Genomic DNA, 69143 nt, shown 5'->3' with positions numbered 1-69143 from the left:
AATAAAAAGAGCCTTCTATTCACATGTGTAATTTCTTCACACTGAAGGGGACGAACATTCTTTTTTGTTGTTTTTTTTTTTTATTTTTTACAGAGAGGAAGGGAGAGGGATAGAGAGCTAGAGACATCGATGAGAGAGAATCATCGACCAGCTGCCTCCTGCACACCCCCTACCAGGGATGTGCCCGCAGCCAATGTACATGCCCTTGACCGGAATCGAACCTGGGACCTTTCAGTCCGCAGACCGACGCTCTATCCACTGAGCCAAACCGGTTTCGGCGGGACGAACATTCTTTAAAAGACAAAACTCCTGAAGAGCAATACTGCTTGGTTACTCGGGATGTGAAACAGGACACCCAGGCTCTAAGGCCCCACTGCGCAGCGGTCTTGCTGCTCTGTCTGGTCTTGGGGTGCAGTGACCGAGCAGGGGTAACCAGTGTCCTCAGTCTCCTTTTCTCCTCTCTAGAACTCCAGCTTTTTGTCTCACTGACCTGCCCGCTCCCCACCCCCCACCAAGCCTTTTCACACTGGCATTTTGCCACCCCCGCTGGCAGCGGGGGACAGTGAGGCACTGCCCCAGTGTCTTTGTCCTTCCCACAGGATCATGCAGGCTGTCCTGGACCACACCATTCCCTACCTGCACGTGAGGGAAGCCTTTGGCCAGAAGATTGGCCACTTCCAGGTGAGTGGAATGCTTTGTTGACATGTCCTCTTTCATTGGGTTTAAGTTTTCTTTAACAAATGAGAACGTGGAGCATGTGCTATGGGCATTTGCCCACCTTCCCCAGCAGCGTGAGTTTGCATGCTTGGAGGGCAGGCTTCTTCGGCGTGCTACCCGGCTTCGGAAGTTGTCGGGAAGTTCACCACATGTCTCCTCGCTTCTTGTTTGAGATGAATGAACTAGGCGTTGTAAGGGTGAGGCGTGGGTAAAGGGGGCGCATGTCTAGTCGCCCTTTCTGGTGCGAAGACACTGCAGGGCATTAATGAGGGTGGTGGGGGGTGGAGGGCCAATCGGGGTGCGGCAGCAGCCCTCCACCCTCTGTCATCCTCGGCAAGTCCTGTCAGCTTTCTGTGCCCTGACGTTCCCATGCTGGCTGCCAGGTTGCTGCTGCGGATCTGTTTTTGGTAACGAGGGAGAGTATCTAAGAGGAACGTTGACCTGTGACCTCCCTTTGTGCCCAGTTGATGCAGGGGAAGATGGCCGACATGTACACCCGCCTTATGGCCTGTCGGCAGTATGTCTACAATGTCGCCAAGGCCTGCGATGAGGGCCACTGCACCCCCAAGGTAAGGGCCTGCCCCAGAGGGAGGCAGTGGGCGGGTTCTGGAACCCGCTGTCTGTGTGGCCCTGGCAGGGCCTGCTGACCTGGGGCCTCCTCCCACAGGACTGCGCGGGTGTGATTCTTTACTCGGCTGAGTGTGCCACACAGGTGGCCCTGGACGGCATTCAGTGTTTCGGTGAGTGGCCCCCATCCCACCCCCTTCCCAGGGCTTGCCTGTGGCTGCCTCACTCTGAGCTTCAGCCGGCTGCAGCTGAGCCGGTGCCATTCGGCTGCTTCTGCCCCAGTTACTACGAGAACACGGAAAAGCAAACGAGAAAACTCCTGGAGGCAGCACGCCCCCTCCCACCTAATCCTATGGACACTGGCAAGTGGAGAGCGAGGCCTCGGGGGGGACAGCCTGGTGTCAAAGCTGCACAGTGGTTAGGAGCACAGACTCGAGCCAGACGGCCTAGGTTTGAGTCTTGGTTTTACCACTGACCAGCTTTGTGACTTGTGCAAATTACTTCCCTGCTCTGAACCTGGCACCCAGTAAATGCTAGGCAGTATCTCCTTACCCCCCTTCTCCATGCTCACCAGTGGTCCTCTCTGCCTGCCTGCTGTCCTCTGCCCTCTGGGTGGCCTTCCGGCCCCCGGTCCACTGTCGTCCCCAGTAAGGTATTCCCCACACCCCGCCCTCTCACCACCTTTTGCTGGTTCTCTGGAATCAGTCTCCCTTCCTCTGGCCTGTTTCTGTATCCTTGGCCTCCTGTTTGCTTCTCTTGCTTTGCCCACTTCCCATCACTTTTCCTGTTGTCCTTTCTTCTCTGCCCACACCCTGCCTGCAGGTGGCAATGGCTACATCAATGACTTTCCCATGGGCCGCTTTCTGCGAGATGCCAAGCTGTACGAGATTGGGGCCGGGACCAGTGAGGTGAGGCGGCTGGTCATCGGCAGAGCCTTCAACACGGACTTCCACTAACTCCAAGACCTTCACCCTCTTCCCAGCACCGAGAGGCCTTTCTTCGGAAGGAGAGTTGTGGCAGCTCTCCTCCCCCGCCTGAGGCAGCTTCGGGGGCTTGGCTGCCCTGGCATCCGCCTGCTGGCCTCTGCACGAGGTTGCGTTCTCTACAACGGCAGCCCAGCGCTGTGGGCCGCGGAGCCCGGCCAGCCAGCCTACGAAGTGTTCCGTGGCTTAAAATGGACCCAACAGGAAGCAGAGTGGCTTTTCTGGGCTGTGGCGATGGGCTTTGGTGACTGCCCTTGCTCTCTAAATTCCAAGCCTGACGCACCCACCTCCCAGGGTGGTCACACGGGGGCAGGCAGGCAGTCACCTCCTTTTTGGGGGTGAGCCTTGGCAGGGAGCCCTCTGCTCATTTACTTGTGCCTGGTAGCTTTTCCAGGGGGAAAACCCCCAAAACCTAGCCTTTCTGCTGATTTCCAGAGGCATCAGCCCCTCGCAGCTTGTGAGCAGGCACCCACTCTTCACAGCCCTGCGTGCTTCCAGGGCTTCCCTCGTTAGGGCTGAAATCCCCCAATCAGGGAATGGGCAGCTCAGAACATGTGCCATCTAGACCAGCAGTCACCAACCAGTGGTCCACGAGGTCCGAAAGGTTGGCGACCGCTGGTCTAGACTCTGTGGTGGGGTAGAGGTCAGCATGCTTGTCAAGGATCAGCACCTCTGAGCCCTTCAGCACGGCTGTGCCACCACCACCATCGTCCTAGCCATGTGACAGCCCGCGGCTGACTGGGCAGCAGGCCTGTGTTGGCTGGCTCGACTCCAGCCAGGCTGCCTGTGTACATTTCTCTGGACACCCCACGGCTAATTCTGTTACAACTGCACAGCGGCTGCTGCCATTTTATATTAAACATTATGAAGCAGACCCATCTGCTTCTACACTGGTGTTTTTGGGGAGAAGCAATTGACTTGCCTCCTGTCTGGCTCCAGCCCCGTGGAGAGTGACTGGTCTGGGTCCTGCCCTCCAGTCTGCTCACTGAAAGGGGAACACCGGTGTGAAATCAGCCCTTAGAAGAGAAGAAGCCTCCAGCCTCTCTTTTCCAGATCCCCAGAGATTTTTTAAAGGCAGTTGGAAGCCCAGAGTGGTAAGAGCCTTGGAGCTAGAAGGAAGCTCATAAATTTTGGAAACCATCCCCATGGTTTGTTTGTTTGTTTGTTTGTTTGTTTGTTAATCCTCACCCAAGGATATTTTTTTCATTAATTTTTTTAGAGAAAGTGGAGGGGAGAGAGGTGGGGGGGAAAGAGTGATAGAAACATCGGTGTGAGAGAGACACATCTATTGGTTGCCTCCTGCGTGCACCTGTCCAGGGCCAAGGGCTGAGCCCTTGATCAGACAGGAACCCAGAACCCTTCAGTTCGAGGGCCAACCCTCTAGCCACTGAGCAAAACTGGCTAGGGTCGTCCCCATGTTTTTTTAAAAGAGCAAGACGGTTTGATTTTCCCAAGGTCAGAACTGGAAATCTAGAATCCAGAGCAACAGAAAGGGGCATTCTGAAAAAGCCATCACGGGTCCCCACGGCACAGCTGCCTGGGTGGGGCACAGAGAGGAACAGGTTACGGTGGTTCCCTTCCCTCTAGGTTCCCCAAAAGAGAGAACGGGTTTTCTTGGTTCTCAGTCCAGTGATGCCCCTTTTGATTTTTGGTCCTGGCCCGTAGCCAAGTGCTGTTCCATTCCTACCCCAGCCCGTTCCAGCCTAAGGGAGGGAGATCCAGGGCTTGTGGCCCTGCCCCTTCACTTCCCCACTCGGCCTAAGATGGTGGTCTTACTGGGTTTGGTGTGGAGCGGGAACACCGGCCTGGAGACATTCGGAATGGGACCGAATGGGATGTTTCGTCCAGTCAGGATGGGTTACAAACCTTGCCACCATCTTGGGAAGAAAGTGATTGTTCTCCTAAAACCAAAAAAATGTGTAGCATGAGTCGTGAATGGAAGAGCAGGGGGCCCTTCCGCTTTGGTGGCTGTGGGAGTTCCTGCTTGTCCGCATGCACTGTGCAACCCCACAGCCGCCGCTGCCAGCCCTGCCCCTTCTGGGCTGCCTCTAACCACTCCAATCGTGAGCAAGTCGCACTCCGCCCAGGCTCCCCGCGGACTGCCGTCCCTGCTTTCCCACTGCTTCCCCGGGGATGGTAGTGGAAGCTAAGGGAATGGTTCTCCAAGTGCGGTGTGGGCACACCCTTTATGAGAGCTTGGCAATCCATTAAAAAATAAGACAGATTCCTGGTGGGCTCCAGACCTAGTCACATCTCCAGGGGTAACTCTGAGGCACAGGCCACCTTTCAGAACAACTGGTCTCTCTGGGGCTGTAGCTACGGGATGCCTCCCAGAGGCCTGAGTCCTAATTCTAAACCCATGGAACCCGGTAATGGCAGTGCCTTGCCTATGCCGCTCTCTCAACGCTCGTTTTGACATATTACTTCCTTGATCTTCCTGACAACCCGGTTGGGAAGACAAGGTGGCACACGGTGGTGGGGGTGGGTGGAAGTGGAAGAGAGCTTAAGGGGAAAATAAATCAATCAAAGGTTGCACAAGAGCCCCATTCCAAGAGACGGGTAAGGTGAGTGGCCCAGGGGCGCGCGAACAAATCGCGGTGAGCCAGCCCCGCCCAGAGGCTGGGTGGAACCAGGGCTGGTGTCAACACGGGGGGGGCGGGGCGCTCAGTTCACATCCAGCCCCGCGGAGCCCGGACTCTTGACCCAGGTGGCTGCTCGACGTGACCCCCAGTTTAAGGTAGGTTTAGGGTCCTCCGTCTGCCCCTCTCCCCGGAGGCACCGCGCGCTCACAAACGCTGCTCTGGCTCTCGGGTTCGGCGCGGCTCCGCGGGCCGTCCGTGGAGCTCGCCTGACCCCTGCCGGCCGGCCGCGGGGTCGCAGGCGCGCAGAACCCTCCGCTCGGCCTTTGGTAGGTGCTCTGCGGGTCAGGGCTCAATGAGAACGTTAAGGGGAGAAAAAAGCCTGCTGTCTTTGTATCATTTCATACAAGAAAGTCCACTTTTTTAGAAATTAAAAAACTAAAGGACTTAAACTCAGAACAAAGGCCAAAGGTGCGTTTTAAAATTGTGTATGGTGAGTCTTTAAATATAGTTTAAAAGGCTTATTTTAAAACCCTTTAAATTAAAAATAAAATCCTTGTCTCCAATGCCTCATCCCTCCCCCCCACCAAAGACAAACAGACAAACAAACAAACAACAAAAAAAAAATCCTCGCCACTTTTGAATCTTTAAGAGACTTCTTTTGGTAATTCACTTCATGCCTGTAAGTGATATGCTTACTTATTGATTTAATTACAGACACTTCTAAGGATGGTTCTTTAAAGTGCATACATTTGGCTTATAAGAAGCTCATTACATGCCCATATTTTCCTGACTTTCTCAGACCAGTCCTGTCCACAGGCCAGAATTTGGGAGCCCTGCGACCAGATGGTGCAGCCTCCCATCCACATTCCTGACTGTCCCCTGACTCTGCCCATACCTAGTGCTCCCCAGTTCCCAGCGCTCAGAGCCACACTGGTTCCAGGTGGGAGCCCGCCTCTCCCTGTGTGCTCCACCTGGGCACTCCAGCAGAGAGCTGTTTTCGAAGCTGGCCTCTCTCATACCCACCACCCACCCTCTCCAACACAGCTAGCCTGTCTAAATATTTCTTGAATCCACAATAGTCTGGCAACTTGCCTTCCTTCTTCCAATCCATGCCCCTCAACCCTTCCTCTGTACTGAGCCAGAGTGAACTACCAAGCTCCCCCTAAACACTCAGGGGCTCCCAGCACCTGTACGATCCAAGATTTGGCCAGGCAGATAGGGCTCTGGTCTGCCCCAGCCTTCCCCTCCCGTGGCTCCTCTCCCCATGCCCGTGAGGACTTGGGCTCCGTTGCACAGGGTACTTATAGCGCTGCTTCTTGCTCCTGTGCCTTTGTCCCAGCTGGTTCCTCTGCAGAGGATGTCCTAGCCCTGCAGCTGGCCCTTGCCTCCTCACCCATAATGCTCCGTTCAGGAGCTGTCCGCTCAGGAAGCCCTCCCTCCTCCAGCCTTTTCCCACTGCCTGTCCCCACCCTACCCATCCCGAGTGAGGCCCCTCCTGCGTCTCCCCGGCCATAGCTACACCTGTGGGCTTGCCCACTGTTAGGTTTATCTCATTTATGTGTCTGTTTGCCCTGGATCGGCCTACGAACCCAAGGGCCAGGATTGTGATTTAACTGCCTTTATCGTGCTCACCATCCCGCACGGCTCCGGGCACATAACAGATGCTCAGCAGACGTTTATGGAAGGAGTAGATGGGTTGCCATGTGTCACTTAGCTCACGTTTTCCGGTGTCATGGTTGTTTGTGTGTGTGATCACCTCTGAGTATATTGTACAATCTCTGAGGTCAAAGACCATTTCTCACTTACCCGAATCCTCCCCACAGCACCCAAGGCTGACAGAAAGCCCTCAGCTATGTTCATGCGGAATGAGTGAAACAACAGGTGGGCGAGAGCCTTGGCCTAATCCCCGAAGTTGGCAGGAACAGCAGAGCCAGCCGGCCTCGCCGGGCCCTGCTTTCCCATCACCCTGGAGTGGCCAGGACCCAGCTGCAGAGGGGGGCCCTCACCCCCCAGATTCCTCTCACCCGCTCAGTAACAGAAAGGAACTGTGATGAAGGACACTGGCCCCTCTTCTGCCAGCTGAGGACAAGAATGGGGGGGCGGGGTGGTGAATGTGTGGTATATACACAGGAGTATGTACGATGCATATGCAATGCAGAGAACAGTAATACATTCCTATGTGCCCAGCACCAGGACGGTGAGGAGAATGTTCCAATTACCTTAGAAGGTCATGTCCCCCGCCCTGACACACTTCCCCAAAGGGAACAGCATCCTGAGTTTAGTGAAAATCCTCTCCTCACTTTTCTTTACGGTTTCCTACCTTTGTGTATACCCCTAAACAATATTGCTTAGATTGCCTGTTTTTAAATTTTCTCCATTGGACTCAGACTTAATATATTCTTCCATGTCTTGTTTCATGGGGTCATCATTGTACAGGTTTTAAAGATTTCTTCATATTAATGAGCAGAGCTGCAATTCGGTCAACTTTCTTTCTTGTATAGTATTCCGTTCTGTGAAAAGGCTGCAATTTAACCTCCATCCTAGTGTTCGTGGACATCTGGGTTGTTCCCAGTTTGAGGCCACTCTAAAACCCTGTATGTCTTCTGGTTTATGTGTGCCAGAGTTTCTCTAGGGACGTTCCCAGGAATGGAAGTTCTGTGTTATAGGGTATACACCTGATCAAATTTACTAAGTAATTCCAAACTGCTTTTCAAAGTAGTTGTGCACCTGTATTTTTTAGAATAACGCCACCAGGGGTGACCCAGGGCGGAAGTGGCATGCCAGCCTCGGGGCCGGCTGCATGAGCTGGTTTTCAGCACGGGAGAAAAGTCAGATGGCAAGAGTGTGCATCATGCTTCCCTGCCCGGGCCCACCAACCTCCTGGTCCACAAACCTTTACAGACAAGCTAAGAGCCAGGCGCTGGCCCAGGGGCTGGGAGACAGCACTGAGCTAGCGCAGAGCCGCCTAAGAGAGGGACAGTTGTGTTCCCACTTATGCTGCCGGGAGAGTCAGGGTGGGATGGGTCAATGGGAGTTTCTTTTTTTTTTTTTTTTTATTTAATATATTTTATTGATTTTTTAAAGAGAGGAAGAGAGAGGGATAGAGAGTTAGAAACATCGATGAGAGAGAAACACCGATCAGCTGCCTCTTGCACACCCCCTACTGGGGATGTGCCCGCAACCAAGGTAATGCCCTTGACCGGAATCGAACCTGGGACCCTTCAGTCCGAAGGCCGATGCTCTATCCACTGAGCCAAACCAGTTTCGGTCAATGGGAGTTTCTTGAAGAGAGGAATAATGTGTCCGGCTCAGGATATCCCAGCACAGGCACGGTCTTCCTCCTCCTCAGAGGAGAGCGGTCCGTGGAGGAAGGACAGGGGGCTGCCCTGGCCACCGCTAGAGGGAAGGAAGGAAGGAAGAGAAGATTGGGACTCTCTGAACCCCAGAGATGGACATCTCTCCATCCAAACACACCTGTTTCCTTGTGCCCATCCAAAGGCAGACGCGGCGCACACGGCGAGGCAGGCTGTTGGCATGCTGCAGGAGCAAAGGCCAGAAGCATGAGCTTGCAGCTGCCTGCAGGAGATAAGCCTCGCTCAGGGGCCGGCCTGGGCCTGGACTGCCCTGAGCGTCCCCCTGGCACATCGCCTGGGCTCCCAAGAGGCAGCCTCTGCAAAGCCTAGTGTCTTCAGGACAACCTGGCGTCCCACCCCAAATGCTTGCTCTATTTATGGAAATGGGGTAGCAAAGTCTCTTAGTGCCTACTCCACCCCCCACCCACCCCCTGCAGCCCCCTCTGATGCTGCCAGGATGGACAGGATTGAGTATGCAGTAGGTCCCTTTACTTAGTGAAGTAAAATTGTTTAATTAAATTTATTATAAGATGAATTAAGATTTAAAATGAGGGGAGGAGGACTCTGAAATGCGAAAAGGCTAGTGAGATGAGACTCTGTGTCCTTTCATAATTGGCCTGCAGCCTGCCCCGGCCTTCCTTTCCCTCCAGACTCCCACTGTTGGCCCGGAGTGGAAGGGTGTGGTCTGTTGACCCGGAGTTAGGGTGGGGTTGGGGCCATTGCAGGGTTGCTAATTAAGGCTGGAGGTATGTGAATGTGATATGACTGTAGCTGCCTGAGAAAACAGGGATCTGCTCCCCAGTGCTGAGACTGCTTCCAGTGGCTGAGCTGGCCACACTCGGGCTAAAGCATCACCACCTGGATGGTCAGGCCCAGCAAGCACCAGCCCCTCTCACCGTGCTCTCCCTGCTCCCACCTCCCGGGTGGCCATGGGCAGAGTACACACTTTGGTCCTGCAAGGCTGAGAAGAGGGGGGAGGGAAGCAGGTTGGTCTTTGAGATCTCCGTCTCCTTGGGGTACCTCCCTCCCTGGGAGGCTACCAGGCTCCAGAGTGAAGGAAGGTGCCTTTCTCACTGGAAAGTAAGTGGGGCCCCTTAGTCTTCTGTTTGGGGGGGGGGGAGGATACCCAGATGCTTGGAACCCTGCCACACACCCCACCCCACCCCCGTTCGCTGACCCTTAGGGGCCAGCCGCAGAGCTTCATGCCGCAGTTTTTCTGCTCTCCCCACCTGGTCACCCACATCTGCAAGGGGCTAGAGCCTCATGTCCCGGACTCCCGAGCCCTGGAGAGAGGCCCTGGGGCTGGGTGCCTCGGAGCCTGCTGTCAATAGGCGCAAGGTAATCTGTAAGCGAGGCTGTTACGCTCCCCAAAGACTCAAACAGCCCTGGCGGAGCGGCTCGGTTGGTTGAAGCATCTTGGGTTGATTCCTGGTCAGGGCACGTGCTACGTTTGGGATTCGAACCGCCGCTTCCCCCCTCCCCCACTGATGCGGGAGGCAACCAACGGATGTTTCTCTTTCAAATCAATAAAGAAAAGAAAAAAAGGGTCAAGGCTGGCTTCTCAGTCTTAGCCGAGAGGCAGATCCCTCACTCATGGATACCCTTCCCGATCCCATATTCTGCATTCCGGAAGCTTCCACGTTCCCCTCTGCTTCAAGTGGACACTCCTGTGGGCTCAGCCCTCCTATGGTGCCCCACAAGGTCCTCTGATAAGCCCCTTCCCTCCACCCAACCCCTCACCCAGCCTGCCCCTCCCACCAGGACAGCCACCGAAACTCATTTCCCCGCTGCCTCCCGGAAACTCCATCTCTCTGCACCTCCTGTGAGGGTTTCAGTCCCCAGTCAGTGGGTGGACCTGCTTGTCCAGCTTCCTGCCCCCAGCCAGCCCATCCCTGGCTCAGCCCATTGAGTGGCCCATCCTTGCACCCACCAATCCCTGGCTCAGAACAAAACAGGCATTTGCTGAGTGGCTGCTTTGCACCAGAGGGTGCTGGGGATTCAAAGACCATTAACAGTCATGGGGCCAAAGGTGATTACAATTTAGTTGAGGAAATAGACATAAAACAGATCAGTTCAATCACTCCAATCAATTCTAATGTTATTTATTCATTAAGACTTAGCATGGGCACTGCTCAACCAAACATTACCTGTCTGTGGTTTGCTGCTGTATCCCCAGCATTAAGTCTGGCTTAATGGAGGTGCTTGAATAAGAAATATTTGCATGATGAATGCCTGCCCTGGGGGGTTGCAGGAGGGGACCACCTAGTCTCTCTCAACCAAGCTTATCTAAATGAAATCAGATTTAGCTGAAACATCACCGGCAGATTTGCAGGGGGAGTGGGGGAGGTGCCAAAGTGGGCCGGGGAAATCCCAAGGCTTTGCCTTGAACTAAATTCTCCAATCTTTATAGTAGCAGCTAAAAGATTGGGGTTCCGGGGCCACAGACTCTGACTTCTTGGAGAAGCCATCTGGTCTGCCAGAGCCAGAACTGTAAATTTTATGTCTCCAGATTTCAAAGGCTCTGCCTGTCAAACCCGTAACTCGGAATCCAGTCACCGCATTCATCAAGTCAGTAAATTTTATAGTAAAAATGTACACAAATCACAAACCCCACAAACACTGGAGACTCAGAGACCAAGGTAACTTCAAAGTGGCTCCTGAAAAGAGGCACCCTGGGCTGGAAGGAGTGAGTCTGAGGGCCGCCGGCAGGGCCGGGCACACAGTGTGGCCAGAGGAAGTGGTTTTCCAGCACGGTGATCATGTGGCAAAGCGGTCGGACTGCAGAGCTAAGGAGACACAGGCGAGGCTTCATTTCTCTGCTGGTCATTGATTTATTCATCGTTTGGTAATTGTTACTGAGAACCTACCATGTGCGTTACCCCCGCCAGGCTGTGGGGAAACAGTAGGACCCAATGCAGACGTCCCCACCCTAGCCTAGTCCGGAAGACAGGCCTACGGGAACCACTCCCTTGACAAGCTGGGCTTGGGAGGGAGGGAGGGAGGGAGGGAGGGAGGGAGGGAGGGAGGGAAGGAGGGAACCTCGCAGGTTCAGGAGTGAGATTGGGGGGCGAGGCACGTAGGGGTCAGGAGCCTCCCGGCTGAGGCAGCCTCAGTTGTCTGTTTCAGATTTTGGATAGCAGGAGCTACAGACGGGTTTAATCCGGAGAATGATATGATGCGATCTGTTTTGGAAAGATCCCTGTGGCAGGTCTGGGGGGCGCACGGTGGGGGGATGGGAAGGGCCGAAGGGCTGCGGGAGGCCAGGCTGTGGTTGCTGGGGTGGGGAGGCGGTTCCAGGCGTAGAGGTAAATGACAGTCGGGCTGCAGCGATGGATTAGATGTGGGTGGAGGCTGGGAAGGAGAGGGAGGTGCCAAGGATGACGCTTGCAGGTTCCTGGCTTTAGAAACTGGGTGGGAGGTGGTGCTTTTGCCCCCAGATGGAAGCACGGGGAGCACGAGGCTTGTTTGTCGTTGGGAGTTGGTTGACGTGTGTCTGATGTTCCTAAAGGACCACATTGCTATTTCCGTGTCAAAATGAGTGCAGAGGGCAGGGAAAGGGCGCTTTTGATGAGACTTTGCACAAGGAACACCTCTTTTTATAAATAAATATGACAATACACTCGCAACACGTTACCCCCAATCTAACAGTGGCTTACAGCACCTTTATGAGTAAAATCCAAATGATTTGCTAACCGATGGCTGGAAAACAGAAGAACAGAGAGTTGTTGGGGAAACTCATTTAGGAACAAATGATGGAGGAACAATTCAAAGTGACAAGGCCGAGACCCACCACTTATTAGCTGTGTGACTTCGGGCAAGTTATTGAAACTGTCTACGCCTCAGGTTCCTCACCAGTAAAGTGGGAGTAATAACTGTACCTATTTCATAAGACTGGCTGAGGATTAAGAGAGTGTATACTCTTTCCAGCTGGCAAGCCACGGGCATCTCTCGGGATAACTGGCACAAGCGTGCAAGACCTGGGGGTGGCGGGGTGGCAAGAGAAAGCCTTACCACAAGAAGCCAAAACATGAGCTGGGAAGCCCTGCTGCCTACAGTCAGATTGCCCTCCCCCCAGGTCCTCTTCCCCACCCCCACCCCCGACCCCCCCCCCCAGCCTGCCGCATACACAGTCTGAGTGCAGGGGAAGCAACAAGAAGTACGAGGAGCTCTAAGCGGTTTGGCTCAGTGGATAGAGCGTCGGCCTGTGGACTGAAAGGTCCCAGGTTCGATTCCAGTCAAGGGCATGTACCTTGGTTGCGGGCACGTCCCCAGTAGGGGGTGTGCAGGAGGCAGCTGATTGATGTTTCTCTCTCATCGATGTTTCTAACTCTCTCTCCCTCTCTCCCTCTCTGTAAAATCAATAAAAAATATAAAAAGTTAAAATTAAAAAATAAAACTCAAGCTCCAAGAAGAAGTACACGGAGCCTTGAGGCTGGATGCGGGCAACTTCTGGGGCTCGGAGGGTTGTACATGCAAAACAAAGATTATCGATGTTGTCCACAGTGCACCCAGCTACGAAGTGGACCGCACCAAGACCCCAGTAAAGACCTGCATTGTGCTCATTGACAGCACACTCTACCCACCGAGGTTCGAGTCCCACTAGGCACAGGCCTGGGCCACAGAAAGGGGTCAAGCTGACTCTTTTTTCTTTTTTTTTTTAATATATATTTTACTGATTTTTACAGACAGGAAGGGAGAGGGATAGAGAGTTAGAAACATCGATGAGAGAAACATTGATCAGCTGCCTCCTGCACACCCCCTACTGGGGATGTGCCAGCAACCAAGGTACATGCCCTTGACCAGAATCGAACCTGGGGACCCTTCAGTCCGCAGGCTGATGCTCCATCCACTGAGCCAAACCAGTTAGAGCTCAAGCTGACTCTTGAAGAGGAAGAGATTTTAAACAAAAAAAATGATCAAAGAAAAATTCAGAAGAAATATGATGAAAGGAAAAATAATGCCCAAATCAGCAGTCTCCTGGAGGAGCCAGTCCAGCAGGGCATGCTTCTTGCGTGGGTCACTTCAAGACCAGGCCACTGCAGCTCAGCAGATGGCTTTGTGCTGGAGGGCAAGGAGCTGCAGTTCTGAGGAAAATCAAGGCCTGGAAATGCAAATAAACCTTCTTCCCTCCTCTCTTTAACTCATTATTAAAGGTGTTTATTCTAAAGACAGAGAGAGAGAGAAAGAGAAAAAAAGAATTTATCCCTAGCTCATGGAATCTCTCTAGGGATATTACCTATCACTACAAACTATACTCCAACAGAGAGAAACAAATGAAAAAGGAAATTGCTGACTTATACATATGCTTTCCAATAATAAAGAAGACTTGCCCATATAACTAGCACGGTTTTTACAAATCCCTTTAAAATATTTTTTTAAAATAGAATTATTCACAAATCGGAGGGGAAAGATTGTTAGACCTGGTGCCTGAGTCTAGATGTCACCTACCCAGCTGTTTTTTGCCTGGCCCAGTCATTCTTGGGTTATATATGCTTCGCTGGGATGTTTAGTTTCAGAATCTCAGCAAGGTGGAATGGAGGCTTTCCAAGGTCGGACGCAATGTTACCTGCATCATCTTCCAGGTCCCGCTGGTACCTGAACAGTGCTGAGTGGGAGTGACGCGGTGGTTGGTTAGCAGAGTACTATCGTTTGGAGACCACTCCAGGGTGCGTTTGTGCTGGGAGAGGCTGGTCCTGGCTCTCGTGGGTACATTGTGGTTAAGGGCAAATGGCAAAAGAGCCATTTGCTGTTGGTTTAGAAAAACTCGAGAGGCTGGTGGCTGTGGCTGAAAGCATGTAGAAGATGGAGCCACCTCATCTTGGGGAATGTGATTAGGGATGCCACGGAAAATCTTTCCAAACGTAGAGGAAGATGGCTAAGGTCACAGAGACAGCCCTGGTGTTGGGAGGGTGGAGTGGGAAAGCTATGGGGCGGGAGGCAGGCCTCCTCCAGACCCAGCAAAGGGAGGCACAGCCTGACTAAGGCCAGAGTGGGACACACTGCAGCTGGGTGGACAGAATACAGCCATGGATACCACATAGTAGGGACTCCATATGGGAGACAGAGGTGCAAACAGGGGTTGGCAGGACTGACTTCCAGAAACAGGGCAGTCTATAGACATGGCGGGATGGGGGTATGATGAATAGGAATGTTACCTATCATACATGGGGGGCATTTGCTCAGAGTCAGGCACTCTTCTAAGTACTTCGCATGTTTTAGGATGCTGCAGAGCCAGAACTCCAACTCAGGAAGTCTAGCTGCAGAGTTTGTATTCTATAGCCACTACATTGTAGGAAATGTAGAAAGAGTAAGGGTTTCAGACCTACGGAGGGTTAGACCTCTGTTTAACCTTTATGCTAACTGCTATATTGTAAAAAGCAAAGGTCTGGAGCCACTCCAAGCCTGTGTGATCTTGAGCAGTTACTTAGATATGCCAGGTCTCTTATTTGTCTGTAAATTTGAGAACATTTACCTAAAAGGGTTGTGGAGGATTAAATGAAGAAATGTGTTTGTGTGCCCGTGCCTTCTGTAAGACCCCCGGTTTTGGAAGATGTTGCCTATTCCAGATCTGGGTGTCTTCATCATCCCAGGAGTCTGCAGGTCTGGGTTCAAGGAACCATAGTGGGTGTACTCCTGGACTTCCAGTCCACAGCCTCTGGGGTTCCTCGGGGAGGGGTCCCCTTTAACATACTCCCATTTGAGCAAAGTGTCCTAATAGCAGTGATCCTGAGCAAGCTGAGGTCCCGAGCGGCCACATCCAGATCATCACAGGCATTTCATGCTTCTCGGAACCATTCTCCCTTCACCGTTAGTTTATTCAGTTGCTCTTTACCAATCAATTCATCAAATATTAGGCACCGACTATCTGCCAGGCATTATGTCATGTTCTTAGGAGCAGAAGCCCACAGATGCTGGCTCGTGCTCAATTTCCCTTTCCATCTCCAGCCTAGTCCCATGGATCTTGGAGAGTACTCCTTAACCATCTGTACCTGAGGCAATAATAAAGGCTCTGTTAGATGTGGTTAGGGATGCCACAGAATGTAACAAGGCTCTCCAAGTAGGTCCAGTGGAGGTGGACACTCCAAAAAGCTTAGGCCATCCTTGTCTGTGGCCACAATGCAAGCATCACAAACCTGAAAACCTTCAAGAGTCAGGCAGGTCTCCTCAGTGCCCGAAGAGGGCAAGGTGGGACCATGTCAAACTAGAGCAGGCCTGCCCCATAAAGGCGGCATTTGCTACTTGGCACTAGCCTATTGCTGCAAGTGGAAATGTGGGCCAAAGATAGATCTTCTAAGTTTTCAAGAGAAATTGGAAATTGGGATTTTTATTTTAAACCTCCAAAAATATCAGCACTGGCTCCTAATTTAAATCTTTTTTAAAGTCCTGTGAAACAAACACTTATCAAAACAGAGCTTGTCTGCCTGCTGAATCCTGCTTACAGGTTGCCATTTGGGACCCCTGAGTGGATCTGTGGTAGGGGAGAGTTACCGGGCTGTGTGTCCTGGGGCCAGGTTCCGAGAGACCTAGAATGCCATCCTTCTTTGGGTGCATGGAAGTGCCAGACACACAGGAAGCCACAGTCCTGCCCTCCAGAGGTTAGTAGTCTCATCACAGTCCAAGGCAAAGCAGCAGATGGTCAGGAAGGCAAAGCAGGGGCCCCTAGGAATTCAGGGCATCAGGGAGCAAGGTCTCACTTCCGGAGGAGACCTTCACCTGAGCTTTGAGAGACCTTTCCAGGAAATCAGGCGTAAGACTCTGAAGATGAGGATGAGGATTTCGGAGACAGAGTTCAGGGAGCGACCTATTCTGGGGACCCCGAAGAAAAGCCCAGAAGGGAAAAGGCAGGGCTCTGTAGTATGAGGCTTCGATGATACCCACACCCTGTCCTACTGGACCTGGCAATCCCTGACTGTGGCAGTGGCCCCAACGGGCAGGCTAGTGGGGCAAGGCTCTCCACGCTTGTAGAAGGCAGCGCTGTGGGCTGGGGCTGGGGGGAGTCCAACCCTGACATGAGAGTCAGGCAGGGAAGACTATAATCCTCAGGACAGGCATTAATGGCTTTAAGCCTCGGTTTCCTAATCTGTGAAATGGCAACCATGAGCCTATCTATCGCCTGGCAGTGAGGGGGTGAGGATGAAACCAGCTCCCAAAGTAAGGTTCTCAGCCTGATGCCAGCCCCAGTGAGGGATGTTTGCCAGCGTCTTTATATGGTTTTTATCAGCAGTGTCCACTTGCCTGAGAATTCTAGTCCCAAGTCGGGCGAGGAAAGAGCCCCGGGAGGGTAAAGCTGGTCTCCATGTTTTTGTCTTCTTTATGGTCGTCGTTCCAGGAAATGGCATTGATTCTGGGAGGGCAGGAGGGGGTGAAGGAGGAGGTGGGGAGAAAGAGGTAGAGCCCCTGCTTAGCGGTGGGAGCCGCGCTTGGGAGCAGCGCTGAGGCATGGCTCTTCCCCGGGGCTGGACCCTTTCTGCCTCACCCCCACCCAGGACGGGGCGGGGGGCGGGGGGGCAGAGACTCCAGGTTAACTATCCCTCGGGGAAGACAGCTTTGATGAAAAGCAAAGGGCAACGTCCCTCCAGCGTGAGCCACACCAGGCTGCTCCCCCATGTGCCTTCCCAGGTCTCTGTCAGATACGGATCCGACCAGCACCTGGCTTCCCTGAAAAACCTCCAGTGCCCCCAGCGCCTTTGGGGTGAAGATCCTGGGCAGGACTTCCGAAGCCTAGGCGGCCCCGCCTCGCCCCCCTAGTTCACAGCTCGACACCGTGGCCGAAGCCCGTACCCCTGTGCGTGGGGAGTGCCTGCGCCTTCATCGAGGTGCTGCTCCCGGCTTAGCTCCTTCCTTCCCGGCACGTGCTCGCGGCTCACCCCGGCCCCGCACGGCAGGACCTGGCGCTCGGCCCTTTGCTTCCCCGGCAGGCAGCCATGGCGGGTTGCTGTCGAGAAGTTGTGTTCAGCAGACCGTCTCCTGTGCACTGGTCCCCCTGCCCCGACTGGAAGCGTCCTGAGAGCAGGAGAAGCCTGGTTCCTCGTGCTAACCCCGGGGCTGGCCAGCCCTCCCGCCTGGGCCGTTCTGGCCACTCCACGCGGGACGGACACGGGGCGGGGGCGCCGGCGAGCGGGCGGCTGGATGGGAGAGCTAAAGCCGCGGGTGGGGGTGCCTTTCGAGAAACCGCGGGGGTGGGGGCGAGGCCAGCCCTTGGGCCTCTGCAGCAGGCTCCCGCCGGCCCAGCTCCCGCCCGCTCCGGGAGCCCGTGCCCACCGGGCCAGGTGATCTCGAACCTTCTCCCTCTCACACCCCAACAACAAACAACCCTCGCGCTCTCCCTCCGGAGAAAGGAGGTGGAGCCTGACCTCCGCCGGAGGCTGCTGCAGCTGCCGAGGGGGGTGGGGTAGAGCTCGGAGCTCCAGTCCTTAGGGGAGCCTGTCCTCCAGGGAGCGGCTGGGGTGGGGGCCCTGGCGAGTTCCCCGGCGCCCCTTCGGGAAGCCCTCCCTCGGCAGCCCCGACCCTCCTCGGGCGAAGGGAGGAGGGGCAGAAGGGTGGCTTCAGTGAGTGCCTGCTTCCGACTCTGCCCCTCTCTAGATCTGGGGTGCCCTCGGACCCCCTCCACCCCACTCACGCCCACCCTTCCTCGAACCCTGCAGCCTCACGGGCCGGGTGGGACTAGGAGCCCAGTAAACCGGAGGGAGAGGATGCAGCTCAGTGGGGCAACGGGGAGCCAGGGTGTGCCCATCCCCCACCCCCTTGGCTGGGAGGCAGGGAGGGCGCAGGGTGGTGAGACAGACCTCAGGGACACGGCCCACTGAGGCCTAAAAGGGCGCGAAATGGGGTGTAGTCTGTAGTTATTAGGGCTGTGGTGGAGGCAACTTGGATAAGGGGGGAGAGGGCACCCCTAGGGTCCCAAAGAGGGTAAGAGTCAGGAGCTGGGAGAGAAGGAGAATGCAGAAATGGCTTCTTGGGGAGCAGCATTCTGGAGGCTAGCAATGGACACTTGGGGGTTTGGGACACAGCGCACTGGACATGTGTTCCCCAAAGTCCGAGTGCATGTAACACCCCCCTCCCTTGTTCCTTCTTATGAAGGTTGAAGGTCCTGGGCCCACACAGGCCCCGGCTTCCCTTTGACACCTGCCCACCTCCAAGGGCTTTGGCAGTGGGTGCCATTAGAGGAGGAAGAGGTCCTGTTCCTTGCTGAGATTTAACAGCTGGTTCCTTGGCAGGGCCTTGCCCCCCCCCCCCCTCCAGTTCAGAGTCACAGAAAGAATACTTCTGCCTCCCCATCCCCTAGGCAAGGGGCCCCAGCAGGTAAAGACCCAGCAGGCGGCTGGCTGCACTTGCTTTTGCCTAGGGGCAAGTAATTTCTGGAGATCCTTTAAGGAGGAGGTTCCCCATCCCTTTAAGAGGGAGTGGGTCAGATACAAGGACAATAAAAACCCACCTTTCATTACTGGGGAGAGAGGGAGGGTTCCTATGATGGAGGGGGCAAGCACTGCAGCCGAATTTAACTGGTGCCCTGGTATCTTTCTCTCAAGGAGCTATGCCCTTCAGTTTGTCCAGTGGGACTGAGACCAAGTGGCTCAGTCAGTATTCCTGGGACCTAGAGTTCAGCTGCCACACACCCTGGAAAGCTGGGACCAGTACATGGAATGGAGGAAGGGGAGGGTGGTTACTGCCACCACTATAAGGACTGTGTTGCCCTGCTGGGGTGTCCTGCCTGGTGCCAGGTGGCTGGAACCTAGGGCAAGCGGTCTTCAGGGACTGCGCGGGCAGTGGGGAGGTGCCTGGAGGCTGGACTGGAGATGACAGAGCAGCCAGTCTGTCCTGGCTGTCAGTCTGGCCGTAGGTGGTGGGGGAGGGGTGTGTTGTGTGTTTTCTGGAAGCCCTGTTTTTTTCCTCTCTGCATCTCCCTCTCTCGGCTCTGCTCTCCTGCTCTGAGGCAGTTAATCCTTCCTGATGGGTCTGGAAGCGCCTGGGTAGAGAAGAGTCCCTGTCTGGAGGCAGGGAGGGGGTGGCCCTGGAGACCTGATGGATCTATTCCTCTCTCCAGACCCAGCCGCAAACCCTTTTCAGTGGGGGACCTCTGGGCTGCTGGGTGTGCCACGGTGCCTTGGAATGGGGTGGGGGCAGCACTCATTCAGGGGAGGTTAGGGGAGATGAAGGGAGGAGGAAGCGGGGGAGGCCGTTCCAGGTGTAGAAGGGCTCTGGATTGGGAAGGAAGGAGGCCCAGTCGCAGAGGTCCCTGGAAGTGGGGTGAAGGAGTACTGGCCAAAAGGTCCCTTTGGGGGATAGGCAGGGTGTGCCGCCCAGGGCCTCTTCTTCCCTGGCTTGTTGACCAGTTTTAACAAAGTGGGAGAGAAAAGGGGTAAATCAGTGCACTGGCACAGGAGGAACCACAAATGCTTTTAGCCAGCCTGTCTCTGAACCTAGCCCACTCAGTCAGAGCCTCCTGGGGTAAAGGACACAGAGCCTCCTGGGGATGGAGCCACCTGGGGGAGGCTCTGAAGGTAGAATTCCTCCAGCTGCCAGGCAGGACAAGCGGGGCAGGCTTGAATGGGTTCTCACGACCACTCTCTGCCCCCTTTCCAGTCAGTGATCCCTTTTTTCCCACGCAAGAGGGACCCATATAAAGACAACTCTCTCCCCTACCCCTTAACCCAGGGCCACTGGATCTTCACTCCTGGATGCTGAGGAAACGCCCAGACCTCCGACCTTATCCTACCACCACTTCCTAGCAGGGGCTTTCCGCTACTTGGGTCTCCTTCCCGGAGACAAGGACATTTCTCTTCTGACCCTTTTAGCCTCAATCCCTCCCTACCCATTCGTGGGCATGAAGCCAAGGTCAGCCCAGGTTGAGCTGCTGACAGGAGCCCTGTCCCCCTCTTTTGTCTTGGCTCCAGGCTGCCAATGGGGGGCATCAGCCCATGGGAGACTGGGGCAGGGAGAGGGTGCATTTTCTGAGGTGGGGATAGAGCTGGCCTGGTGATGGTGGGGGTACTGGTAGGAATCTTTGTCCTGGGAAGCTCAGGGAGGGGAGAATCATTAGCGTCCTACTTTTACAGCTTGGATGACTTAGCTTTCCCAAAGGGTGGGAGGTGGGAGAAGTAGAGGCAGTTGTCCTAGGAAAACTTGATTGAGTTTCCCTGACGCAGTTTTAGCTTCCATCCACACACTTCCCTTGCTGGGGGGCCCCCTCCTTTAAACATCTCCCCCAACATACCCAGAACTGTCTGGGCCTCACGGACAGCTCTAGAGGCAGATGGGGAACCATCCTTCAGGGTTCAGTTTTCCAGCCATGGAGGCAAATAGCCCTGATTGTCTTCAAGGCTGCCTGCCGGTGAGTGCTTAAGTTTCAAGGTCTAGGAAAGGCTAGGGAGTGTGTGAGGCGCCGGAAGAGCCCCCCAGTCACACTCCAAGGCTGGGTTTCTCCTCCAGCCTAGGCAGCCCCAGCATTTGCGGGTGCTTCTCTCAGCTGGAGGAGGTACCTCCCTGGGCTGTTCCCAGCCCTCTGATGACTTGACATTACCCTTTTTGTTGCTGCTCCTTTTAACTCCCAAAGCTCCCCTCCCCCTCCTGAATGGGGAATGAGGCTTTGTTCTGGGGTGGACTCAGTATGTCTCAAGAACCTACTATGTGCACATTCAATCTTGGTTGAAGTGAAGCCCTACGCCGGCTTTGGCGATACTAGGTGCCCAAGACAGCCCCTTCCCGCACCTCAAAGGGACCTCCCACACCTCCATGTGACCTCAGCCTGCTGTGCCCACCCACCCCGCTGACCCCGCGAGCATGCTCGGGCTTGGAAAGGCACGTCTGTGGGTGTGAGACGGAGCCACAGCATTCGGTGAGTAGGGGGAAGCCAGGTAAGTGTCCATGCTGGGTCCCATCCTGGCTTGGGGACCAAAGGGAGGGAGTGCAGTGTGGGCTGTCAGGCTGCCGCTCCCCGCCCCACCCCCACCCCCCCAGCCCTCCACCGACCCGCTCCCGCGGAAAGCTCTGATGTTCCCCGCGATGGTGGGAGAGGGTATGTGGGTGTCAAGGACTCACAGACCAGACTCTGCTGTCGGCTGGAAATGGATGAGGGTTCCACACTCTGCTTCTGAGAAGGGTGAATCAGGAGGTGGAGTGGGGGGCGGTAGGTAAAGGGGAGAAAAGAGGAAAAAGAGATGCGGGTGAGGGGTTACGGAGCCAGGACCGACCTTGCTTGAAAGGAAAGGAGACGTGGCAGGCAGGGAAGTCGGAAAGATGAGGCAAGGGCGGGAGGGGCTTCTCAGCGGTCGGGGCCCTTTCGCTGGAGTCTGGGGCCCTTTCTGCAGGAAAGGGGGGGTTGTCCTCGATTGATTTTTGTCTGGTCTTCCCGAAGCTTTGCCCAGGGGGCAGCAGCCGCTGGCGAGGGTGGGGGTGTTCCTTGGCCCGCAGTTTTCTCCAGTGGGTGCTAGGGAGGAGAAGGGGGAAGAGGGATGCAGAGGGGTTACGGCCAGGGCGGGGACAAGATTTCTCGGGTGGGGGTAGCAGCTGGGGGATTGGGACTTCAGGGTCGGGTCACCATGGGATGCGGGCTCAGGCTATGCAGACGAAGAAAAAAAATACAAGAAGCCCGGAAAGAAAACCACCACCCGCCACCACCCTTGGCACCGTACCCCTCCCCCCAGGCCCCACCACTCCCCGCACCGCCTCCCCCAGCCGCCTCGTGCTGCCCCCTGCGTTGGGACGACCGACCCACGGTTCTGATTGGCCGGAGACTGGGAGGGGGAGCCGAGGGCCGGATTGGCTGGCGGGGCCAGCGCAGGGCGGGGCGGCTGATTGGCGGAGCTGGCCGAGGGGCGCTCCGCTGATTGGCTGGGGACGAGGAAGCAGGAAGGAGGGTGGCGGAGGCTCCGCTCTTGGGGAGTTTGTGGAGGAGCCGCGAGCGGCGTAACGGATCCCGGAGCCCGGCCCCCGCCGCCCGCCCGTCCGGCTGCCTGCCCCGCCCGTCCGGCCCTCACCGTCCGCCCGCCTCGGCGCGCCCGCCCCCCCGACGGCCCCGCCCGGCCTCGGCCCCCGCTCCGCCCGCCCGGCCCCGGCCCCCAGGAGGAGGCGCTGACGCAGCAGCGTGGAGCCCGGGAATTGAGCGCCCCCGGGGGGTTCCAGCCGCCGGATTCCAGCCCGGCTGGGGCCTGCGGGCGCCCAGAGCCGCGCCGTCCGCGCCACCGTCCCGGTGAGCTAAGGGCTGGGGTCGAGTAGGGGGGAAGGGGCGAGTGGGCAGGAGAGAACGAGCAAGGGAGGCGGACGAGTGAAGGGGAGATGACCGGCCGCCCGTCAGCGCGCCCCACCGAGAGCGCCGCGCCGCCGCCCCCGCCAGCCCGGGAAGGGACGGACGGACGGACGACGCGAAGCAGGTGCGGCCGCCCGCTCACTCGCGTCGCCTCCCTCCCCGGGGTCCGGCGCCACAGTCCCGCCATCGGGGAGCGCGGCACGCTTCGAGGTGACAGCCCCGGGGGCCTCTCGCTTCGATGGTCGGGGGCGGGGTGGGTGGCGGCCGCAGGGTGGCAGCTCGGCCGTGCGGCGGCGGCGCGGGCGTCCCGGGCCGCGGAGGGCGGGAGGACGCCGGTTGTTTCCTCGCCGCTGCGTAGCCGGCTCGCCTCCGAGTGCGCGGGCGGCGAGGCCCCGGCCCCCCCGCGCCGCGCCCCCTTCCCCCGCCGCACCCCCTCCCCCATCGCGGTCCCCGAGGCTAGGGGCCGAGGCCGGGGGCGGCGCCGCGGGATTGCCCGCTCTGGGTGGGGGGCGCTCTCCCGCGCTGGGAGCTGACCGGTTATTGCTGGATGGGGGGCAGGGGATGGGGGCCGCGCCGGGGCGGGCGTTAGTGTAGACCCGACCGGATCGGACTGAGAGGAAGGGAGGCGCCGAAGACGGAAGGGAACCGGTTCGAGAAGCGAGTGTGGGCCGCGGGAGGCCCGGCGGGGACCGTGCAGAGCGGCGGCCGAGTCCGAGGTGGGGCGGAGGGATCGAAGTTGTCAGACCGCCTCTAAGTGACAGCAGGACCCCGTGCTCGCGGCCCGGCCTGGTCCTGCCCTGCCCGCCTCGCCGCCGCTCCTCTGGGGCCGGGTCAGGTCGGGCCCAAGGGGCCCGCTCGGCGTTGAAGCGCCGGACAAAGGCGGCGCCGGAGCGGGCGCAGGTGGTGGCGTCGGGGAGGGGAGCGGGTCCGAACGACCCACCCCGAGGGGCGGGCGGCAGGCCCGTACTCTGCCCCGAGGACTGCGGGGGGCCGGGGTGCCCGCCGGGAGGAGCTGTGGCACTGGTTCACCGCCCAAGCCGCGGATCGCCTTGAGGTTCTAGAAAGAGTGGGGGTCGACCCGGTCAGGGTGGAGGGGCACAGGAGCAGAGGTGAGGGAGCGAGTACTGGGGGCCTGGCAGGTAATGACGAGGTTGCTGAACTCACCTAGGCAACAGTCCTGTGAACCACTCCAGCCTGCCAGGAATGAGGCTCTCAGCAAGCGGTCTGCCCCTGGGCAGAGGTTTAATCCCACCTGGGACATCTCCCAGTCACCCACTGTCGACAGTTTTAAGAGGACAGACATCAGTTGCATTGAGGACTAGGAGACACCCTCCAGATGTACTCCAGCAATCCATCTACAACTGCTTTCAGCACTTTTTTTTTTTTTTTTTGCCGAAGAAGGTACCCACATAGGGAAATGAAAAGCTGTTTATAAATCTAGGCAGAAATTTAATGATTAAATAAAAAAGGCTTCCAATCCCTTTTCTTTGTGCCACCTGAGGGACTTTACTTCCTACTTTTCTCCATCTCATGTCTTCTCCAAAAGGGCCCCAGAGGGACAACATGTCCTGGAGGGACAGCCCTGTACTTGGCCAGCTGGAGGACACTTTGGAACCAGTGGCTTAAGCTATGAGTTCCTCTGACCCCACCAGTGACCATCTCTAAACTAGATGCTGTTTTCCCATTTGTAAAAACCCACTCAGAGCTCCCCTCACGTGATCCTAAAATGGAAGAGTTGGGAACGCAAAGACAGAGACTCGGGGTGTTTAGAATGCAGACTTTTGCTGAGAATCCGGGTTTGAGTCCCACCTCAGAGAGGTGTTGGTTAGGAGCTGCTCCCAGCTGTGGTTGGCTGTAATCTCACTCTGGGAAAGCTGCCTGTCAGCCTTGCTTAGTATGGGCACGGAGTTAATTTATGCCCACTCTCCATCTTCCCCAGGAGGGTCTACACCCCGGCCTGAGTGAAGTTGAGGCTTGTGGGATGAGATGCGTTACCTCATGTGAGAGATTAAAGTTTGTTCTGAGATAATTTAATTGTATGTCTAAGATTCAGAAATGATGAAGGCCCTCGTGCCTGGTCTGGAGCTATACAGTATGTGATTTCTCTTGGTGGCAGTAAGAAGAGGGTAACCTGGTCTGGCCACTGGATGCAAAGGGTAATTAATTGCCACAACAGTGGTTTTCCTCTTTGGCAGCCTCTTACCTGACAGGAGTCTCATGTCAGTCAGCTCAAGTGTTTAGGAGGGTTTACTCTGGAGAGGTTAGCCAGGAGAGTTTCTGTCTTTTATATCTCCCTCCTTTTCTTCCTTCCTGTTGTCCTGCTGTTCCCATGTCAGACCTGTGTTGTCATGGCCTCCCCTTTCCTCTGGCTTCCTCTGGTCCATCTGACCCAGTCTCTCCACAGCTGCTAGGTCATTCTTCCTAACGCACTTCTTCCCCCTGTCACTCCCCTGTCCAAGGACTTGCAATGGCTCCCATTTCCCTGCAGCCTGATCCCTGACAGTTCCCCTGTGACTCTCCTCTAGCCATGTCACCCACATTTATCTTCCTTTGCTCCTGCTGCTTTCCACAGTTGTCCCCAGTGAAGAGCCCTTTGCCTTCCTCTCCGCCAGCCTAAACCCTACACCTCCATCCTCTCCCTGTCACTCGGACCTCTCCAGGCCAATCTTGAGTGTTAAACGTACGTGTGTGTGTGTGTGTGTGTGTGTGTGTGTGTGTGTGTCAGTGTGTGTGTGTTTTGTGCCCCCGTAGAGTGCTATTGCTTTTATTGAATGAGTAAAAGCAGTTGACTGCTTAGTTGGGTGGGAACAGACGGAAGCCTTCCCTTCTGCTTTCCCAGCCATGCTCAGTGTGGAGCCCTTCGTGTGGTTTCCAACCTTTTCTGTCAAAGGTTTATAGAGGGGCATCTTCGGGATGCTTCAGCATGGGGAACAAATGAAATTTAGCTGTTTCTGATATTCTGGCTGGTGAAGAATCTGTCATGGATTGCTCACATGACACCATATAGATATGAATTAGAAAAAGACTATAATCCTGTTTTTCTCCTACCTCACCAGGCCATTCCCTTCACCCGGCTTTGCTGCTCTTATGCAATCTTCCTGTTGTCCATGCTAAATGAATCCATATGTTTTATCTCTTCTCAATCCTGGGTGTAAATAGGGAGAAAACAGGGTTCTGACAACAAAAAAGAAAAGGATTCCTGGGTTTGACCCATGGATGGGACTTTGGGCACTGGTGTTGGAAGAGGTGTTTATAGGGGCATTGCTGACATGGGAGGTAGTGTTAGCCCCATCCTGGACCCCTCAGAAAGGAGAGCTATGATCCCAGCTGTCTCAGAACTTCAGTTTTTATTTACCGTCAACCCTGGACCATGGGGGAAATGGGAATGAGGACTGGTGACTGGTTTGAGTCTAGACATTGAAAAAATAAATTCTGCATCCATCCCCTTTCCCCAAAACCTCCCTTTTGTGCCCCAGTTTGATGATTAATGGACCAGCATTTCCCTTCCAAGCTGGAAGGCTACCCCTCACAGTTGCCATGGCAATGTAGACCGCTCCCCGTCAATTAAAAAAAAAAAAAATTCCTACTTCTCTCCTTGCTTCTGTAGCAGGAGACAAGCTACCTCAGAATGTAGTTCCTGGGCTCTCTCCTCAGCTACTCAGGCTGTTTTTGCTGTGTGTCCTAGAACATATCCCTTCCTCTATTTCTCGGGTTTTCCTTAGTTTCTTCACCCTGAGCAAATTGTGCCCCTCTTAGATCCAACAAACCCTGAAATAATTCTATGAAGAAGCAGAGAAAATTAATATTTTTTTATTCATCTGCCATGCAAATGAAAAAACCAGAAAGAGCCCTCTTCTAACTTTTTCTTTGGGGTTAAAAAAACAACCCTCCACACCTTCTCTGGTATATAGGGGCATAAGTTGGGGAACATTTTGACATCCATAAAGGAAGTTTCAGTAAACCTGAAAGGAATTCAGCTTCCCAATATACTTACTTTACATTGGCATTCCTTAGGGATTTTTCAGTTTATGTATTTTCATTCATCTCTGCCTCTCTGTCCCAATATTCAGGAGGACTTGTGTGTTTTTATTTTATCTGTTCTTATTCCTCTTGGCCTTGCTTGGGCAACATCTGGCCTCAGTGCCCTGTTGCAAGGTGAGTCATTAAAGAGAAAAAAATCTTAAGGGAAAAATGTCTCTGGAATTGAGAAGTAGCCTGTGTTGAACTAAGGCTGCCAGCCGAAGCTGCCAGGTTTATAGAGCATTATACAGACAGCCCCAACATTAAAGGGCCTCCTTTTTATGAATGGGTTGGGAAGAATGTAAATAAAGCAGCATCTCTCAATGGGGAAGCATTTTACATAAGCAGCACTACCCCAGTCTAAGTATTTATGGGCATTGCTAGCACAATCTGGCAGGACTCACTTGTTTTGTGAACTTGCTGATGTGCTTTGGAGGGACCAGGAGAGTATGCTTTGATACTCAGGGCAGACCCAGCACTCCTGCTCTGCAGGTCCTTGGCCTTGACTTGATGGGCCAGCTCAAGGCTAGAAGTGCCTGTTCACTCTGAGAAGATGGGAAATACAGAGTTTAATCAAAAGTTCATGATGAATGAAAGCACTGGCTCTGACGCCTGGGTTCCTGAGATTCTGCAGTTCCTGACGCTTTGTGCTGCTTCAGTCTCCCCAGAACAGGGGACAGAGAGGACCTGGATGATGAAATCTGGGCTGGTTTTATGGGAGGCACCTAACTGGAGTAAAATGGACTGGTTTGAATTTCAGTTTCTTTATGTTTCCCCTGCCCACCTCCTGGTACGGCCACTAATGAGCAGTAAACTGGCTAACAGGGAGGAAGAGGAGTGGCAGCTGGCCTACTCAGGACCAGATGAAGAGCTGCTGAGCACCAGCGGGGCCGGGGTTTCACTGAGGGGAACTGGTACCCTGCCTCAGGCAACTTGGTCTAGAAACTTGGGGATGGGAGAACTGTAGGTTTGGTGAGCAGGCCTCAGGGCCGTCCTGTCCAGGACTTCGTGTTGTGTCCTGTGAAGGATTTTCATCCAGATTCCATCTTTCCCAGTGTGATACACCTACAAGGGTGGTTGGTTACTCACCTGATTCAGTGTCCCCCCCACACACACACACCCAAAAAGATAAAAAAATAACTGTCCTTGAGGTCCTCTGCAAGCCTGATCTACCAGGAATAAAAGAATGGGTTTGTCTCTTAGCCTCTCTGAGATGTAAAATGGGAACTTTTTTCCACGGCACCATGACCAAGTTATCTGAATGAAAAAAATGACGAGTGACTTTTCTTAACAGGATGGATGCAGGCTGGAACTTGGGTTCTACATCTTCTTTCTCACATCAGTTTTTTCTAAGGGATTTGGGAGGAGGTGCTTCCCTGTCCTCAGTTAAGGCAAAGTGACCTGTTGCATTTCTGCTTTTTGTGACCTAGAGTGGTGTTGACTGCTCCTACTTCCAGTCCATCTCCACTGCCTGCTTGGGCCCTCCACCCTCCCTCGATGCAGCTTTCAGTTTCCTGCCTGCAGAGGAGAAGGGTGGACCACACTTAGGCCCTTCTCCAACTGCAGCTACCTGTCTGAAATGTTTGGGGGAATTTCAATTTATTAATCATATTCTTATTTGGACAAGTAGGGTAAAGGTGAATTATCCGTTTTTAGAGGACCTTTATAGAAATCATGGGAAAGGTGTTAGGGTGCTGCTTGATCCAGGATATCCTGACAAGTATGCCAGAAGGGAAGATTGATATTTCTACTATAGACCCTCCTCAGAAGTGACGGGTATCTCCTGTTGTGTGCCTGGAGGGGTTCACACAGTTTGGACATAATGTAAAAAATAATTATAAAATTGATGAAATGACTGTTAGACATGATCTTCAGAGAAAATTGAAAGGACTTGGATTTATTCAGTTCCAAGGGAGGTGGCCAAGGGGCAGTTACTATGTCTTCTCACATTAAGGTGGCTGTTGGGAGCATGACCAAATGTCAGTCTTCATTGCAGTTCACACTGGAGGAAGGATATCGTACCTGATTAAAGGTGTCATTAGATGTGGGAGGGAACCCTGTAGATTTTTTTGGATTTACCATAAAATCAAGACAAGATGCTTTTGAAGCCTTTGCAAAACCCTTTCTAGGATATGAAATGGCTTTGTTTTCAAAAACTGCATGTAAGCCCTAGCCGATTTGGCTCAGTGGATAGAGCATCAGTCTGAAGGGTCCCAGGTTTGAGTCTGGTCAAGGGCACATGCCTGGGTTGTGGGCTCATTCCCCAGTGTGGTGTGTGCAGGAAGCAGCCGAGATCAATGATTCTCTCTCCTCATTGATGTTTCTATCTCTCCCTCTCCCTTCCTCTCTGAAATCAATAAAAAATATATCTTTTTAAAAGGGGCATGTAAGAATTTATTGGGATCTTTGAGCAGACTTTTCTGTAGAAAGTTGGTAAAATTATGTTTATGTTTGTAGCTCCCCGATGCAATTTAATTGGAATACACCTTCAATTCTTTTATGATGAAAAATGAGGAAAAACTATTAATGTGTTGATGCCAATAATTAAAACAGCACAGAAAAACAAAATTGAATTTGCAAGTTGAACTTGAATGTTGGTCTGTGACCCAGCAGCTGTCCTCTGTTGCAGGGGTGGTGTACAGAAGGTAAAAGAATTTGCCTCTTTGTACCACCGTTTTCTCCTTTTTCAGATGGGGTAATAACTATCCTGTGAGGACAAATGAGACTGAATGTAATGTGCTTAGCTGGCGGCAGGCGCATAGTGAGTGCTTGACAAACATGAGCCATCCTGTTATACTTGAAGCCTCTGGTGGATCAAGAATTCCCTACCTTGCACACTTAGGGGATTCAGGGACTGAGAATGCTAACTCTGGTTCTTTGCTACTGAGTTGACCTTAATATTCATGACATTCTTTGTCTTGATAGAATTGTGCCTCTAGCACCAACCTTGCTCTTTTAATGGTTTGGGATAAGAAGTGAATGAGGTCCCTGGCCTTGACTCGATGGGACAGCTCATGGCTAGAAGTGCCTGTTAACCCTGAAAAGATAGCTGGGCAGGTTGGGAGAGAGAAGAAAGAGGATGGTAGTGAAAGAGGGTTGTGCAGTGTAAATATAAGAGATTTCCTGAAGTAGTCCTATTGAACAGGCTTACACTGAAGAGGCTCCCGGGGACGGGGGAAAGTTTGAGGGTCAGAGTTTCTTGTCCTGGGCTCCAAGTGATGCCATTAGTCTAGAGTAGAAATATTATATGGGACTAGAGGCCCAGAGCACGAAATTCGTTTGCGGGTATAGTCCCTAGGCCTGGCCTACGATCAGGGCCATCTTCCCAGCTGCCCACAGCTGGCCCTGCCCCCTGCCAAAACCCCGGTTCCCCTTTTGCCATAGGGTGATCAGGGCCTGACGGCCGGGGGAAGGGACTGAGAGGTCAGCTGTTACTGCCCGCTCGCCAGCCCTGCCCCCGCTGCAGGTTGCCCTCTGTGTGGGGCTACCAGAGCCTGCCTGATCACCCTAACTGCTCTCCCCTGCCAGCCTGATCACCCCTAACTGCCTCTGCCTCGGCCTCGCCACCATGGCTTTGTCCAGAAGGACCTCTGGAAGATGTCTGATCTAATTAGCATATTACCCTTTTATTAGTATAGATGGGACACGTGGGCAGCCAGATCTTCATTCATTAAGTTCTTATTAAGTCCTGTGGATGGGATTTAGTGGTAAGGAAAACAGAGCCTGCCTGTGCCCATAGAGCTTACATCCTAACGGTGGTGGCACTAATAACTTAGTTAATTAGTTAGGTGTAAGATACTCAGTTGGGTGTCCATAACTCTGGTAGGCTCTGCTTTGTGGTTCTGCTGGTGCTGGTGGAGCATTGGGAAGGCCTGTCTTGGGTCTTGTTCCTCATGGCTGGTTGATTCAGGAGGTTAGCACACCTGCTGGAGATGCTGAGGGCAGAGCTCCCATCTCTGCCTGGCTGGACAGTTTCTTCTGTCCAGGACAAGGGAGCACTTCCAGTCTTGGCAAGCCTTCTTAGAAATCTAAATTGTTAGTTCTTGGAGTCTCCTGGTGGTTAAACCAACACATATCCTTTGCCACTCCTGGGTATGGGCCTGGAGCAGGCTGGTGAGCTATTGTGTTTTTTGGAGAATGGTGCATTAGTAACATGAGGTTTCCACCTGATTCTGCTGAGAGGTGTTGCTGAGCTTTGGGGAACCCAGCCCTATTTCTGTTTTATTTATCCCACATTGTTAACTGCCCAGAACAAATGGGTCTTGCTTCAGGAGGAGATTTGCTTCTGGCTCAGCCTGGGCACTGCTGGGTCTGGGTGGGAGAGGCTGAGGAAGCTTAGCCTGGGCTCCGTGTCCCCCTCCTGAAATGTCTCATGGAACCAGTAGGACAGAGTCTGAGGAAAGGGGCATTTGTCTCCTGCCTCAAAAAGACTTCAGCTTTTGTTTGTTGCCCCTTCCTGCATCCAAATGTTTGTGAAGCCAATTTCTCAGTGCTGCCCACTCTCTACTGGGCTTTTGTTCCGCCAGTACACCTGGCATGAAGGAGGCCCTCTTGTCTGAATGAAGTTCTGGCTCAAGTGTGCCCTCGGTGAAGCTGCAGTGGAACGAGAGCTCTCTCCACTGAGTTCCAAGCACTTCATCACAGTCCCTGTCACACTCTCTTGCCTTCTGTCTTCCTACCAGCCCAAAGTTCCCAATTTGTTAGGCTTTTTTTTTTTTTGCATGTTTCTTTCAGCACTTAACCTAATACTTGAAATATAGGGAGAAAGAATGAGCTTGTATTGAGCACCTTTTGTATACCAGGCACTCTGCTAGGCACTTGACACATTCTTATTTAACTTGATCCTCATAACAACCTCGTTGTGTAGACAAGGAAACCAAGGCTCAGAGAAGTTCAGTTCATTGGCCAAGCCCACTAGGATTAGCAGCAGCACCAAGAGGATTCCAGCAACATGTGAGCTTTGCCTCCACTGTGTTGAGCCATGGCAAGTGGTCAGCGAATGTTGGCTGACTGAGCAAGGGTCACAGAGGTGCCATGGGCCTGGGAATGAGCCGCGGTGCTCTGGCTTAGTTGGACCCACACCTACAGGTATAGGTCTGCCTCGGCCATATAGGAGCTGTGCACTGGGAAGAAGCTAGGGGAAGGCAGATTGCTTCAAGTAGGGGTATGTACCTTTAGAGAAAGCCATAAAGGCTAGCTTTGTACTGTACCTGATTACTTTCTAATTTGTCAGGTTAGAGTTTCTTAAAGCAGAGCACTGTTGTATGACTAAAATACAATGCTCTCTGCCCACTGTCCTAGCTCAGGGGTCTGTGTGTATACATCAACTTCTAGATCTGAGGGTACACTGTCTCTCTCTCAGCCCACTATGTGTAGGAAGGACCTTGCCCTACGAATAGGGCACTGGCAGTTTCCAGTGAGGAGGAGATTCCACCAACTCTACTGTTAATATACAGGGGTGGGCAAAAGTAGGTTTATAGTTGTTCATATGGAAAATACAAAAATTAATAAATAAGATTAAACTGTTTTGAATACTCACAACTGTAAACCTAATTTTGCCCACCCCTATAGGTTTATACTTAATTACTATTCTAACATAAAATGGGGGAGTCCCACTTTATTATAATCTGAGTTAAAACTCCCTTCCTTCCCCATTAATATTTGTGTTCCTTTACGGCAGGGGTGGGGAACATCTGCCCTGTGGGCTGTATAGGCCCGAGAAATCATTTGGTCTGGCCCTGCCAGGGCATTAGAGGTGAGTTAATTAAATGTTTGACCAGCCCATAGAACATCGGCCTGTGGACCGAAGGGTCCTGGGTTCGATTCCGGTCAAGGGCACATACCTTGGTTGCCGGCTCCTCCCTGGCCCAGGCCCTGGTTGGGGCTCAAGCAGGAGGCAATCAATTGATGTAGTTTCTCAACATGGATGTTTCTCTCTGTCTTTCTCTCTTCCACTATCCCTAAAAATCAATGAAAGAATATCCTCGGGTGAGGATTAACAAAACAAACAAAAATGTTTGACCAAATATAGCAGGCTAATTTTTAAATTGATAATTTGTATGGCCTGCAAATGATGTTATAAATATCCAAATGGCCCTTGGCAGAAAAAAGGTTCCCCACCCCTGCTTTAAGTTACAAGCTTGGAGCCAGAGTTAGTGGAGGTTCTGAATACTTGGGTGCAGTTCTGGGCCTGTGTGTCTGGGCTGTCCTACTGGGATGGCCAGAGTGGACACAGGAGTAGGCAAAGACAGGGCCAGCTGCACCCCAGACCCCACGTGGTGTGGGTATGGATCTTCCCAACCGGGCTGCTCCTGTGTCACTGGGCTCCAGGGAGCCCCCAGTGTGAAGGGTGAGGAGCAGGTGGTCTGACAGCCTGTAGATAGGCTTGGTGCCTCTAGGAGACAGGCTCAGCTCTTCAAATGGCTGCCAGACCTAAGGGCATCTATAACACAAGCAGAGTCCAGGGGGTTCAGGCCGGTTCTCTTTGGGTGGGAGCCCCTTGCTTCCTGCCCAGGTGTTTGTAGGATCCTAACCTGATTTGATGGTGAATTGAGACCCTGAAATAGTGAGTAAGGCAGAATGGGCACGAGGGAGCTGGGGCCCTGGGGCAGTCAGATGGCGGGAACAGGCAGGATGCAAGCCCTCTGACCCCATTCCTGGGCCTTTAGCATCTGAGGAGCTCCTCTTTCACTGTAGTTGTTTCCCAGTGTGGAGCTGTAGTTCAGGGTCTCTTGGGATACAGTTTTTGCCCCTGTGCTCTTGCTGTATTATAAACCAAACCTCCCCACAATTCACCCCACAGTGGATCCTGCATGGGAAAGAAGCAGTGTCTCCATCAATCTCTAAGGTTGACACTTGGGTGTTTTTAGTGGACTAGTAGCAAAGCAGAGTTGAGGTGCAGCCTGGGTCTTCAGATTTCCCACAGAGGAAGCTTGATTCCTGTGGGGAACCACTGAGGCCCAGGGCAGGCCTACCTCTGTCTGTGGGTTTGGAAGTGGGGAAGGATGTTGGTTCCTACCCTTGTAGGTTTGTGCACAGTGACTCTATCATCCTTACCATCACTCTTAAGTAAGGTTCATTTTGGTGTATCCTTTTTAGATGAGGAATCTGGAATTCAGAGAAGAAAGTTGCTCTGAGGGCCAGAGCTGGCCTTTAAATCCAGGTCTGCCTGACTAAAAGATTTGGTTCTTTTTACTCTACCCGCTCTTGGGGATACCAGCCACATCTGTGTTCCTCACATGATCATAAGAATTTCAGCAGCTTCACCTCTCTGTTTTTTCATGAAATAGCATCAACTAAATTAAAATGAACAGGAACCTGCCTTTGTGCTCTTGCTCTTCTCTGATAGAAGATTGAAGAAACTCAGTGCTCATGAGAAAGTGTTATTCCTTCAGTAGGGAAGGGAGGTGATTCCAAGAGAGATTGCAGAGGAAGGCAGTAGTTAACTCAGTGCCAGTTCTGTGGCTTTAGGTATAATTGGGAGGTGGCTTGAGTCAGGGCTCTTCTTGGACCTTTCTCTGGTGACCAAGTGGGTCCTTATCTAACACCCTCTTGAATACACCCCTCCCATTAAAAATAAATAAAAACGCCTGAAGGGCAAAATTTTTTAAAATTGAATGAGAAAGAGGGAGAGAAAGACACATCAATTTGTTATTCCACTTATGCATTCATCGGTTGATTCTTGTATGTGTCCTGACCAGGGATTGAACCCACAACCTTGGCATGTCAGGATGACCCTCTAACCAACTGAGCTACTTGGCCTGGGCCTGAAAAGCAAAATGTAAAATGCAGTGGATAAGAAAGGTTTCAGAAAGGGCAGTAGGGCAGAGCCCCAAGTCTGGGGGTGGGGTGTGTGGCCTAGAGCTGGGTAAGTAAAGGGAGAACCTTGGCCAAGGCTCAGGACCTTTTCCTGCTATAGACCAACCTCTGTTCTCTGGACCTGCCTATTCAGGTTTTCCCCTCAGTCTGTCCTACAGGCCACACTTCTCCAAGCCGCTGGCCCTCCTTTGCTCACACCTTGGGTGTGCTCTACCTGGCTGGTGAGGAGTGGGTGCACAGTGCTGCTGAGGCTTGAGGGCAAAAGACCAGTCCTCCTCCCCTTTCTATTTCTGTGGAGATGACTTCCCCTAGCAGACCCTTCTTTGACACTCCAGCTGGGCCTGATCTCCCCCTTGATTTCGAGACCTGAAGTGCCTGGGGCTGAGATGGCTCCTTGGCTGTCTGTAGAGAACACTTGTGATTTTGCCCCTGGCTGGGGTGGCTCAGTTGGTTGGGCATCTTCTCATGCAATGAAAGGTTGCTGGTTCGATTCTTGATCAGGGCACATGCTTGGGTTGTGGGCTCCATCCTCAGTAGGGGTATTGCAAGAGCCAGCCAAGTGATGTTTCACTCTCACATCAATATTTCTCTTTCTCTCTCTCTAAAAATCAATGAAGTAATCGACCAAAGACCTTGTATGCATATATGTATAACCCATGGACACAGACAATAGGATGCTGAAGACCTGGGGGGGAGGGCAGTGTCAGGGGGGGCTGGAGAGGGTCAATGGGGGAAAAGGGGGAACATATATAATACTTTCAGCAATAAAGAATAATATTTTAAAAATCAATGAAAATGTTTTTTAAAAATAGAGTACACTTGGGATTTTGGACTGAACATGGTAGTTAGCTATTTGCTCTTCAGAGCTGGGAATAGTCAGACTGGTTTTCATCAGTGAGAGCTTGCTTGACATGATCTAAGTGAGTAGTAATATGCTCTGGGAAATCCCTCCTAGGAACCTTCCCCCAAGGGGACCTGGACTGCCTGTGCCTGGGAGGACAGGGCTTCCCAGAGAGGAAGAGGGTAATGCTGAGAGAACCCAGGCACCCTGTCTCTTGCAGTTATAGAAGTTCCTGGTTGAGCTGGTGTATAAGTGGGAGGGGCAGGAGAGCAGAAGGATTGGCAGAGCTGGAATGAGAACCAAGCCTACTGCTTTCCAGGGTTGTCTTTCTCCAAGGAGTTGGGTCACCCCCTGCAGGCCAGGAGCCCCCTCCACCCAGTTCCACCTGGGAAAGGGGGAAGCTGTAGCCCCAGCTTCAAAGCATGACTCACACTTGCTCTCCTCGGTTTGGAGTGCAATGAAGCAGGCAGCAGAGACCCCAGCCTCTTCTCAGGGTGATGAGTGACATTGCAGCCTTAGGCACCACATGAAAGTTAAGAGTTGTTTTGCAATGTGCCTTTGATGGCCTGGGGTGTTTTTAGTGGATGACGGGATTTGGCAGAATCAAGGGAGGCTAGCAAGAGGCTCTTATGCTTGATTTGGAAATGTGACATGTCCTCTATGATTTAGAGGCTTCCCTGGATAGTCAGCCAGAGATTCAGGGCATCAGTATGGAGGGATTGGAGACAGGAGGGGGGCAGGGGGTGTCCCTGAGGGACTGGAGGTAAAGAGAGGGATACTCTACAGGGCAGGGGAGAAGCAGGGACAGACCAGTCACCCTCAGTTAAGAGCTCTTTTGCTCTTCCATTTTCCAGGCTTGAAAGCACCTCCCTGTGCTCCCTCTCCTTCCCATCTACCCCCTCCTTGCTCTGTATTTGTCCGTGTCCTTAAAGGCCACGAGCCCAGGTGACCTCAGCCTTGGCTCCCTGCCATTGTCAGGCCTGACTCCTCTGGTAACTTGGGGCCTATTTAGGGGCTTTGGCCCCTGCTCCGCTGTCCTCCATCTCCAGGCCCTCTGGGGGTGGGAGAGGGCTGGGTCTAGGCTTTCCTAGGAAATACAGATGTGTTTCTCCTTGTTGCTGCTCCTCCACCTCTGGCACAGGGGTATCCTGCATTTGAGAAAAGGGCTCGTGAGTTATAAGTAACTGGGGTGCTTTTAAGCATGAAAGGATACATTGCTAATCAGCATGCTGAGCAAACAGGGATGAGTGGTCACCATGATTAGAAGCAGGAGTCTAAAGGAGCCTAGCAGATGCCTGGGATGTTTGAGGACCTCTCCTGTCTGCTTCAGGAATGCATGGATTTACCTTCTGTGACTCTGAGTCATGCCTGGGGTCTGGTCTCTGGGCAGTGGCAGGTTCCCCACATTGTGGCCAGAGCAACCCTGGGCATGCTGCTTCTCTTTTCCAGTTTCCACGCTCTTTCTCAGGCATGAGGGACACCCATGCTGCCCTGGTTTTCTGAGCATTCTGTCTCAACTAGTGCAGCGTGTCTCAGGAGAGTTGGTACTCAGTGACCCCAGCCATTGACCCCAGGACACTGGAGCTAGCTGGGAAGGGCTCTGGAATCCCTGGGAGCCCTCAGGCCTGGGACTTTCAGGGTTAAATCTTGGCCCAGCAGGAGTTCTCCCAGCTCCTGAGTTAGAGTGAGTGTGAATAACAATTACAGTGGGAAAATAAAGCTGGAAAGCCTAGGTCTACTGGATGGGGAAGGGGTTGCAGGGTGCCAGGGCGGGCAGAGCCTAATTTGGCACCTTACTTGGCAGCACCTTGCTTTGGGTTGGGGAGTAGGTGAGGAGTAAGCCACTCAGTAGTCTATGACCACCGACAACTCCCCTCCCCACTACTCTATTGCCTTGGCCATAACAGCTTCTAGCACACACCTAGCTCTGGCCTCCCTCATTCAGAATGGGGTCCAGGCTGCCCCAGGCATGGTGGGGACGGGGGGAAGTGTTTGACAAGCAAAGTTAGGGGATGGTGCCTGGGCATGGGCATTTTTTTTGTTAGGGGCTCTGGGCTTCCTGGTACTCGCACCATCCTGCCTCTTGCCTGGAGTCTTGCCTATCAGTAGAAGACCTGCAGGATAGGGCAGGATTAACAAAACGATTCCATCAGCCTCCTGAGTTAGTTCTTCTCCATGATACTTTCTTTTCCCAGCTCTTAGTGGCTGTTGGGGGCGTCTTTAAAGATGTACCACACTAGTGTGTGGTCTCTGTGTTTTCCCCCAAAAAATGCTGGCCGTGGCTTTACTGACATCCCTTCCCTAGGCACTGGCACTATTTAGGCTGCCCTTCCCTGGAATCCCCTGAGTCAGGGTGGGTCTGGTTCCTAGGGCTGACTGAGACCTCCCCTGACCACCGACTCCTCAAAGCCAGACCTTCACCCTTCCTTGACTTTTTCAGCAAGACCGGATTATAGCTGTCAGTCCTACGTGCTCAGCAGGGCGTCCTCACAAGCTGACTCTGCCTCCTCCATGGCCCAGCAGGCAGCTTCCTCATCTCAACTCCTCACGGTCCATCTCCTTATCATCCTGTGGCCAATCTCAAAAGCCCCATCAAGGGGGAGGGAGTTGGTAATATTTTTGAAGAAATAGATGGACTCCCACCACCCAAACCCCCATCCTTGGTTCAGTGTCTTCAGAGCCTCTTCCTGGCTAGAGAAGAGTAGCTAGCTGGAGAAAAACAGTCAGAATTAAGAGCTTTGCCCCTAGTTGCTCCTGTCTTCTGACCCTGGGGCCTGCATTGCTCTGTAGGCTCTTAGTTCAAAGAAGGGCCCTAGGCTGAAAGAAGAATGGGACAGCCCTAGCTGGTTTGGCTCAATGGATAGAGCGTTGGCCTGCAGACTGAAGGGTCCCAGGTTCGATTATGGTCAAGGGCACATTCCCAGGTTGTGGGCTCAATCCCCAGTAGGAGGGTGTGCAGGAGGCAGCCAATCAATGATTCTCATCATTGATGTTTCTATCTCTTCCTCTCCCTTCCTCTCTGAAATCAATAAAAATATATTTTAAAAATAATAAAAAATAAAAGAACGGGGCAGCCATTCCTTGCACAGCTGCTAGTACCCTGACCTCATTGAACTTTTACACTCTGGAAGAGGATCCCATGAAAATCCAGGCTGGTGATGGCGTGAGGGTAGGCCAGAGTTACTGTAGGTGGGGCTGGATAGGCTGCAGTGGGGAGAAAAAGCAGGGCAGGGCAGGCTTTTCTCATTGCCTTCCTTTTGTCCTGCAGATTGGAGGTACTTCATGACACACACTCGGAGGAAGTCCCTTCCCATGCTGAGTTCGGGCCCCATTGGCCGCCGGGAGCCCCTGCAAATGGAAGGCAGCAATATGGAGCAGGGGGCAGAGGGTATGGACCCAGGCATGCCTGAGAGCCCAGGGCACCCCACAGGGCGCCGCAAGAACTACCCACTGCGTAAGCGTCCCTTGGTTCCTGAGAAGCCCAAGGCCTGCAAAGTGCTGCTGACCCGCCTGGAAAATGTGTCCGATCCACGGAGTGCAGATGAGGCTGATGAGCTGCCCCCTGACCTTCCCAAGCCCCCCAGCCCGGATCCATCCAGTGAAGACACTGGCCTCACCCAGCCCCGCAAGCGGCGCCTGGCCTCCCTCAATGCCGAGGCCCTGAATAACCTGCTGCTGGAGCGAGAGGACACCAGCAGCTTGGCGGGCAGCCGCCGCAGTCGAGGGGGAGACCACCACCACAGTCGGGACCGTGACAGGGCCACTGGAGGCTGGTCTTCCAAGAAGCGGCCACGGCTGGAGGACCGCGGAGGAGAAAGTCGGGATCTGTCCCCAGAGCCAGCGCCGGATGAAGGTGCCCGCCGAGATGGTGACCTAGCTCCCAAGAGACTGGCCAGCCTGAATGCAGCTGCCTTCCTAAAGCTGAGCCAGGAACGGGAGCTACCCCTGCGGCCACCTCGTGGCCACCCAGAAGCAGACAGGCGCTCCACTGAGCCACCAGCACTGAAGGTTCTGAGGCCAAAGTGGGCCAAAGTCAATGGCAAGAACTATCCCAAGGCCCAGCAGGGGGTCGGCTCTGGGGAGGCTGCAAGCCCACCCAGCTGGCAAGGGTGCCCTGAGGAGCCATGGTTATCTGCAACCCCTCATGGACCATCCAGCCAGCTACCTTACCAGCCCCTGAGCAAGGCTCTGGAGAGCCCCTTAGGGCTGCGCCCCCACTTGCCCCTGCTGATGGGTGGACAGGCAGCCCTGAAGCCAGAGCCTGGGCGCCCAGGAGAGGAGTCACCTGCCCCCAAGCAAGAACTGCACCAACCCTCTTTTCCTACACCCCAGCTGTCCCTCCTGCCTATGCCTGGCAACCCCGCCGACTACAGTGGGCTGTGTGGTCGGCCTGAGCTCACTGCGCTAGGCAGCTTCTACCTGTATTGCAGCCAAGATGGGCTGCAGTGTGGGGGCTACTCCCCATGCCCCATGCTTCCCGAGGGCAAGCTGTCCCCAGTGGCTGCACCTACCGAGGGGCCCCTTGTGGCCCCGAGCTCAGTGCCTGCAGGCACCCCTTTCCTGCACCCTCCCTGGGGCTCTCACTACTGTTCCAGCGAGGATGCTGAAGTGAATGGCTATAGCATCTGTGAAATGCTGCCCCCTTCTCTTACCCACATTGGCACTACCTGTGGCGGCTGTTCCTACAAAATGCCTTTTGCAGCAGGTAAGCCTTCCTGAGGATGGGATGTACCAGAGAGTCTCTGAGAGACAGTGTCCCAGGAGCGTGGGCTGTGGGCTCCTTGAGGTATTACTGCATGGGAGGCAGGGGACTTTGAAAGGGGAGGACTTCCCTCATTTTGTGCCCCAAGCCTAGGAGCAGTTCCAGGAAAGGGGCCAGTGTTTAGCTTTTAGCAGCCCTGCTCTGTGCCCACTGTCTATGGAGAGATTCCTTGGCCTGACAGCATTGGCTGCCATAGGTAGCATTGTCATGGTGGAGGGGACAGGAGGGGCCTCTTCCCTCCCCATTGGGATTGCCAATCTTAGACTCTGAGTAGCAAGTTATTAAAATTAGGGCTTTTGCCAAATTGTTTCCATGTCCCTTCTGTCCTCCTTGAAGAAAGCTAGAATTCCTTACTTTCCAGGAGCCCAGACCATCTGCATGCCAGCCAAGTACGGCATTCATAGAAAGGGTAGGAGTTACAAGGTCCAGTAGGTGATGCCAGCTGCAGTAGAACAGCTTTACCCTGACTATACAGGCTTTGAAAGAGAAGAAGTGCCCAGACTTAGCATCACCTTGCTAGGGGTGGATAGGGTGGGCACACTCTAAGAACAGACAGAGTTCCCTGGCACTGACAGGGCGCTCTCAGGGCCTGTGGCTTTGGTGTCTGCCTTCCTGGCAAGACCCAGACACCTGAGAGGCTCGTGATGCAGCTGATGAGACACCCCCACAGTGATCTCTCTCCCCCCAAATTGGCAGGAGTGTCCTCACATACCTCTCCAGGCTCCCTTCCTGGCTCCTGAGTGGAAACAAGGTGATCAGAGCCATCCTGGCTGGCAAGTTGGCCCTGCTGCTGGTGAAGTGAGAGGCCAGGCCTTCCCAGGCTTCCCCTCCCCCACACCCCTCTTGTAGGGGGTCTATAAAACAACTTTATAGACCAGTTGACTCTGGCCAGACTGGTTGTTTCAGCTTCTGGTGTGAGTTGGAGTTCTAAGAAATGAGAACAGGCTTCTTCTCGGGCTTTTTCTCTTTTGGACCGCTTTCCAAGTCTAGACACCTAACCTGTGGGACCCAAGGTCCTTACCCTCTTGTCCTAGGACCGTATGTAAGCACCATGTGCCAGGCACTGTTCCAAAGCACTTTACAGATGGGAGGCCACGTGGCATGTAATTGAGCATAGACTGTGGAGTGAGATGTTGTCTCCCACTTCCTTAGTCACGTGACTGGAACCAGCCAATAACTATTCAATGTCCCAGTTTCTTTAATTGTAAAATAGGAATAATAGTACCTGCCTCATAAGGTTGTTGTAAGGATGAGGTGAGTTAATACATTGATAAGAAAAACACCTAGAACAGACTACATATTTGCAACTACTATTGCAAGGCACTGAGAGGTCAAGTGACTTGCCTGAGGTCACAAGTAAGTGGCAGGTTTGGGATTCATATCCTGAGCTGACTGATTCTAGCTCCTCTGCTCCTAAGCACTGTGGAAGCCTTAGAGAAGATTAAGTCACAGCTAGAAAAGCTATTCTCATTATCCACCGCCTTTCTTTCAGGTTAGAAGGGGAGATGGAGATGTCTGTGGCCCAGTCTCCAAGGTCAAGAAAACCCTTGGCTATCCACCTTAAAGGCCCCTGACCCAACTTGTCACCTCAGTAGCCTTTGAGTTCACACTTAGAATTAAAATAGAAGCAGGCTCTGAAAGCAGAGAGGCCAGGGTGGGGTTACTGCTTGTTCTTACTTGTCCTGACCTTCTTTCTCCTTTTCCCAGAAGGCTGCAGGTCCCTGGGCCAGCTGGAATTTCCTCTTCCAGAAGCTGGCCACCCAGCCTCACCTGCCCATCCCCTCCTGGGATGTCCTGTGCCCAGCGTGCCACCTGCAGCAGAGCCCGTCCCTCATCTTCAGACACCCACCTCAGAGCCTCAGACAGTAGCCCGTGCATGCCCTCAGAGCGCCAAGCCTCCTAGCGGCTCCAAGTCAGGTTTACGCACAGGCTCCAGCTGTAGGCACACTGTGAGGAGCAAGGCTGCCCGCAGGCCCAGCCACCCCAAGCAACCACGTGTCCAGCGCCCACGCCCACGCCGCCATCGCCGCCGCCGCACTAATGGCTGGGTACCTGTTGGGGCTGCCTGTGAGAAGGCTGTCTATGTCTTGGTGAGTACCAACTCTTAGCAGATGGAGGAAGAGAGGGTGACATTGGGGACATAGGACTTGAAGTGAGTTGCGTCTCAGGAATCCTGGCTCTAGCTACTCTGAAAGGTGACAAGGGGCTCCAGCTCACTTGTGTTCCAGGAACCAGTCATGTTGGCCCAGCCTCCTCCCCTGTCCTGTACTGTGCACCTCGGGGAGGTCAGAGGATGCACACAGACACAGCTGGTGGCTGCCATCTCTGTCTCTGACTCTCAGGGAAATTATCTGAAGTGTTTTAATCTCTCATCCCTGCTCAGGCTGTCCCTTCTATTCTGGATTTTAAAATGGAGGACTTTCACTCATCCAGGTGGCTCAGTTGGTTGGAGCGTTGTCCTGTACACCGCAAAGGTTGCGGGTTCAATTTCCAGTCAAGGCACATTCCTAGGTTGTGGGTTCAATTCCCTGTATGGGAGGCAACCAATCAATGTTTCTCTCTCTCTCAAATCAATAAAACATATTTTCATTTTCAGCCCTAACCGGTTTGGCTCAGTGGATAGAGCGTCGGCCTAGGGACTCAAGGGTCCCAGGTTCGATTCCGATCAAGGGCATGTACCTTGGTTGCACGCACATCCCCAGTAGAGGGTGTGTAGGAGGCAGCTGATTGATGTTTCTCTCTGATCAATGTTTCTAACTCTCTCTCCCTCTCCCTTCCTCTCTGTAAAAAAAATCAATAAAATATATATTTTTAAAAAAACAAAACATATTTTCATAGAGCCTTTTTGGATAAGTATGTGTATGGAAAACTTGGATAGGCAGAGAAAATCGGTGATATAAGAACATCTGGGATGATGAAAAGAATGTCAACTAAAATTTATTAAGCACTTCTGAGGTGCCAGAACTGTGCTAATTACATGCATTATCCACTTTCATCCTTACCACTACCCTATGAGGTACATACCCCATGTTTCTATAATTATCCTCATTTCACAGATGAGGAAACTGAGGCTTAGCAGTAGTAAGTAATTTATCTAAGGCTGCACCACCTACAGTGGTGGTTGAAGGCCAAACCTGGACTAGCCGATTAGGAAGCTTGAGGACCTACCCAGTGCTGGGGATAGGAGTGAGCGAGTCGGTTATTGGGTTATGGTAGTCAGGGTGCAGCCCCACAAGCCTTTTTATATCATTGCTTTATTGCACAGGATGAACCAGAACCAGCCATTCGAAAGAGCTACCAAGCGGTGGAGCGACATGGAGAGACCATTCGAGTCCGGGACACTGTCCTCCTCAAGTCAGGCCCACGAAAGACGTCTACACCTTATGTGGCCAAGATCTCTGCCCTCTGGGAGAACCCTGAATCAGGTACGTACCCTCCCCCTTTCCGCGCACACGCCTGGAGTTTGACCTGGCACTGGTCTCCCGTGTTTTGGGCACAGTCTGCCTTCCACTCATCCGGGGTCTGTCTGCTACTGAGGGCTACAGACTGATAGCCTTGTCGCTTAGGTTGGATCAGCTCATTAACCTTTCCAGCCACCAGAACCTGGGCACCTCTCCCCCTTCCTCACCTGTCATTGCCCCCCCCCCCCCATACCTAATGGCATTCCAGGCTTCTGAATGCCAGGCTTGGCTTGAGGCAGAGGCTCAGCACTGGCCCAGCACTGAAGTTGGATGAGCCTCCAGGGCAAGTGGCCAGCCTGCCTGCTGAAGTAACTCTGGGGTTGCCAGCTCAAGCTATGACTGCTTCTCTTGTACCCCCAGGAGAGCTGATGATGAGCCTCCTGTGGTATTACAGACCAGAGCACTTACAGGGAGGCCGCAGTCCCAGCATGCACGAGGTGAGTTACCAGGCAAATGGAACGGGGAAGGCAGGGTTTGGCAGGAGAGGTTGTAGCCTAAGGAGTTGATATAGGGTAGACAGCCGTGGGTAGTCAAGTCCCTAGACTTGTTACCTTGGATATCAGAGAACTTGAGGAAGGGCCTGAGTTTCAGCCTCTTTTCCCCAATTCATGTTTCAAAGGGTTAGGGCAGTGGTCGGCAAACTCATTAGTCAAGAGAGCCAAATATCAACAGTACAACGATTGAAATTTCTTTTGAGAGCCGAAAACTGACTTCTGCGCATGGGCCACGAAGTTTCAATCGCACTGTACGTGCGCACCCGCACGTGTTATTTTGTGGAAGAGCCACACTCAAGGGGCCAAAGAGCCGTATGTGGCTTGCCAGCCGCAGTTTGCCGACCACTGGGTTAGGGGAAGTGGAGCGGCATACCTAGCCCCCTTTGATGCTGTCTGCAGCATGAGAGGAGGGGGAGAAAGACTTCCTAACATTCCTTAGCTCCAGACCCAGTCTGTGCTAGAAGTGGTAATACCCTCTGGGTGTGGTGCCTGCCCCCCACTCCCCATCTGAGCCTGCTTTTACTCTTTCCCTCGGGGACTTTTTGGGAAGATGCTCACTGACTCCCCCTCCTCCCCTGGTTGGGGTTAGGAAGCTTAATGACGGGCTGGAGGGGGCACCTGGCTTCTCCGGGTCCTCCCTCAGAATCTGGGAGGAATGCCTTGGGGTTCCAGGTGAGGAGCAGTTAGGCTCACATTCCAGGGAAGCTCCCCGGCTTTCTGGGCACTAGCTGGAGTGATCTCAGGTCAGGAGTCTCAGCAGAGGGGTTAACATCCACTTTTTCCCTGGAATTAGGTGCTTCTAACCCTGGTAACTGATCTCCTCTCTCCCCTTGAGCCTTTGCAGAATGAAGTCTTTGCATCGAGACATCAGGACCAGAACAGTGTGGCCTGCATCGAGGAGAAGTGCTATGTGCTGACCTTTGCAGAGTACTGCAGGTGGGTGGTGCCCTGTGCCTCTGGCTAGCCTCTCCCCTCAGACTCTTCAGGGCGATTTGGGGGCTGCCTGTGATCCCCAAGGGGATCTCACTGGGCCTGACCTCCCAGAACGTTCTTCCTTACAGCCTGCTTCTGTCATCTAATATTTTTAGAAGAAAAAAATAGTTGCTTGTCTGAGGCAGAGTGGTTGGACAGAATTGGGGGTGTTACAGTACAGCTCTCAGAAAACACCAAGGAGAATTGGCAGGTGGTCATGAGGGAGGCCCTGGCAGGTGTGTTTCCCCAGTGACAGACTGGCAGTTGTCAGAGCGGGTGTAGCCCCTAGGACAGGTGAGAAGGCAGCACCAGCCCAAGTGGGGGTCGAAAGCTACTTTCCAGCTCTCTGAGCAGGGTAGGGTGGGGATGGGAAGGGGTGGTCTTTCTGCAAATGTGGCTTTGTAAAGGTGAATGGTATGTCACTGCAGATTCTGTGCCATGGCCAAGCGCAGAGGCGAGGGCCTTCCCAGCCGAAAGACAGCACTGGTGCCCCCCTCTGCAGACTACTCCACTCCGCCACACCGCACAGTGCCCGAGGACACGGACCCTGAGCTGGTGTTTCTTTGCCGCCACGTCTATGACTTCCGCCATGGCCGCATCCTCAAAAACCCCCAGTAGCCTCCTCCTGCCCACGGGCAAGTGGGGCTCGGGGCAGGGAGCATTGCTTGAAGCACAGCACTTGGTTAAGGGGCCACAGGGACCCGAGGTTGCTAGCCTGTGGTTCTCTTGGGGGGAGGGCAAGGGCCCCTGTGGGTTCCGGGTCTTATGGGAGGGAAGGGGTATAAGAAAAGCATCAGAGCCCACAGCTTGGTCCAGGGTACCTCTCTGTGGTCCCTGGGCAGAGACTCCTGAAGAAGGCAGTCTTCCCTGAGGCTGGGCCAGGCTTGAGGGGCATGGGGCTCTGGGGGGAGGAGGAGGTCCTGCAGGAACCAGGCCCAACAGGCCATTCTTTATCCTCCTCTGGCCCTTCAAGGGATAGTGGGAGCCAGCTTTACCTCACCCACTGTGACCTGCTGCTTCCCCATCAGCCTGGGACCAGCCTCTTTCAGATTCTAGCACTGCTCCCAGCTCATTCCTTTGAGGCATAAAGAGCCAGAGTCTGGCTTCCAGAGCATTGACTTCCTCTTCCTGGATTCAGGGCCTTTCCCTGGCTTTCCTCCTTTGCCCCTGCAGTAGCTCCTGGTGCTGGGACAAGTTACCTGGCCCTCAGAGTCATGGGTGTCAGCTTCCTGTTCGCCACCCAGCAGGTCTGGCTTCCCTGAAGTTAACTGATCGACATGGGGTTTGTCATGTTGGAGAGGGCAAAAGGGAGCTAGGAGGGGGTGGGGGACAGGGGCAAGGAAAATTGCTACCTGATTTATTGAAGATTTTTTCTCTTGCCTTACACTTGGAGGTTCTAGGAAACCTCTTGCAGAACTTCACACATGACTCTTCAAGCTACACCCACCTGAAATCAAACCTGCCTTTATTACAATATGTTGTCATGAGTCCATTTGTATTGTCCCACAGCATAGCAGATCCAGCCCCAGGGACAGCCCCATAAGGCAGCAAGCTGGGCTGGGACCCCAGAATCGGATAAGGCATGAAGTAGAACTGGGCTGAAAGGTGGTTTTGGGCCTGGGGAAGGCTGTTCTCTCTGGCCCAGCTGCAGTCCACAGTTTAGGTGAAGGCTCAGGATGGCCTGGAGCTCCTGAGCCTTATCGCCAGGCAGTGAGCCCAGTGCTGAATGGAAGCTGTCAGTGTGCTGTTTGGCCAAGAATGTCAGGAGCAGCAGCATTGCGGACTTGGTGTCTGGTGGGATCTTGTCATCAACCTGAATGAGACTACAGATGTGCAGGAGCCCAGCAGCCACATCTACAAACTGGTCAGGGCTGCTCTGGTATAGGAAACCGAAGCGGTGCCCTATGATGACCCACTCCTCCAAGTCCTCCTTCAGTGGCAGGGTATGCGGCAGGACAGCCAGCACCTGGGGCTCTGGCTTCCTTGTGGGACTGGCCATCAGTAGGTGGGTGAGTGCCCCACAGATACCATGGACACAATCATGATGCTCCCATGCCAGGAGGGTCAACAGGAGGCCCACCAGCTTGGGGAAGTATTCCTGGGCAGGCCCCTGTGATCAGCCAGCACACCCAGCCCGAAGATGGCATTGCTCCACACTTTGGAGTCTGCCTCCCAGGCAGCGCTCAGCAGGATGGGGAAGAGGCGGGAAACAAACTGGTCTGACTGAGGCAGCACCCAGGCCCAGAATAGACTCCCCACTGCCAAGGACTTCTCTGCCACTGTGCAGCCCCGTTTCGTCTTGCAGAGCAATAATGGCAAGGACCCAGCAAAGAAGGGGGCAAAAGCGTCTTCCCCAGCCGCAGCTGCCAGGGCAGGAATGGCCTCACCAGCGTCCTCTATAGCGACGTGGCGTCGTTTCAGCCTGGTCCTCGTCCTCATCAGTGCCCTGACAGGCTGTCTTCCTCTGCAGCATGGCCTTGACCATGTTGCAGAGCTCACCGAAGCACCCAGAGGGCTGCAATGTGAGGGTTCCACAGCTGCGCAGCACCCGTCAGGGCCCCAGCACGGCCATCAGCACTGTCACCATTGGGCACTCCCACTCCCCGTATACTGCCTGCATGTAGGACAGTACCACCTTGGCCAAGGTGGCCTGCAGAGCAGCAGCGTTGGGTTCTAAGGGGCAGCTCTGACAGGCCTTGTGCAGTGCACAGCAGAACTGACCCAGAGCCTCATGGGCTGCCTTGCACACACTCAGGTGAGGGCACTTCAGAGCTTTGAGTACTTCTTCAAAGATACTCTCCATGTAGGGAAGGGAGGCCACACTGGTGTTCCCCTTGCCCTGCCACCCCTCACCCTAGTCTTTTGTAGATTGCACTAATTTACATCCCAGTGAAAAAACAACACTGAATCAGTCCACAGACCTGCTGAGCTGCAGCCACTCACTCTAGGAACTAAAGACCCCATTTTGTTCTTGTTGCCCAGGGGCCCTGTTCTCACGCTGCTCCCCAGAGTAGATTAGGAGACTCAGCCCCCTGTTGTCATTTCCAGAACTAGGCCCTACTGTGAAGTTCTCTGTGGGAGGGCTGAAGCAGCCTGGTTCTTTCCTGTTTGTACCAAAGAGGAGCATGTGGGGAGAGGGAGAAGAGCCCTGTGTGGCTTGGGCCTGGTGCTGGGAGCCTGCTTGTGAGCACATCCCTGGGGGCAGGATCCTTCACCCCCACGCAGGGGCAGACACGGACCCAGCAGGCTGAGGAGGTAGCACTGGGTGAGGTCAGGCCAGGTTTGGAGGAGATGGAAGTGAATCCTGAGGGCACTCCCAGCAGCCCTGGCCCTATGCTCTTCCTGAGAAAACTGGGCTGCTCCTGCTTGGTCACTGAGGTGGGGGAGACCTGGATGTCTGAGGTGAATTTACACAGGGAAAGCCCAATCCCAAGCCTGAAGAGAAGGGGCTCGGGTTCCCTTGAATAGAATAAGCTGTTTGGAGGAAGGCATTGGTCCAGGAGGGCTGTGCAGTAGGAGAGGTTGGCAGAGTAGGGGCTCTGAGGAGCCGGTCGTGGAGCCTGCTGATTCCCAGGGTGCTGGGCCCTTGCCACCTAGGAGCCTAGCCCCACCCAGCAGGAGAAGTCCTCCCAGGTCTGCTGCCCAGAACTTAAATGCTTTTGAAATCTCTTAGATGTGGAAATATTTTTTCGAACCTGAAAATGCAGCTGGTAGAATTTCGATGGAGCATAATTCATGTAAAATATATTTTAGTTGATAATTTTGTAAAATGCACTTTTTGTGTGTGTCGACCCTGGTTTCTCAGATCTGTATTTCAGTGTTTACAAGGGAGGGAGGATCTTTCCTCACCTCCCTTTTGACAGAGATTAGAAGTACTTCTTTAAGAAAAATAAATTTGAGAAATTGTATTGATTTAGAAAAGGATCGTTTTCTGTGTGTCCTGTCATCTTTTTGCGTGTGGGTGCAGGGGGCTCATTATTTTGGGGGTCCCTTTTAACCCTTGCAGTGCAGGGGCTTACTAAAGCCAGTAGCAGAGTACGGGAAAGTAGGGGGAGGAGAGGAGACGGGGGAGGAGAGTTGACTTGTTAGCACCATGGTGGCCAGAGCCACCTCCCTGGACTGAAATCTTTGGGTTGCCAGCCCTCACCTCATCAGGCTGGTGACCTGGGAACTGGTCAGTGAAGATAGCACCTCATCACCTTAGGCCATACCCTTGGGAAGCTGGCCAGCAGGAATTGGCCTAGAGCCCCAATATCTAGGTACTGGCACTCTGCTGAGGGAATGATGGCTCATCCTATGTGCTCATATTGTTAGGATTGGGGGGCATCCAGGAGCTTTCTAGCTTCATTTCATCCCTCAATCCCTCATCCTGAATTCATCTGATCAATGGTAATACCATTCTCCCACTAAACTCAAAGCCTCTGGCCTCGACTGTTCCATCACCTACCCCCTCAGTACAGTGTGACCTGGGTCAGCTACTTCCTCCTTCCCAACCATTCTACTTTTGTACTCCATTCATCTCTGAAGGATGGAATTCAGGTTTTAGAATCAGGCCGACCCATAGAGTCTCAGCCTGTAGGAGCCTGTGTTTCTTCAGCTGTACAGCGGGAAATGCCCATGGCATCTCACTCCCTGGGTGACTGACAAGGAGAGAATACAAAGCACTGAACAGGCACCTGCCTCAGGAAGTGTGGACTCGCATCAGTACCATGTGCTTCAGAGCCTCCCTGGCTCTCCACACCTGACAGGGTGAAGTCTGGGTACTTAGTAGAATCCAGTTCAGGTGGGGAAAGGCTGGCCACTGACATCCAAGGCACCCCCATATCTGCCTCTAGCCCAGGTGGCCAACCTGGTGCCTTTGAGCATGTGTTTGGCTCCAGGCACGGAAGCTCTGTCCCCGCAGCTGCTCACCCTTCAAAATGTGTGCTGGCCACATCGTTGGTCAGGAGGCACCAACTTGTCATTGGCTCCTCACTAGTTATCCCACCTCTTCATGCCTGGGGGAGGGATATTCAGCATTACAGTGGATACTCACTGTAATCGGCCAGGTAGTTCAGTTTAAGGGTCACCATGGAGAGGAGCCCCTGGTCAGTGGAGTGGCCAGGACAGGGGGAGTATACTGGGGACTCTGCCTCCAAGCTAGAAACGGGCCTCTCAAAAGTTTGGACTCGGTGCTGGCAGGAGGGTGGGGGTGGGGTGGGGCTCCTCCCGCTGTTAGAAGGGAAGGACTCGGCCAGGCCAGAGTGTGTGGCAGGGTGTAGAGTGCAGGTCCTCTCCGTCCGGCTCCCTGAAGGCACTTGCCGGGGCCTGGATCTTTTTTGCCTTCGGGACCTCGTCAGTTTTTGTCCCCGAAACCTGGAGGACCAGGGTGGCCCTGCATTAGGCGCCCTCTCTCGGGTAGGGGTCCTCTCCCGCACTCCCAGCCCGCTCCCAGCAGGGGTGTCCGCCCCTCTCTCCGCCTCCGGCTGGGCCCGCCCCCGCGCCTGTGTCACCGCGGGGCTGGGGGCGGAGAGCTGTCGGGCGGGACATCCGGCCCCGGTCTCTCCCTGCGCCCTCCCGCCGCCCGCCGCCCGCCGCCTCCTTCGGCGCCTCCACCGGGGAGCCGAGCCGGCCGCCTCCGCGCGCGCCTTGGTCTCGGGTCAGCGCTCCCCTCCCCGACCCCAGCCCGCGTTGCGGCCCCAAACCATCGGCGCCGGCTCTCAGCCGCAGCCCGTGTCCCAGACAGGCAGCCCGGGATCGGCCGGGCCCGCGCAGGCCCCCGGCACCGCAGCACCATGTTCCCCCGCCCGCTGACCCCGCTGGCGGCCCCAAATGGCGGCGAGCCCCTGGGCCGGACGCTGAGGCGGGCCCCCTTGGGCCGGGCCCGGGCCGGGCTGGGGGCGCCGCCCCTGCTGCTGCCGTCCATGCTGATGTTCGCGGTGATTGTGGCCTCCAGCGGGCTGCTGCTCATGATCGAGCGGGGCATCCTGGCCGAGATGAAGCCCCTTCCCCTGCACCCTGCCAACCGCGAGGGCGCAGCCTGGCGCGGGGCGGCCCGCCGGCCCGGGGGGCTGACCCTGGAGGCCGGGGACTCGGACTGGCAGGTGAGGCAGGACATCCGAAACCGGACCTTGCGGGCCGTGTGCGGACAGCCAGGCATGCCCCGGGACCCCTGGGACTTGCCGGTGGGACAGCGGCGCACCCTGCTGCGCCACATCCTCGTGAGCGACCGCTACCACTTCCTCTACTGCTACGTCCCCAAAGTGGCCTGCTCCAACTGGAAGCGGGTGCTGAAGGTGCTGGCGGGCGCCCTGGACAGCGTGGACGTCCGCCTCAAGATGGACCACCGCAGCGACCTGGTGTTCCTGGCAGACCTGCGGCCTGAGGAGATCCGCTACCGCCTGCAGCACTACTTCAAGTTCCTGTTTGTGCGGGACCCCCTGGAACGCCTTCTGTCTGCCTACCGCAATAAGTTTGGCGAGATCCGCGAGTACCAGCAGCGCTACGGGGCCGAGATCGTGAGAAGGTACAGGGCCGGAGCTGGGCCCAGCCCCGCAGGGGACGACGTCACCTTCCCTGAATTCCTGCGGTACCTGGTGGACGAGGACCCTGAGCGCATGAATGAGCACTGGATGCCTGTGTACCACCTGTGCCAGCCTTGTGCTGTGCGCTACGACTTTGTAGGCTCCTATGAGAGGCTGGAGGCTGATGCCAACCAGGTGCTGGAGTGGGTGCGGGCACCACCCCAGGTCCGATTCCCAGCTCGCCAGGCCTGGTACCGGCCTGCCAGCCGCGAAAGCCTGCACTACCACCTGTGCAGTGCCCCACGGTCCCTGCTGCAGGATTTGCTGCCTAAGTATATCCTGGACTTCTCCCTCTTTGCCTACCCGCTGCCCAATGTCACGCGGGAGGCCTGTCACCAGTGACCATGGGTGTGGGCCAGCAGCTGTTGGAGACTGGTTTTGACAATGCCAGCTTCTTGTGCCCGCCACTCAGAGAAATCCCGGCTCTGAGCCTGGAGCTTCTCCCGATATCTGGATGACAGGGACTGCCCTTGGAGGTTTTTTGTCCAGGGTGGGTGCCCAACGTGGCTCAGAGGACAGGGTTGGACCGGAGGCCTGGTGCTCTCCCATTGGGAAGATTTCTTGGGGCCAGTATGATCTTTCTTGTCCTGGCAGAGCCAGATACCAGTTCGCCAGTGAAGTAACACATCTGTTCTGTAGACTGACTGCATGGGTTGGGCACTTGGCCCACCTTACCCTGTGGCCGGACCCAGAGGTGACACCCATCAGGAGCACAACCAGAGCCAGGTGCCCTGTGGCTCTGGTCACCCGTTCATCCACGAGTTAGCAGTCATGCCTTACAGATAAATTCTGTGCCTTTCTGCTTCAGACTCCGTTTCCTACACTTGCCATGACCTTTCTATTTTTTCCAAGGAAAGTAACACGGAGTGAGGGCTCTTGCCGGGTAGCTCCAGGACGCGGCCCTGCAGGCATCCAAAGAACTCCGTGCCCAGCCTCTTCTTGGGGCTCTGGGCACCTCCTCTCTTCCCCCAAGTCTACGACTGGTGTATCTGGCTGCCACTTTTCTGACTCATTTATTTAAAATTTGTACTTTTTGATAGAAGCCTCGTGAAGGCTTTGTTTTTCTAATAGCTGCATTTTTATTAAAGATGTTTTGTATACAAAGTCAGCATCTCTGATTCTCCTTCTGAGCTCCTGTGCATCGAGCAAATCTCCCAAATGTCCATCTCCCCAGGTCAGGAGAGGGAGCTTGCAGGTACAGAAAGGAAGACAAAATGTAACTTGTTTGGGACAGACTAGTGGGCCACTGCCACACCATGGAGAATTTGGGACCTCCCCATAGGCCATAACCGATCATAGACTCAACTTCTGGGATGCCACTGCTGGGCAAACCCCATTAGGAATGACACACCCCCATGAAGAAGGAGAGGTAGGTGTCTTAGGCAGGAATAGTTCTTGACTAAGGATGCCCCCAGATGAAAAGGGGGATTGTTTTGTGAGCAAGGGGAGGTTACTATATTCCTGGCCTTGAGAATTACAAGGAAGACAAGGAGGTTGAGTGAGGAGCAGGCTCTTGCTGACTTAGGTCCGGAGGAAGTGGTGGGCGATGTGGGAGGTTGTATAGCTAGCCTTGCTATTGGCCTGGCTTTGGAGGAGAAGTTGGGGAAGGGGGCTTCTATGGACACTCATGGTTCTCTGCCATGACTCACCAGGAGGCCTTACCTGCCTTATCTGATCTCTTGTCTGGGTCAGGTGCTGCTCTTCAGGGCCCCCTTGATTCAGGGGACTTCACCTCAGATAGCACTTACCATGCTCTGTTGTAATGGCCCAGTTACTTGTCAGTCTCCCCACTGAGACTGAATTGTGTGAAGCTGAGACCATGTCTGTCTCGTTCCCAGAACCTAGCCAAGGGACTGGCCTACAATACGCACGTATATGGCTCAGCAGAACCAAGGTGTATATCTTGCTACAGGACAGAGAGCACTGCACTTGGAGCCACCCAGACCGATCAAGTCCCACCTCTGCTCACCAGCTGCCTAACCACCTCTCTGAGCCTCCACATACTCCACTGTCTCGTGGGAATAATAACACCTATGTTATGTCAATTGCTGTGAGGATTAATGAAAACAAAATGAGTAAAAGGGCCCATCCCAGCACATGGGTCAGTGATTGCTCTTTGAGATGCTAGTTGAATATCGGATCCCTCTGTGGCCTGTGGGGAGAGGGGAGAAGCCAGGACACTGTGTCCACCCGGCACTGGAGACCAGAGCTGCCTCTGGGTAGAGCCCCTTTGACCTATGGGTTCACTTCCTGTGCTTACCCGTCAGTCCTCTGAGCTCTCTGCCCCTCATGGGCCCCACCCACACTCTGCCCCAGCTTCTTCCTCTTCGGCTGGGAACGGCCGGCCGATTCAGACCCATAGCAGCCACTCTGAACCCAGAGGATGCTGGGCTCAGCTGCTGTGTTTACTTCATCTCAATCTTCACAACAGCCCAGTGCCTTAGAGACATGGAAACTGGCACAGAGAGGGTATCCTGCCCAAAGTCCAACCCAGGTCTGTGAGCTCCCAGATTGGGAGCCAGAAGAGAGAGAGAGAGAGAGATGGAGATTGTGAAAGGTGGGGGTTGAGGGAAGAAGGAATGAATACAGAGGTTAAGAAGATGAAGGGCAGCTAGGGAGGCCATATTTACGGGCAAGTGCACACATTCTCCCTCCGTTCTTTCATTCCTTCATTTGCAAAGAATCCAGTTTAGCCCAACTGACATTTACCAGTCCCCTCCCTGAAGGAGTAGGAGACAAATGAAGTCCTTGGTGTGGTTAGCTTATTGAATACTCTTCTCAGGCACTAAAGGGTGGCCGGCTGCAGAGCATCCTGACAGCCAGTATTGGACACCTGTGGTGTGGGAGGAGAGATTGAGGTAAGAAGATGAGGGGGACTGCTGAGACAAATGGCCACCTATTGTCATTTTTCCCTCTAGAGCCAGCCCCTGAGGAAATCAATTTGTCATCTACCTCTCCTTTTAGGAAAATACTGAGGAGCTGGCAGAGAGTTGTGGGATCCAGCTGGCCCGAGTGCAGCCTGCTTTATATTGGCACCTAGGCCAGAGCTGAGGGCATGAGGGCTGGCAAGCTCTGGGTTGCCAGGGGTGGGGCAGGGGCATTCTCAGGACTGGACACCTGGACTGTGTCTTCTTGGGATTCTCCCTTTGCATTGAGTCAACTCTCATCCCCACAAGGAGTCAAGCTCTCCACCACTGACTATGAGAACGAGGGTCCCCTTCGTAACTTCCTCCATTCCCAACCACCCAGTTCTCTGGACACAGGGGGACTGGCAATTATTTAACGTCTTTCACCGGTTGAGGGCGGTGAACAAAGGAAAGGGGAGGGGCTGGAAGGGGCCTGGTCTTCCAGGTCTGGGCGCTGACTCCACTTTCAGGCTCCAATTCTGGTTCATTTTCCTTCCTGGATGTTACTGCTGCCCAGAAACCATCTCACCTTAAATTCTGAGATTGTTTCCTCTCCCTTTTCTTCTCATACCTCTGCTCCCTCCCTCCAGGAGGTTCCCACCACATACACCCTGTACAGCAAGCATGTTATTTGGCCCGTGTTAGCCTTTGAGTTTGACATGCTTGCTGTAAGCAAGATCTGAGTGGAGCAGCTGACCCTCCCCCTGGGTGAACACAGAACCCTCACCTTTTCCAGGGGCTCATCACCAGAGGGGGCCAAGCCTCCTGGCCTTCTCCCAGGATGGATCCAATGCTTTTTTTTAATATGTATTTTTACTGATTTCGGAGAGAAAGGGAGAGAGAGATAGAAACATCAATGATGAGAGAGAATCATTGATTGGCTGCCTCCTGCACACCCCCCAGTGGGGATCGAGCCTACAACCCGGTCATGTGCCCTTGACCAGAATCGACCCTGGGACCCTTCAGTCCGCAAGCCGACGCTCTATCCACTGAGCCAAACCAGCTAGGGCAGATCCAGTGCTTTTAATATTGAACCAGCCCCTGCCTGGCTTCAAGGAAGAGGAAAGACATTCTTTCTCTGCCTGAAGTTAAATACTAATATTTAACAATAGCTACTCTGAAATCAGAGCACCTGTGCCAGGCATGCTGATGAGTACTTTACATGTATCCTCTTCACTCTAACAACAACCCAGCAAGGTAAGCAAAATTATTTCCACTTTATAGATGAGGAAATTAAGCCTAAGTGACTTGCCCAAAGACATGAAGGGGTTGGGATTAAAACCCAGTTCCATCTAATGTTTGCTCCTTTGTAAATGCATCATAAATTATCCAGCTCATTGCACTTGCTGACAAGCATTGTGTTCATTTTCTCTGATTTCTGCACCCATTCCCAGCCCTTCTTTTCAATGCTCCACAAGCGATTCTGTCCACAGAACTCTCCAGTTATTATAAAATTCTCTAGATTTGCCCACCCTGAGTAGTGCTGGGCCCAGATCCTGAATATGCTAGACTTTCAGTTCAGGTCCTCTGAGAGGCAGATACTAAGGCAGAATTAGACGTGCAAGAGATTTATAGGAGAAACAGCTGTCAAGGATAAAGGGAAAGAGAGCATTAGGCTGGAAGAGGCTGATACCTGTGAAAGGAGAGATGGAAGGAAAAATTGTGTGGGAAGAGTCTCAGATTACAGTGTAGCTCTAAGAAAGTGTCTGCAAGACCAATGGGGAATCCCAGGCAAAGGGCACCTATTGGAGGAATCCTCCCTCGAGCAGAAATGGGCAGGGGACACAAATAGGAGGCAGATCAAAGAGAGATAGAGAGTTAGAGCAGCAGCCGGGGGCTGTCAGCCAATTACACTTCTCACAGCAGGTTTTCTTGAAGGAAGATGTGAACTCAGCACCTCCGTGGCCACTATACAGGCCCAACTTGGTTACTCTGACTTAGGGGCATTTGTCCCCCAAAGTTCTGTTGGCGTATGACCCGGTCAACAACCAGAAAACAGCTGTTGCCCTAGTAAGAACCGCTACGATGTCTGGGGGATCCTGAACTTAGCTCTTCCCACAGCCATGCCTTGGTTTTATAGTGGGACCACTGCCCCTGCCTTGGGCCTTGGAGGACGTGTGCCATCACCATGCCCAAGGCCCATACTGTCGTTTTCAGGGTGTTTCCTCTGCAGTTTAGCCAACTCTCTGCAGGTTTGGATTATCCTTGGTTTGTGCCTTTGTCATTCACTAGGTAGATATTGATGATCACCTTTGCCTAGCTTCCATCTTCCATAGGCTCAGCAGACTCACTCAGAGGTTGAGTCTGGGTGCTGGAACCCCAGACCTCCCAAGGGATATAGTCTAGGCTTCCTCCCAATCTGATCATTGACATAAACTCCAGGGCAGCCTGAGAGGGAAGCAAAGTCTCCCTAAAGGGAGCTACCAAGGACCCACATGCCCACAGCACCAGGTCTTCTGTAGCATCCCCCTACTGAGCTTTAAAAAAAAAAAAAAAAAAGCCCTGGCTGGTTTGGCTCAGTGGATAGAGCGTTGGCCTGCAGACTGAAGGGTCCCGGGTTCGATTCTGGCCAGGGGCACATCCCCACTCAATCAATGATTCTCTCTTATCATTGATGTTTCTATCTCTCTCTCCCTCTCCCTTCCTCTCAGAAATCAATAAAGAAATATATTTAAAATATATATATATTTATATATATATATAAATATTTATATATATTTATTGATTTTCAGAGAGAAAGGGAGAGAGAGAGAAACACCAATGATGAGAGAGAATAGTTGATTGGCTGCCTCCTGCATGCCCCCCACTGGGGATCGAGCAGCAACCGTAATCGAACCTGTGACTTCCTGGTTCATAGGTTGACCCTCAACCACTGAGCCACGTCAGCCGGGCCTCCTGGTGAGCTTTTGAGCTTATTACATCCCGGTTCTGGACCAGTCGGCAGAGGAGTCCCAAAGAGACAAAGGGAATCACACCATCAGTCCTGACTGTGCCATTGTGAGGGGACACAGGACCCAGGTCGGAAAGCTGTGCCAGCCTCAGCCTTGAGGTGGTGCTTGGGACAGAAAGACTGAGGGCCTTCAAGAGCTTGGGAAGGAGAAGCCCGTCGTGTCACTGCTGCCACTGGCTCAGTATCTTCCCCGGCCTGCTGGGTGTCCACTGTGTGCAGCTGGACGGAACCAAACATTCTGCCTCACAGCAGCCCAGGGGTATCCACGGGATCAGTTCTCTGTCCTCTGTCCTGGGGAGACGGAGCTGCCCCTGGGGCCCCTGCCAGTGCCCCAGGGCAGCAGAGTCCCAAGAGTCTGAGCACTGTGTCCAGAGCAGAGGAATTCATGGCAACGACATCAGGCTGCCCCTGAGGGAAGGGCCACAGGCTGTCTGGAGGAAGGCCTGGAGGCCAGACAAGAACAGTGGAACTGGCTGGGATGGGGAGGGGAGGTGGGCCAAGCTTCCTGGTTGAGAAGCTAAACATATTGGGGGTTAGCTGACAACTGACAACCCGACACCCCCCAGTGAGAAGCTCTTCCGCAGAAGCTGTTGGATGCAATGGCAGGCCAGTCCCCTGGTAGGAGGGGTCTCCTGTTGTCTGGGTGCAAGTGTCTAGTAATAAAGAGAGCTGTTCTTCTTCTTCTTTTTTTTTTTTTAATATATTTTATTGATTTTTTACAGAGAGGGAGGGAAAGAGATAGAGAGCTAGAAACATCCATCAGCTGCCTCCTGCACACCTCTTACTGGGGATGTGCCCGCAACCAAGGTACATGCCCTTGACCGGAATCGAACCTGGGACCTTTCAGTCCGAAGGCTGACACTCTATCCACTGAGCCAAACCGGTTAGGGCAAGAGCTGTTCTGATAGAAGAGAGAGCTGGTTTAACTAAAGCAGGAAACCCGGGAGGAAAAAGCCAACAACTTTTGGGGAGGTCTCTTTCATTTTTGTTCACTGACACTAAGCCCAAGCACCCACATATAACAACACCAATAGACAGAGGACTGGGGGAGCAATGGGCACAAAGGAGGAATAGAACAAGAAAGGGGACTCAGTTGGTTGGAATGTTGTCCCCCACACCAAAAGGTTGCAGGTCCCATCCCCAGTGGGGTGCGTATAGGAGGCAATTGATCGATGTTTCTCTCTCACTCTCTCTCTCTCTCTCTCTCTCTCTCTCTCTCTCTCTCTCTCTCTCTCTCTCTCTCTCTCTCAAAAATAAAAAATAAATATCCGCAGGTTATGATTTAAAGAAAGAAAGTGGCCGCAGTCGCAGCTCAGGTGCCTGGCCTCCTGAGGCTTTTCCCAGTTAGCCTCTCCTCCTTCGGAGCCCTATGGTCCTAGCGCTGCACACGCCAGGAGAGCTTTAACCCAGAGGGCTCCTTCCCTGCCCCTGCCTGTAGGCTGGGCGTTTCCCAAAGGCAAGGGCCAGGCCTTGTTTATCTTCACTGTTGGGACATAGATGATGCTCAATAAAGGCTGAGTAAGTGGAAGGTGTGATGACTGGATGATGGGGCTGTGGGTGGGTGGAAGAGGGAGTACATGGGGGGTGGGTGAGTAAATGGCAGCAAGGGGACTAAAGGAGGAGGAACTTCTGCAGGAAGAGAAATCAGGAATCACAGTGGACATCTGGTCGTTAGCATCTTGCTTTTTAAAGGAGGAGATTGGAAGGAACGGAGGTGTTCCCCTCGGGAGGCCATAGCGGAGGTTTGGCAGGTGGAAGTGGCCCAGCAGGCTGGGTCCTGGGCTTGCTGAGATCCAGGAGGGAAGGACTTGAATGGGCAGGACTGTAGCTGGGTGAGAGGCAGAGGTCATGAAAAGTGGGAGTTGAGGAGTGACCATGGGAATTAGCGAAAGGGAGAACTTCCAGCAATCAAATGGCTCCCCTAACTAAAGCAGAGGTAAAAGGGGGCCAAATTCATTTGTTCCTAATGCACCAGGCTTCCTACAGGGTGGGTCTCAGTCACCAATGGTTATTAGGAAGGGAGCTCCTTGGGGTATTAAGGACACAGAGTGACCCGATTCCTGCATTCCAGTTCAGACTCTGTCACCAGCCTCTGATGATCTTGAGCAATTCCCTTCTCTAAGTTTCAGTTTCCTCACCTTTACTATCTTTAAGGTTATGGGGACTTGCAGGCCACACGAGGAAAGCACTTTATACGGCATGAAACTGAACAAGGAGGAGTCCAGAGAGCGGCATTGGCTGAGTGTTTAGAGTCAGAAGTTCTGGATTCAGATACGTGCTGTCTTGCTCAGACACTCACTAGCTGGGCCTCTAAGCCTTTCTGAGCCCGTTTCCCCACAAGTGAAATGAGCAAAATAGCATCTTGAAGAGTTATTGTGAGGTTTCAAAATGACTCACAAAATATGCCTGGCACTCAATAAAGGGAAGTTAATATTACATAGAAGGGATTCATCAGGGCTGCTGTGTGCGATGGGCAGCAGGTGCCTGGACGCAGGCTGGGTCTCCCAGAGGAGTGGGGGCTGCCTCCACCATGCCTGGGATTAAGTGTCATTTCCTTGTCTGGCCAGTGTGGCTCAGTGGTCCAGTGTTGACCTATGAACTAGGAGGTCACGGTTTGATTCCCAGTCAGGGCACATGCCCAGGTTGTGGACTTGATAATGATTCTCTGTCATCATTGATGTTTTTATCTCTCTCTCCCTCTCCCTTCCTCTCTGATATAAATATATATATACACACTAGAGGCCCGGTGTGCACAGGGGCAGGGGGGGGGGGGCGGGGGGGGGGGGCTGGGTCCCCTCAGCCCAGCCTGCACCCTCTCCAATCCAGGAACCCTTGGGGGATGTCCGACTGCTGGTTTAGGCCCGATTCCCCTCTCACAATCCTGGACCACTGGCTCCTAATCGCTCACCTGCCTGCCTGCCTGGTCACCCCTTACTGCCCTCCTCCCGCCAGCCTAATCGCCCCCAACTGCCCCCCTGTCAGCCTGGTCACGCCCAACTGCACCCCCCCTGCTGGCCTGGTCACCCCATGCAGCCTGCTTGTTCAGTCATTTGGTCATCCCTCACTAACCCCCCTGCTGGCTTGGTCGTAGGCAGCCATCTTGTGAGGGCGTGAGGGTCAATTTGTATATTACCTCTTTATTATATAGGATCTATATTTAAAAGAGTCAATAAGTTTTTTTTTTTTAATATATTTTATTGATTTTTTTACAGAGAGGAAGGGAGAGAGAAAGAGAGTTAGAAACATCCATCAGCTGCCTCTTGCACACCTCCCACTGGGGATGTGCCCGCAACCAAGGTACATGCCCTTGACCGGAATCGAACCTGGGACCCTTGAGTCCGCAGGCCGACACTCTATCCACTGAGCCACACCGGCCAGGGCAATAAGTTTTTTTTAAAAAGTGTCATTTCCAGCTCTAATCTCTTACCTTCCACAGTGGAGAAGTCTGAAGACCAGGCTCTGAACATGGCCCATACCCTGGGCTGGGTAGGTCCAGACATCCTCCTCCCAGAGTGTGAGAGGAGCTCCCTCTCAGTGTCAGGGAACACGGTCACCACCCCTTAAGGGGCCAGGCAGAGCGGGGAGGCCTCAGCAAGGCTCCAGCAGCCTGAGTCTTGCCACCACCCATGGCAGAGTCATTCCAGCGTTCCACAGTCACTCCTTTGGTTTAAGCAATCACCCCACATAGATGCAAAAGTCAGACAATCATCGTAAGGAGCTGTCATTTATTAACGGCCCCTTTGTGGGAGATGTCTGGACACCTTTTCTCCTATTTTTTATTTTGAGAATGTGCAAACCTACATAAAAGCTGTAAAAATAGTACAGCGAGCACCCGTAGACCTAGATTCACCGGCTCACATTTTGCCACATTTGTTTGATCTCTCTGTATATGTATTTTTCTAATCCATTTCAGAATAGATTGCAGACTTCGTCATGCTTCACCCCCAAAATATTTCAGCATATATCTCCTAAGGAAAAAACATTCTGCTATGTAACCCAATACTATAATCAAACCTAAGACATTTTACGGTAGCATAACAGTATTACGTAAATTCACTTTTAAATTTCCCCAATTGTCCAGATAATGTTTTTTTTAACTTTTTATTTTAAAATCCAATAAAAGATCATGCTTATTTAGTTTTCATGACTTCTTAGTCTTCTTTCATCTAAAACAGTCTCCCACCCCTGACTTTGGTCTTTCATGCCATCAAAATGGGTTTTTTTTAAAATATATATTTTATTGATTTTTACAGAGAGGAAGGGAGAGGGAGAGAGAGTTAGAAACATCAATCAGCTGCCTCTGGCACACCCCCTACTGGGGATGTGCCCGCAACCAAGGTACATGCCCTTTGACTGGAATCAAACCTGGGACCTTTCAGTCCGCAGGCCGACGCTCTATCCACTGAGCCAAACCGGCTAGGGCTAACGTGGGTTTTTGTGGTTGTTAATCCTCACCTGAGGATATTTATTTCCATTGATTTTTAGAGAGAGTGGAAGGGAGGGAAAGAGACAGAGAAAGAGAAACATCGATGTGAGAGAGATATATCAATTGGTTGCCTCCTGCATGTGCCCTGACCAGGACCAGGGATCGAGCCAGCAATTGAGGCATGTACCCTTGACTGGAATTGAGCCCGGGACCCTTCAGTCCACAGGCTGATGTTCTATCCACTGAGCAAAACCAGAGAGGCTCATTAACGTTTTGAAGCTGAAATTCAAATTAGTTATTTGCAAAATGTCCCTCAATTTGGATTTTCTGGTGGTTTCCTCATGCTTAGATTCAGGTTGACTTGCATATTTGATTCTCCTTGTGACTTTCTGATGGATTTTACTGCTTCATTCTGCAGAAATGGAGGCCGAGGCGCAGAAAGGACTGTCTCACAGCCCCTGAGGGGCTGCCCGGAGAGCGGCTGCACAGCCTGGTCCTCGGCCTGCCATGCTCCACGCTGCCTGGAGCAGCTGTGGGTTACAGGATGGGTTTGTTTATCAGCCCCTTCCGGAACCTTGACCATGAATGGAGAGCAGCTTTTGACAGGACCTGGCATGGGAAGAAGAGTGATATCTCAGGAGAGGGGCACCTCCAACATACTCTGCAGTGAGCCCAGTCTCCATAGTCAGCCCGGCTGGAACCCCAAATACTCCTTTAGGCTGTTTTAGAAATTTGACTTTTTCCACCTCTTTCTAGACTTCCAGGGGAAGTGATGCGTCACATCACACACACACACACACACACACACACACACACACACACACACTGCTAGGGTATAACAATTTTCTGGCTACCATCATAGGTGAATTCTGTCCCGTTGCCTAGCAACCCCAGGGTATTTCTGCCCTTCCCAGCCAGAGGGCAACTGCGGGACTGGCTGGGGGCTCTGGCTGTGGAGTCTGCTGGCCTGCTTCCTCCTGCCCAGTTGCCTAACAGCCAGGTGCTCTGGGGAGTTACCGTCCTCCTCACGGGGAGTGAGCAGAGCCTTTTAGGGTCTTTCCTCCACACAAAGGCACCACAGAGTGCAGGGCTCCTCCCAGGGAGGGGTGCCTGACTACTAAAGGGAGGACGCCCCCTCAGCTGGCAGCGCATCTTTGAAGAGAAACGGGGACAGGAGATGCTGGATGAGAGCCTCGTTGTGCCAGGGCAGCCTCCTGGCTGTGGTGTGGCGCCACAGAGGTTCAGAGACCTGCTGGCCAAGAGTGTGGGTGTGGGGCAGCCACGCTCCCTGTGAAAGGAGAGAGCCGGTGGATGGTCCATGCACCGGCAGCTCCTGCATTATCCAAACCTGCCGTTAAACTTGAATGTGTATGTGTAAGTTTAACCACTTTATTTGGGTAAGATGTAGGCCAAGGGTCCTTGTCTGGATCCTCAGGACCCCTTGTGGGGGGTCCGTGGACAGAATTCAGGGGGTTGGTAAACTTGGGGGAAAGTTACTCTTTATTTTCACTAACCTCTTCTGAAATGTGTGAAATGTTGTAAGTTCATAGTTTTATGAAATAGTAAAATTGGTGACTTTGTCATCTACAGAGATACTTTTATATCATTTTACAGTTGTTGACGATATCACAAACTATTGATTATGCCAATAGCTCCTTAGAAATTATGACAATTATTAGACCTGCCACTAGATCCTTATTGTGTTCATAAAGAAGCACATGTCAATATCACATTTTTGCTTTTTAATATTTTGATAACTAAATTATAATGTAATTGGTTTCCTTTGCAGTCCTATGCATTTTTTAATGCAAAAAATTATTCTGAGGCTTCACCAAGCTGCCAAAGGTTAAGAGGCTCAGGGTTAGACTATGGAAGTTTTTGTTAAACTAAGACTCAAGTATATACTTGGGGGTGTCTTCTAATTTGAATGTTCAGTGTTGATGCTAACCTAAACAAATCACTATATAAACTTCTGGATTTTTTTTTATCCTCACCGAGCATATTTCCCATTACTTTTATTTTATTTATTTTTTAAAAATATATTTTATTGATTTTTTTTTTACAGAGAGGAAGGGAGAGGGATAGAGAGTTAGAAACATCGATGAGAGAGAAACATCGATCAGCTGCCTCCTGCACACCTCCCACTGGGGATGTGCCTGCAACCAAGGTACATGCCCTTGACCGGAATCGAACCTGGGACCCTTCAGTCCCAAGGCCGACGCTCTATCCACTGAGCCAAACCGGCCAGGGCCCATTACTTTTATTTTATTTTTTATCATACATTCTGTGGATTTATTCATTTTATTACACCTCAAGCACAATTCTCAGACCGGCGCAATTGCCTCCTGAATTTCTCTGGTCCTTTGAGATGAAGTTAGCACAACTGCACTGTGTTTATTTCCCCCCATTGCTTCTAGATAGAGTGGAAGGGAGAGAGAGAGAGAGAGAGAGAGAGAGAGAGAAACATTGATGTGAGAGAGACACATCGATTGGTTGCCTCCCACATGCACCCCTACTGTGCTGGGGATCGAGCTGCAACTGAGGCGCATGCCCTTGACTGGAAATCGAACTCGCAACCTTCTGTGTGCAGGCTGAAGCTCTAACCGCTGAGAAAACGGGCCAGGGCTGATGGGGTTTTTTAAACATATGTTTTCACTAATTTGAGAGAGAGAGGGAGAGAGAAATAGAAACATCGATGAGAGAGAAACATCAACATTGATCCGCTGCCTCCTGCACTCCCCCCACTGGGGATTGAGCTGGCAACCCTAGCACGTGCCCTGACAGGGAATCCAAATGGTGACCCTCTGGTGCATAGGTCGACACTCAACCATTGAGCCACACTGGCTGGGCTTCCTGATGGTTTGAGCGACTGCCTTACAAACGAGTACTGCCCTGCTGTCTCAGCTCCCCGGTTTGCATTTGCAACAGAGGTGGTGCCAAGCAGCTTCACCTGAATTGTTCCATTGTGATTAGAAAAGAGACAGATTAGATATGTAAACGATGCTGGTACAAGAAACAGCCACATGGTGAGGAAGTAGCTGGAGGAAGTGTATTGAACTCAGAGAACCTGCAGTCTAGGGCCCCACCACTGTCAGGTGAGCAGAATTCAGTTGCGGCAACACAGTATCATTTATCACATAAAATTAATTATTTTAACATGGATTGTTTTTCGTAGTAAATCTGCTTTGGTTTCCACAGTAGTATGATAACTATTAGCGTAAACACATTTAGCTTCATTTTTTTGTACTTGCTTGGATAACAAGTCGACTGAGCACGTCCTCTTTTCCTTCAAAGGGGGGTGTTGCTCCAAGGTGAGAAGTGCTGGACTCAGGGACGTGCGGACGCTCTTCCTGCTTCCTTCTCTAGCTCACCCCTTTTCCACTGAGGAATGACTGAGTTAAGGCCTCAAGCTTTAGAGTGGCTTGATTTCAAAGGTTTCCCAGATACACGATTAAATCGCAAATTACTTAGTAATCTCTGGAGATGTGAAGTGTATGATTGCTTGATTTGTCCAGTCACTCTCACATCGTGAGGACTGAAATAAGGGTGTTTTTATGCCAGTGAGCTTTCTACACCGCTTAACTTTCTCAAGACATGGCTTCCTTGCGATGTCAGCACCAATAATGAGGTTGGGGGAGCATCTGACAGGCCACGCTGAACATACGGCGTATACGAAATTTTCCCTTTTTCCTACTCTCCTCTAGAAAGCATTTAAGTCACATTTCCTAGAGTTCTATCGTTTGTTATATATTTGCTGTATATGTGGTATATGTGTGTGTTTTCTTTTTCTGTAGCAAGGCCTGAAATGAGAAAACCTACAGTGTCAGAGGGTTCAACGTCGATTAACGTTTACCCTCTTAAGGATCAAATATCAAGCAGTTTACCAATGTTAGTGTTTTATTTTTTTAAGTTATTATTTTTAAAAAACTATTTAAATACGTTTTTATTGATTTTAGAGAGAGAGGAAGGAAGAGAGAGAGAGAAACATCAATGTGGGGGAGAAACATCGATCGGTTGCCTCTCCTACATCCCCAACCAGGGATCTATTCGCAGCCTAGGTATGTGCCCTGACCGGGAATTGAACCCACCACCTCTTGGTGCTCCGGACGGCGTTCCAACCAAATGAGCCATGTGGCCAGGGCAAGAGTGCGTTTACTCCAGCTGGGCACAGTGCGGCAAAGGAAGGGTTTAGGGAAGGAAAGGCAGCAGGAAAGAGCCCACGAGGTGCTCTGCTCCGGCTCTCCAGGTACATTAGAAGAAAGAAGGGAGCCAGGATGGGGCTGCTGTCAGCTCACTGAAGAGTCAGAGAAAAGGGGCCTTGGAGACAGGTTCAGGGGGTGAACCCAGAATAGCGGCCGCTGCCCATTCCTCCCCTGGCTGCAAGTCTTGTGGGAACCCTGGGAGTTTAGGCGAGAAAAGTGAAGATGCACCCCTGCAAGGGAAGGAAGGCGTGGGAGTGCTCCAGGGAGACCCCCCTGTGTTAGTAAAACTGTGGGTGTGTAGCGCTTGTTGGACTTTGAGCCCCGTTGAGTATGGCAATGTCCTTCTCAGGACTCAGGCTGCCTCTCGGAGAGTCCCAGCTGCTCACGTTGCCCCTCCCCTGCTGTCCGGGCCTTTCCGCTCGTCCTGGTGACCTCACTCTGCGTTTCCAGGCTACTCAACAGCCTTCGGAGGCCTGATGGCCAGCCTTGGGCAGTGTGCGTCCTTCCTCGGGGCAGCTTCCTCTTGGCACTGCCTTCTCCCCACCCAACGGGTGTGTACTCTGTGCTGTCATGTCCCCACTCAGTTCAGCTCCCCATGTCGCCGTGTCTGACTCTGAGGTCGGGATGGCTTCTTGTCCATGGGTCTGGCTCTTGAAGTGCCCAGAAAGCTCAGTTTTAATTTCCTTTTCTAGAAGGAACTTGGAAAGTAAGTCTCCCTGGACGTGGCTGGGGGACTCTGCTTGGAGAATATCACTCAGAGCACATCAGATGAGGCCCCTGGACAAGGAGTACCTTTGTGTATGTGTGTGATAAAAAAAACAAAACAAAACAAATAAAACCCATAAGTTTACCCTCTTGACAATTTTAAAGATCACAGTACAATATTGTTAACTATATGCACATTGTTGTACAGTAAATCTCCAGAACTTGTTCATCTTTCGTGACTGAAACTATACCCATTGAACAACTCCTACTTCCCTTCCCCCCAGTGCCTGGCAACCACTATTCTACTCTCTGGCTCCACGAGTTGAACTTCTTTAAATAGATACGTCATATAAGTGGAATCATGTAGTACTTGTCTCTTTGTGGCTGGATTACCTACTTAGCATAATGTCCTCAAGGTTCATCCATGTTGTAGCGTGTGACAAAATTCTTGTAGTAAGGCTAAATAATATTCCATTGCATGTATATGCCACGTTTTGTTTATCCATCCACCTGTTGATGGACATGTAGGTTGTTTCCACATTTTGGCTCTTGTGACTAGTGCTACAACAGACATGGGGGCACAAATATCTCTTCAAGAGCCTGTTTTAAATTCTTTTTTAAAAAATATGCTTTTATTGATTTTTAAAGAGAGAAGAAGAGAGAGGGGAGAGAGAGAGAGAGAGAAACGTTGATGTGAGAAACATCAGTCGCCTCCCACACCCACCAGGAATCAGATCAGCAACCTTTCAGTGCACTGGACGATGCACAGTCAACTGAGCCACACCAGCCAGGGCTAACTGCTTTTGATGTATAACTGTAAGTGAGGTTACTGAATCATATGGTAGTTCTATTTTCCTTTTTCAGGAAACTTCACACTGTTTCCTATTGCAGCTACACCATTTTACAATCCCATCAACAGTGTTTAAGGCTTCCAATATCTCCACATCCTCACCAACACTTCTTTTCTTTTTTGATAGTGGTCATCCTAATGGGTGTATCTCATTGTGATTTTTATTTGCATTTCTCTGATGGTTAGTGATGTTGAGCATCTTTTCATGTGCTTGCTGTCCATTTGTATGTCTTCTTTGGAAAAATGTCTATTCAAGTCCTTTGCCCATTAAATTTTTTTTTTTTTTTTTTTGCTGAATTGTACAAGCTCTTTATATATGCTGGCTATTAACCGCTTATCAGATATGTGCTTTGTAAATATTTTCTCCCATTCCATATGTTGCCTTTCTACTATTTTGGTTGTTTCTGTAGTTGCACAGAAGTTTTTAAGTTTGATGTAGTCCCATTTGTCTGTTTTTTTTTTTCCCTTTTGCTTTATGTTTTATTTGGTGTTGTATCTAAGAAGTCATTGTCTATTCCAATATTAGGGAGTTTTCCCCTTAGGTTTTCTTCTAATAGTTTCAAGTCTTAGATTTAGATCTTTAATCCATTTTTTAGTTAATTTTTGAAGCTGGCATAAGATAAGGGCCTATCTTTATTCTTTTGCACCCTTATTGAAAATTACTTATCATATACACAAGGGCTTATTTTTGGGCTTTCTATTCTGTTGCGTTGATCGCTATAGCTGTCTTTATGTCTGTACCATACTGTTTTGATTATTATAACTTTATAAGTTTTAAAATCAGGAAGTATGAGGCCTCCAGCTTTCTTCTTCTTTCTCAAGATTATTGTGGCTATTCAGGATCCTTTGTGATTCCATATGAATTTTAGTATAGTTTATTTCTATTTCTGCAAAAATGGATGTCACTCGTAGACCAGTGGTCCCAGAATCCCTGGATGGCATTTGGGGTGCTGAGAGTCCCATAGAATTATGTGTGTCCGCCTCCAATCATTTTTACTTGGTCTCTGCTCAAGGAGTACCTTTGTGTATGTGTGTGAATCCACATCTGAGGATTCCCAGGAGCCTGCAGATTGGGTTCCTGATCACACATTCCACAAAGGTCAAAATGATGGCCATGGGCAATGGATTTGTCATGATACAGGGGAAGTCACACATAGGCATCAAATCCAAAGGAGAGCATGGAATACAAATGTAGCCTGATTATTAATTAGTATTGTTGCTGTTGGATTTTTTCAGTTACCACTATTGACACTTTGGGGGAAATATTGCTGTCTTAATCTGTACCCTTGCAGGCTTTATCAATTAGAAAGCAATATTCCATCAAATGATTATCACTTTAGTGTGTTTTGTCCTAAAATAGATACCTGTTTTTCTCAAAACCTGTCTTTATTTTCTGTTTGGGTCTCTGGTGGTCTATCATCTCAGACTGTAAGCCCCACAGGGACAGGACCAGTGCCATTTTTAATTGTTCATTTCTTGTCATGTTAGTGTGGGAGTTTGGTGATGACGCTGTTTCTGTGCATGTTCCCTGGTGATGTCTAAGCAGGTTGGGGGACAGCTTTACATGTGTGAACACATTCTGTTCAGCAGCTTGCATTCTTTTTTCTTTTTTTTATCCTCACTCGAGGATATTTTTTTCCAATGATTTTTTTAGAGAGAGTAGAGAGGAGGGAGAAGGGGAAGAAGGAGAGAGAGAGAGAAACATTGATGTGAGAGACACATTGAT

The 69143-nt window shown here is 52.6% G+C and overlaps 3 protein-coding genes across 4 annotated transcripts in view; all 3 read left to right on the top strand.

The window, feature by feature from the left end:
* The window catches only part of IVD (isovaleryl-CoA dehydrogenase), a 12331-nt gene extending 8924 nt beyond the window's left edge, over nt 1-3407 (top strand). The window contains exons 9-12 of the mRNA XM_008142999.3: nt 600-681; nt 1182-1286; nt 1385-1457; nt 2107-3407. Coding sequence (XP_008141221.2) covers nt 600-681; nt 1182-1286; nt 1385-1457; nt 2107-2240 — 394 coding nt within the window. The 3' untranslated portion in view covers nt 2241-3407. The remainder of the gene's footprint in view (nt 1-599; nt 682-1181; nt 1287-1384; nt 1458-2106) is intronic.
* Nucleotides 3408-22298: 18891 nt separating this feature from the next.
* Nucleotides 22299-48744, top strand: BAHD1 (bromo adjacent homology domain containing 1). Of its 2 annotated transcripts, none has more exons than XM_054716354.1 (7): nt 22299-22390; nt 38395-39831; nt 41596-41978; nt 43154-43313; nt 43710-43786; nt 44679-44779; nt 45244-48744. In XM_054716354.1, exons 2-7 carry the CDS (start codon nt 38409-38411, stop codon nt 45431-45433), a joined length of 2334 nt encoding a protein of 777 aa, XP_054572329.1. In that variant the 5' UTR covers nt 22299-22390; nt 38395-38408; the 3' UTR covers nt 45434-48744. The 2 variants fall into 2 exon arrangements, with proteins under 2 accessions (XP_054572329.1, XP_054572328.1); XM_054716353.1 differs by having other exon boundaries at nt 22339-22390; nt 44688-44779.
* Nucleotides 48745-50425: 1681 nt separating this feature from the next.
* CHST14 (carbohydrate sulfotransferase 14) lies at nt 50426-52476 on the top strand. Its single transcript, XM_008143001.3, has one exon. It carries the CDS (start codon nt 50590-50592, stop codon nt 51718-51720), a length of 1131 nt encoding a protein of 376 aa, XP_008141223.1. The 5' UTR covers nt 50426-50589; the 3' UTR covers nt 51721-52476.
* Nucleotides 52477-69143: the final 16667 nt, after the last annotated feature.

The sequence above is a fragment of the Eptesicus fuscus genome, chromosome 5 (genome assembly GCF_027574615.1).
Source record: "Eptesicus fuscus isolate TK198812 chromosome 5, DD_ASM_mEF_20220401, whole genome shotgun sequence".
NCBI lineage: Eukaryota > Metazoa > Chordata > Mammalia > Chiroptera > Vespertilionidae > Eptesicus > Eptesicus fuscus.
Note: the sequence above shows the minus strand (reverse complement) of the source record. Positions and strands in the feature narration are given on the sequence as shown.

Bases quoted from the DNA above. Each gene is read 5' to 3' on its own strand.
- BAHD1 (XM_054716354.1), top strand. From the start codon at position 38,409: ATGACACACACTCGGAGGAAGTCCCTTCCCATGCTGAGTTCGGGCCCC. The intron at 41,979-43,153 runs GTGAGTACCAAC...TTTATTGCACAG, and splicing joins AGAAGGCTGTCTATGTCTTG to GATGAACCAGAACCAGCCAT. The intron at 44,780-45,243 runs GTGGGTGGTGCC...ATGTCACTGCAG, and splicing joins ACCTTTGCAGAGTACTGCAG to ATTCTGTGCCATGGCCAAGC.
- CHST14 (XM_008143001.3), top strand. From the start codon at position 50,590: ATGTTCCCCCGCCCGCTGACCCCGCTGGCGGCCCCAAATGGCGGCGAG.